Raw genomic sequence first — 61,818 nt, 5'->3', positions numbered from 1 at the left:
GAGTTACAAATTTTTTATTTCAAAAATTAGAAAATTTTAGTTCATTTAAATAAAAAATTCTAAAAACTGTGCCTTTTGCTCTAAAATGTTCAAATTTAGGGGAATTTATAAGTAGATTCAAATTAGTAACCTCCCTAAATTTAATTGCAATGGCGGAAAACTTCCAGAGTTACAAATTTTTCATTTCTTAAATTGGAAAAAATTAGTTCATTTAAATAAAAAATTCTAAAAACTGTGTCTTTTGCTCTACAATGTTCAAATTTTGGGGACTTTATAAGTAGATTCAAACTAGTAACCGCTATAAATTTAATTGCAATGGCGTAAAAACTTCCAGAGTCACAAATTTTTCATTTCAAATATTAGAAAATTTTAGTTCATTTAAATAAAAATTTTAAAAAACGTGTTTTTTGCTCTACTCTATTCAAATTTAGGGGACTTGATAAGTAGATACAAGCTAGTAACTTCCCTAAATTTCATTGCCGTAGCGTAAAAACTTCCAGAGTTACAAATTTTTCTTTTCAAAAATTAGAAAATTTTAGTTCATTTAAATAAAAAATTCTAAAAACTGTGTCTTTTGCTCTACAATGTTCGAATTTAGGAGAATTTATAAGTAGATTCAAACTAGCAACCTCCCTAAATTTAATTGCAATGGCGTAAAAACTTCCAGAGTTACAAATTTTTTATTTCAAAAATTAGAAAATTTTAGTTCATTTAAATAAAAAATTCTAAAAACTGTGCCTTTTGCTCTAAAATGTTCAAATTTAGGGGAATTTATAAGTAGATTCAGATTAGTAACCTCCCTAAATTTAATTGCAATGGCGGAAAACTTCCAGAGTTACAAATTTTTCATTTCTTAAATTGGAAAAAATTAGTTCATTTAAATAAAAAATTCTAAAAACTGTGTCTTTTGCTCTACAATGTTCAAATTTTGGGGAATTTATAAGTAGATTCAAACTAGTAACCTCTATAAATTTAATTGCAATGGCGTAAAAACTTCCAGAGTCACAAATTTTTCATTTCAAATATTAGAAAATTTTAGTTCATTTAAATAAAAATTTTAAAAAACGTGTTTTTTGCTCTACTCTATTCAAATTTAGGGGACTTGATAAGTAGATACAAGCTAGTAACTTCCCTAAATTTCATTGCCGTAGCGTAAAAACTTCCAGAGTTACAAATTTTTCTTTTCAAAAATTAGAAAATTTTAGTTCATTTAATTAACAAATTCTAAAACCTGTGTCTTTTGCTCTACAATGTTCAAATTTGGGGAAGTTTATAAGTACATTCAAACTAGTAACCTCTTTAAATTTAATTGGAATGGCGCAAAAACTTCCAGAGTTACAAATTTTTCATTTCAAAAATTGAAAATTTTAAGAGTAAAATATGTGTGCACTAATAGCTTTTTTTCTGCTCGTTGTATGACAATTTTTCATGGATTAGAAATGTTATGCATTTTTGAAAAATGAAGAGTCTTGCGCAAATTCTCGTTCGGTTGCTATTATTTTAAAAAGTAGAGCCAATCTTGCAAAAGCGATCGCGATTTCATAATCAGAATGTCAAGTTTAACGATAAACTACTATCACATCAACTGACCCATTGGTGGGCATATTGTCACAATTTTAATTACTTAAAAATGACTCAACCTGAATTCCATTCAGGAATAATGTAATGAATATTATGACCGGGTGTTCCGTTGAACATAGGGAAGTAACATGAAAATTTGATTTTAATTTTTTCCTGTTCTGGTCAAACCTTCAAATTTAATTAGGTTAATAGCGAATTCTTATCCTAAGAGCTAAGTTTTGTATTTTATGTTATTGCGGCATTAGTAAAAAATTGAATTCAAAAATGTAAAATTTTAAATTTTCCGCTCAAAATTTCGATGGTTGTGTGACTGCGAAATGAAGATCTGTCACTGTGTAACGTCGCTTTATGTCTAAACTTTTTTTCTTGAAACTTTTTCTTGAAATTTTCCTGATAATTTTAAAATGAAAAAAAGAATAAACAGTTTAAAAGAAAATAAATGAAAGAACCAAAAAGCTTCGCTATTAAAAATTTAACAGTCCCACGCAGAAAATTCATAACTCTGTCTGCGCCTTTCGTGGTTTCTAAGTTCGTTGCAAATTCTATTACAATGAAAGAAGAAAAAATATAAGACACACAGCTCGCAAATTTATATCAATTTCGCTGCCAAATTTAAAGCAGGCATACCGAAAAATGGCCGAGTCAAAAAACTTTATAACATTTTGAGATTTGAGCAATAATTTATTATAATAATATAATAATTTATAGGTTTATTCATTTGTAAATTGGTATTGACCAGGTGTTAATGCTTCTCAAAAATGACATACATCTGAGTTCACCTGATTTCCTCGTTGATTTTGTCAAACTTTTCTTGATTTCCTTGTGATTTCGTCTAACTTCAGCTGATATTATTTTGATATCGTCTAACTCCTGATTTTCAAATAATATTCTCTGATTTTCTATTGATTGTCCCAGATATCTTAATAATTTTCTCTTGTTGATATTATATTGAAGTTTTATTAATGACATAACTTGTCAGAGGTTAATACTGCTCAAAAATGGTATACATTTAACTTCTTCATATTTCCTCGCTAATTTCATATGATTTTCTTTTGATTTCGTCTGATTTTCCCTAACTTCCTATTGATTGCTTCTGATGTTCTAATAATTTTCCAGTGATTTCGTCTAACTTTTTTTTTTATTTCGTCTAAGTTTTCCTGATTTCCTAATGAATTCCTCTAATTCATAGTGATTTCTTAATACTGATACACTGATTTCCCAGGAAGGTTAATCCTCGAAGTTAATATTTTTTTCCTTGTGTTTTCGTCTGACTTTCTCGGATTTTCTTGTAATTTCGTCCAAAATTCTCTGATTTCCTTGTGATTTCGTCTGAATTTCTCTCATTTCCTATTAATGTCCATGTTCTAATATTCTTCTCTGATTTCTTAGTGATTTTCTAATTATTTTCTCTGATTTCCTATTGGTTGCCCCTTATGTTTTAATGATTTCAACTGATTTTCAAGTGATTTCCTATTGATTTCCCTGATTTCCTCGTATTTTCTTTAAACTAATACACCGATTTTCCTGGGTGGTTAACCTCTCGGGTATTAATAAGCAGATCCGCTGTTTGCAAAAATGGCTTATTTGCGTTCTTTTTTGAACTCATGCAATCAGACAATAATATATTCTCAGTTTATGAAAAAAGACTGATGTTGATCAATTCATGGAATTCCACAGTTACTTTCCGAAACATTCTTTTTTACCCAAATAGGGACCTAAAAAACTCATTTAGCACACCCAAAGCAAATACTTATATACCAAACATGCATAAAAAATCGTATTTTTTGTAAATTGAGAGTACGGTTTCATAATTAATTAATGTCAAATTTTGATTTCTCGATTAAAGAAGAACCGCTACCGTATATTGTATGGCGGTTTCTCGTCCTCTAATCACTTATAATAACTTGTAGTAACGCTCTAGCGTGGCCCAAATACGCGCATATTTCTAAGGAAAAAAAATCAAAAAATAAAGCAATTCAAATATACCGCCACATTCTTGCCAACCCTGGCACAACTATATCTCTAGGCGGCAGCCATACTTCATTACGTTTTGCGCGCCCAAACCGCAAGTGTGTTTGTCACTATATTCAGGTATTAATTCGTTTTTTTGTAGCTTTAGAAGCAAAAATGGACAAACATAAACAGCATAGAGTCACCTCCGACTCAGAGGACGAGCATGTTTCCCGCAGGAATTTTGCAAAGCGCTTGAAAACCCGGGAATTGAGGTTAGATGAACGGGGCCATCCAGAACCTCAACATCGTGGGTTTTAGGGGGTTCGCGTGACGATCCCAGTCACATACGGGTAAAGCTCTTGCAGAGTACAAACCCCAGAACCCCGCACTATCCACGTGGCAAACCTCTTTCACCCCAAATTCGTGGATAGTGTTAAAGTGGCATCAATTAACTCCAGTTTCTCAAGATTGGAAATAAAACTGTCGAGTTGCTGGGGCCGGAAATCCTGAACACTCTTGGAGAGGACCCATCACGTCCCCAGCTTTAAGAATTTCAACTGCATCAATCTTCAGTAAAACGGGTCCTATGGTCCTAGGGAGACAATGATGTCCAAAATAGCCACTTCAACAAATTGCTCAGTCCTCAAAGCCCCGTAAGTTGGTTCAGAACGTCCTGCTGTCATCTGCCAACAACTAATTGCTGTCATCCGCTAACAAACTACGCCAGGATTTGACTTTTGCAGGTTTCCAAAACCAGTTGGAAAAGGTAACCGTTTTTCAGGAAAAAACGATGACAACAATTACAATATAAGGAAGGAAACTATGAGTACCATGAACCATGTAGACTCATGTCGTTTACTAACTGACCCCTGTCGAAATTATCCGTCGAACGACGGCAAAGCTTACTTACTTACCCTTCAACATTTGTAGGACAGGTTGTAACAGTAGTACTAAAATGTATTTTATTCAACAGATGTACAAGTCAAAGTAAACAATACAGACAAAGATGTATTACATACTGTTGAAAGCGTCGCCTTAGGCTTATGCCTCTGTAGCGCCGTTGTAGCTGTCCCTTCAATCAAACCAAGTTTTTTGTTCAGGTCTATGAGAACGTATCAAAATGGCCAGGGCTATGGAGCTAGCACGCCAAACGTTCAGGGTGTCTCTCAACCAAGGTTTCCAGCTAGGTTTGTTCAAAGAAAAGGGGGGGAGTAAGCGAACTTAAGGAGACAGCCATGGGCATCGTTAAACCGGAGAGCCTCGTCGTATTGAACGAGAGAGTCGTGGTACAAGACGGAAATATACCGTAAGTATATTCGTTGTAGGTGCCACAGCACTCTTCAGAAATGGAAACAAATTACCAATCACTTGGTCATTTCTGATGGATTAAGGGTTAAAAATTCCCTTTCTTAAAACTCCATAACAATCTGGTTCTTCAATCACTAGTCTCTTTAACAAAACACATAGGAATTTCAAGGCCATTGACGATTTAATTCGCAAGGGGACAATCTGATTATGGAACCTCACCCCAAACTACCACTTCCTAGTAGAAAAGCCCTGTGACAGTAATCGGTTCATACTGAACCCTAGAGAGCTGATAAACATTGTTGATCCTTTTCATTTATAATGGAGGACTATCGTACAGAATCAAGTCCATGAAGCGAAGTAATTTTATGGCAAAATTAACCTATTTTGTTTCCGTTCGTAGTGGACACCGAAAGTATCTTTCAGATTTTGGTTTCAGGATATACTGTATGAATTTGGCTGGTTGATTTTGAGCTGAACTCAGCTCTACTGGTTTTTTACTAAAATAATGAAACTCGTTGCAATTTGGCTAGGAAACAAAGGCATCCTCTGTATCATCTATTTAGATGTTACCCCGATAGGATACTTGAAGATACTCACACACAGTGTTCATCCAATCCGATACTAACAACAACTCTATTAGAGGAACTTGGTTTCATTACAAACAGAGACAAAAGTAATCCACTTCTCTTCCAAGACAAATTTTTAGGTCGTCGTTTTTGATACTATCAACATTCTTATTCTTTTACTTGACGACAAGAAAACTAAAATCTCCAAGAAGATTTGATGTTTTCAACGACACTTCACATGTACCGTTGGGACATTTACTTATTGGTTAGCACTTTTGGTATCAGCATATCCAGCAGTAAAATACGGATAGCTCTATGTGCAAATTTTTCAAGGGGAATTTACTTATTTTTCACCAAGTCCTCAGAAAATATAACTCCAATATGTTGATTGCTAAAGCAGTTCACAGGATCTTGAAGGGTGGCACTCGAATATTGCAAAAGCATATAATTCAATACGAAATGAATCATTGGAAATTGAAAGTACGCTGCATCCAGCTCAGGTCGGGCACTATGGCTGGTGGAGTTCTATGTTAAAAACTAGGGTGACGAGGGTGACGACGCAGTGACCAAACTGTTCGTACCGACTGTTGGTTACAGAATCTGGTTTTTAGGAGTTTGCAGGTATAAACTGAGGATATATGAATGGTTTTTTTTTTTGTCTTGTGGAATTTCCACAGTTAGGAACTCCAAAATAGAAACAAAAATGTCGCTGAGGCTCAGCAATGAACCAAAAACCCTTTACAACAATGATCTTGAACTTTTGACAGTTATTTAGGTACCAAGTGCTTCGTCAAAGTTTGCGAAGCTGTAATGAGGTAATGTTTTTCATTGAGAAAGGACAACACAACAGTCTTCTCTTACATAAATTGAATAGGAATTCACAACTTTTCAGGCTAACAAGAAGGATTGCCAATTTTGCGAGCATAGGAAGATGGTTGGATGCTTTGTACATTTCTTCTAACGAAATGTTTTCGCTGATCTCGATCCTTGAATGATCTCGATGGAAACCAAATTATACAATTTTTAATCAGATTGTACAGGTTTTTGGATCAGTTTGTGTTCAATTTGAAATACCAATATGATACATATTTTTCGTGGCTAAGAGATTTAAATTCCTTAGCGATAGATGCATTTATTTACAGTAACTTTGACAAATTTTTTCTTACTCTAAATAGATCTTTAACGACCAAGCTGAAGGCATATTAGTGGTTCCCAACTGGCCGTTACAAGCATGGTTTTGATGCTGAAGTAAACCTTGTTTTTTAGTATCGATTACAGATCAACACACACAATTGGTGGTAGGACTACCGTGAAAAGAAGAAGGAGAATGAAGTCATGCTTGTCTTTCCTACAAAATGTTTTTATTTTCAAAACAATAGTTACGATGTCACAGATCAGCACGTTGCTTTGTTTGGTTATACCAGATTGTCTGTCATTATCCCCTCTTAATAATATATGTACCTAAAGGATCTGTAAGTTGAGAACAGGAAAGTTCAAATATGAAGACGTATGGATGCAGCTTTTCTCAAGTGCTTCAATATATCTTATTTTTGGTTTTAATTCTAAAATCTTAAATTGTTTCATTAATTTGTCCTACAAGCGAGGTAAACACTGACTTTTGGGTACTGCTCATCGGGTGCAAATTTTTTGTTACCAAAATGGAGAGGATAAAATCAAGATTTTAAATGCATTAAACACTAGCTCACAAGCGGATATTCACCCCTGTTACAGCTTCTCTTTTTTTAAGAAGATGAAAACTCACTCGTAGCGTCCATTTTACTACGTTACAAGAGTTCATTCATGGAGGTATTGAATATTCATTCTTAGGTACCCAGATAAACCTCAGGAAGGCAACTAGTCAAAATATCAGTAGATGGATCAAGAGTACTCTCTCTCTGCAGCTGGTATTGATATTGAGAAATATTCTCATTTTGCAAGACATATGTCTAACTTAGTTGTTAAAAGGCAGGGAATTTCCATAGATGTAATTTGGAAGACCGCTGGTTAGGCAGAACAATCCTTGTCCTTCGAAGGGTTTTATAATTGACCTGTACAAGGTAAGCATCACTAATTTTTTAGTAAATCCTTTAATCGTATTCATGTATTCTTCCACACATCACTAAATATTTTTATTTTTTGATGATTGTCTAAGGGAAAAATCGCAACGCAGCTTTAAACATCTACAAGTTATTATAAGTGATTAGAGGACGAGAAACCGCCATACAATTATTTAATCAAATGAATTTAATGAAATTCGATTATAATTGTATTAGGTTTCTCGTCCGAATAATCACTTCCCTCCCATCCCAACATATCTGCCCCAATTGGAGACGTTGCAATTTTAGCTAAATAGGGCTTAATGCTTTAAACATAATGAAGTATGGCTGCCGCCTAGAGATATAGTTGTGCCAGGGTTGGCAAGAATGTGCCGGTATATTTGAATTGCTTTATTTTTTGATTTTTTTTCCTTAGAAATATGCGCGTATTTGGGCCACGCTAGAGCGTTACTACAAGTTATTATAAGTGATTATTCGGACGAGAAACCTAATACAATTATAATCGAATTTCATTAAATTCATTTGATTAAATAATTATATTTTATGTATTTAAACATTGTGTAATTATAGACGTTTTGGGGTATTCAAGGATTCTGATTATGCCACTCATCTTGCACTTCGACATCATTAGAGTATAAGTAGTACCCCCATTGTCTCCATAACACGCACGATATTTAAAGTAAGCAAATTCAAAACTCCCGCCACCCACCCTGTTGGTAGGCCTGCTTATTGGCGGTTCTGTTATTCTTCATCAAGGCACGGGCACTCCATAGGATGAACTTTTCAGCTACTTTACCGCCATCTATAAAAATCTGGCCTTAACATAAACTATTGTTTCCGGATTCTGATCTAGGTGACGCTAGGTATTTTAATTCAACATCGCCGACTCCATCTTATACCAAGCCTGTTCAATTTTGATTTCTCCCCTTTTGCAAAAAGTTCCCTCAAGGTCATCGCCGTACATACGCCAGCGACCCCAACGACGAGAAAACGTATCAAATTCTGGTGATAATTCTTTCATTTTGGTGACATTTCCGTCACTTTGAAGGTTGAAGTGATGATAGGTTAGGTATGTCGGGTAAATTCATCAAAAATTACGGCGTCTGGAATGCAAGGAAAGCGATTTCTCTGAACTTCCATAAAGAAAACAGATAATTCTCTTCGCGGAAACGGCTACTAATCAGAAATATATAATTAAAAATCAAAAAATGCGAGAACTGTGTTTCAAGAAATTGTCGAGAGTGGCGCTAGTGTACGCACGCCTCACGTACTCATGGCCTACTTCGCGGGAACAGATCTCGGAAGCTATTGAACAGGCTTGGTATAAGATGGAGTCGGCGATGAATTCAAGCGCACAGTTGTTATGAATGATTAAATCAATAAATCATAAATAAAGATTAATTAACTTGTAAATTTAATGATGTCGCCTAAAAAATCTTGTGTGTATCACGGCCAAAAAGTGCCATTTGACCTCGCCTTCTTTCTTTTTTCATTAAAAAAAGGCTCAGCCAAAAAAGAAACACTTTTTGGCCTTGGTACACAAATAACTATTTTGAGGATCCCGTGTTTACATGTGCTTTTTCCAATTTTGATTAACAACTTGCATAATCATAAAATTTTATAACCATCACTAGAAAGGTAATGAAATAAGCTTCTCAATGAACTGTAAAAATCGCCAGGAAAGTTTGTTTTTCCCAAAATATTTAAAAAAATCTGATAAAAATTTCGATAAACGAACGATCTTTAATAGTATATTATAATACAAGTTTGTAAGCAAGCCTTTAAAACACGCACGACGAGTTTAAGAGCGTCGTAAGTGTTTTAAAGGCGCTCATAAACGAGTGTTATACGCTATTTTTTATTATACCTATTCATTTACAATCCTTTAGGAGCATTGAAAAAATGTGAATTTACACAATAAAATGATCAATGGTTGTTTGTGAATCGTTTTCGTAGAGTAAATATTTTATTTACAGTTTAGATAGTAAAAAGATCAATTGTACTAATGTAATGATGTAACAAAATGATAAATAGGTTTCCGTTTTGGTAATAATTTATTTCAACAATAACATGCAATTGGATATTTTTAGACTGTTTTAGATTGATTTCACGTACAGAAAATCTATAATTTAAAAAACAAAAATGAACTTCACCGGATGATTACAAAAATATCTACAAAATTGCAAATTTCCTACTTTAGCCCCTAAAAACTAAAAAAGTTGTTTCTTCTATTACTCCGGATAATTGAGGTTCCACTGTAGTTAAAAACACTGGATTCTAAGAAAAGAATTATCCCTACTTTGGTAATCGGCTAATACTTAAACGTTTCTTGTCCTAATGAGGGTAAAAATACTGTTATAAACCACTTAAAGAGTAGTTTGTGGTTTTGCGGTACTATTTTAACTCCGTTTCAATTTCAAAGAAATTCATTGGATCAAATCTTGGTGTTGACAAAAATTATCAAAATTACAATTTGTTCCCAAACACCAAGTTTCGTCAAAAAATGCGGACGCTACCATCATCAGAGCGATGATTAAACTTTAAGCAACCTTTGCTTTTAGTAAATTGAAATATATAAAATCGATCAACGATGTCTGCATGTTTGAGGCTTGACATTTAAAAAAAAACATCAAACCGACATTTTTTGTTCAACGATTTATTAAGGTAACAAAACTGCAAGCAAAATTTATGTTGTAATGCAAAATCGTATTACATCGTATTTCGAAAAGATTTTCATCTAGTCGCTTATGATTTTCCGTGGCGCTTTACAAAAATAACCTTAACAAAAAACCTTACAATACTTTCAAAAAGTATGGAGTGCTGTTTTTCTAATTTTCGAAAAATTTTGTCTGTTGGGGATTTTTTATTAATATTGATTTCGCCAAAAAAACAGATTTTTTAATACATGTATTTTTATTTTCAATGTATCATTAAAAATCGATGGTTGCAGTTTCGATGTATGTATTTTATTTTACACTCTTGATTTTGGTTGGTTGTCAACGAATAGAACCAAAGCAAGGCGGGATTTACTTGTGCTGCGGTCTAAATAAAGAAGACTGGAATTTAATTTAAGGGAATTATATTTTTGAATTTTTTTTATAATTTATTTACTTATTATTTTATTACTAGGTTTTTATTTATTTTTGTTTTTCTCGTATTTGTTTATTATTTTGTTGCTTTATTAAGAATTTTTTTTTTCACAATAAACTATGCTATATTAAATTTTTATTTACTATTTTTTAAAATCGATGTTTTCTCCCATGTAAAGAAGATCGATGTAATTGTGCTCTTGTTAAAATTGAGAAAAGATACTAAGACATTTAGAAAATTTTTAAAATCATCAGTTTATAGTAAATTAAAAACCATTTAATTTGTTTTTTAAATTTTTGAAATCGGTTCATAAATAAAAATTCCACAACGCCTGCCGTTTTAAAAAAATCACCCTGTATAAAGCATCCCAAAAAATGTTTTGTTTAATTTTGTGAAAATTTTAACTTGAATGTCTACAAAATTGTACTCATCAAAACTTTTTCTAAAATGTTTTATTTATTTCAAAACTCAATATGTATCTAGAAATTACGATTTTGTAAGCAAATCGCCAAAAAATCAAAAAGCCTTAATTTAAAAAAAAAACTTCATAATGTTCCTGTAACTTTTAAACGATAAAAGATAGCAATCAATTTGTAAGCTCTTACAATAAAAAATCAATTTATTAAGTAATATCCAAAACTGCAAATAGAAGTCACTGAAAACGGCGATTTTTTTTGAGACATGAGATCAGTTTTTCAAAAATATCATGAAAAGTACTTATATTTAATTAGTTTTCCAAAACCCACAACTCTGCAAATTTTCAAGAAAATATAGAGAAGTTAAATAAGGTAAATATAGTAGAACCTAAAAAAACAATTTTTCAAGAATATCTTTGAATCCGAATCAGATGGAGCAAAACGAACTTTCCACTTTTTCAGTTCAATTTGTAACAATTGTAGACTTGTGGATTACAGTAAAAATCAATAAATTCATTATTCAAAAGTCATATAACTAAGGACAGATCATGTAATCTCTAAAGTATCTGAAGATGAGCTTTTATTATTTGATTATTCAATACAAAGTTTTATCGAAAGCATTAGTATTTAGTGTTCAACCACCAGTTCAGCAGTTTCGAACGCGATGAAACTACGCAAAGGGCTTTCTTCTTGATTTTAATGTTACAATTAGGTAATAAAATAAAATAAATGAAAAATCTTGTTTTAGTTTTTTAAGTTGTTTTCACTATTATCATGTACTTAACATGTAAACAAACGCATTAGCTGCATCTTAACAGTATTTTTCGAATTTGCCGCTTTAATAGGTCCATTAGAGAACTCAATTTGCTGTCGTTTATAGGTATCTATAAAAGAACTAAAAGTAGGAAATTTGTTTTTTAAGAATTGGCAGAACTAATTAGTTTGGCTGTCACCTTTTTCCTGTCAAGTTCTTGGTCAATTTGGTTTTTACGATTCGTGTTTAATAAATTGCTGCGTGAATAAAAAATGTATCAATATAATTGAATTGTCCTTTGCGACCAACAATAATTGTACCTAAATATAATAGGTGTGAGGTTAGGTTACGTTATGTCAAAATTCAGTGACAGTGAAACTCAATAAATGTCAAATTTTAAATTAAATTTAAAAATCAAGTGGCAAGTCGTGGTTGCAAAACCATTACCAATCGTGTAACACGAAAACTCTTAGAATTGAAAAATTTAAATTTTTAATTAAAAAAAGGGTGCAAATTTGAAAAATTGTATAAAAGACTTGTTTTATAATGGCATTGGTGCACTCGTCTCATACAAAACTCGTGCACTAAATTGGCCATTATAAAACACGTTCTTTAATATACTATTATTGTTCTAATCGTGCAAAAAATGCAAAAGCAATACGGACGTTATCATTTTACAAATTGAAGGCATAATTTAAGGACCAAGGGTTGCTGCCCAAATTATGTCTTCAACTTGTAAAACGACTACACCGCTCTAAATGCTTAAATAACTATTTTTTAACTATTTTGGCAACAAATGACTTTAGCGGTGGTTTTTTGTAAAAATTATTGATTACCTTTGCAGTGCTGGATTGTACTGTGTAATGTAATGAGTTTATAAGTTGAAGTAAAGCTGAAAAGACAAATGTTTATGCGAATTACTAAAACAAATTCTGAGCAGAATTCAGAATCTAAAATGAATTTCACTGTGAAAATGATTGTTTACTTTTTATCAACACTCAAGAACTTACAGTCTGTTGAGTCATTCTGACTAATTTAATTAAAGTACAATTACATACTCTATGAGATACATATGTATACTAGATTTCAATAAATTTGACACTTACAGATTAAAAAATTAATCAAAATGCCAAGAATTATTGTGACAGCATTTGCCAGTTTGACATAACCTAATGTAAGAAAACCCACAGTCACATCAAAATTCTGCACTTGATATTTCAAGTGTAGGCAAATTTATTGCAACCCAGTGAACATATTAGGTAAAAATTACTTGTTGAAAAAAGTAGAAGTCGTAGTTTTATTAAAACAAATGTATTGTAGATACATAAAAATTTTGGTAATTATTTTTAAATTACCTGCTTAGAAAAATCAGTTTACCTGCTTCCACGAACTCTAACTTTCCGAAAGCCCAATAAGCCCACCACTTTTATAGGTATAAAATCTGCAGGAAATATTTTGAGTTACAAATTCGAAGTGAATATTGAAGAACATCGTCTGCTTAATAGTAGTTAATTTTACAATGTGAGTGTGTCCCTAGTTATAAAATGACGAAGGTAAGTGAACAGTTTGGGTTGCTTATCTGAGTTTTGGTTTGCTCATCGACGTCCACTAGTGCATTATTTCTGACTTTTGACAGGCAAATCAACGCGCATTTATGTGCTGTCTTGTCATAGTACGGGTGTGATTTGCTTAACAAAGGGACAGTTAGTGTGGATTGCACTTGCATAGTAAACTGATGTTGGAGTTTTTTGTTGGTCAACAATTTTTGACATGTCTCCATTAGAACTCATGCAAAGTTGTTTGACCCACAAGAAACTTCAAATCTAATTTCAGCAATTGTTTAATCAATTTGAGAAACTGTTTTTAAGGGAACCAAGTCCATACTTATGTTATTTTGTGTCATAGTACAATTTCGTCCAAAAATAATGCACCATTCCATTGCTTATTTCCAAACAGCATCGGAAAACATTTTGAGGGCCTCGCTGGGGCGTTCTTGACCATCCCAGCACATCTGGGTAGTCATAAAATGGTAATTCTTCAATGTTTGAAAAAACCCTATTCTAAAATTATTTAGATCTTATTTTGCTGTGCTGTGATGGTAAAAGAAACGTATAAATACTGTGGTGCGTTTATTTATATTTCAGCCTTTTTGTTGATTTAAATTTACTTGAATTAGGGAAAAAATATTTAGAAATAATGTTTCAGTACAGACAGACAATTATAGTGTACATTTTTTTGGCCGTTCAAGTAACGGCTCGCTTCGCTCGCCTCTCAATTTCAGCCAAAAATGACAACGTCTCCAAGTTTTATTGTCTTAGCATCGAAAGTGTCAAAGTTATGAGGTTTCGTAAAAATTCAAACATTTTTGGTTAATCCACAAAATAAAATTTTTTCAAATTTGTAAATTTGTTCCACTTGTCCTAAAATTTTGTAATTTGGCTATTGCAATTAGCGGGTTGAAAGTATTAATTCTGCCAAAATTGATTTTTTTCCAACTGCTATACTACTAGAGTTATACTGTTTGCTAAAAATATCTGAATTTTTTACTCGTCCAAAAAATAAAAATTTTCAAAATTTTTCCCTGACGTTCAAAAATTTTGCAGTTTGGCACACTTAAGGAGCCTGCCGAAAGTAACAACGTCTGCAAATTTACAGCCTTTTTGTTGATTAAAATTTACTTGAATTAGGGAAAAAATATTTAGAAATAAAGTTTCAGGACATACAGACAAATATAGTGAACATTTTTTTGGACGTCCAAATAACGGCTCGCTTCGCTCGCCTCTCAATTACAGCCAAACGTGACAACGTGTTCAAGTTTCATTGTCTTAGCATCAGAAGTGTCAAAGTTATGACGTTTCGTAAAATTCAAACATTTTTGGTTAATCCACAAAATAAAAATTTTTCAAATTTGTTCCACTGGTCCTAAAACTTTGTAATTTTTTTGGCTATTGCAATTAACGGCTAATAGTATTAATTCTGCCAAAATTAATTTTTCCAACTGCGAAGCTGCAAGACTTAAATTGTTTGTTAAAAATGTGTGAATTTTTTACTCGTCCAAAAAATCGTCCAAAAATTTTCAAAATTTTTCTTTCACGTTCAAAAATTTTGCAATTTGGCACACTTAAGAAACCTGCCGAAAGTAACAACGTCTGCAAATTTTAATCTTGTAGCATTAAAAGTGTCAGTTATGACAATTCGCAAAAATTCCAAAATTTGGCTGATTCAATAAGCGAGTTAAAAATATTAATTCAGCCAAAATTCAAGCTTCTAACTATAACTCAACGTGTGTGCTTTAATCTAATGTGCATTTGTAATAATAGAGTTGACGAATGATTAAAATTCAGATTATCTTAAAAGTGCAGAATAAATTTTTTCAAATTTCTCTTAAAATAAATAAAAATATAATTGTCAATTTTGCCATGTCAAATCACTTGCTTTTATTGTTTTGTAACTTTTTCACTTACTAGTTAGAAAAAACATAAGTTAATTACTAGTAAAAAATTAAGAAAATTTGAGTTTCTTAGGTCTCAAACAATGGCAGAAAATGTATTTTTATGTCAAAGTTGAAAAAACAATATTTTATAGCTAGAGAAAAATAATTTTCTACACCCGGTTTACAGAAACAAAATTAAATCCTTAATTTAGAACAAAGATTTTAACGAAACCAAAGAACGTTATTGGGGTTTTTGCATCTGAAAAACTATGTTTGAAAAACTAAAACTCGAGAAAATGTATAAATTGATCTTCAAAAATTATAAATGCTAGTTGGCCATAACTAAGTAGTATCCATGATAGCTTAGCAAAATCAAGAAATTGCAAAATGACGTATTCAACAACTAGTATTGTTGCTAAATTTTTAACAGCACTTGGGTTGTTAAATGTGCCTTTATACAATCTACTGCTAAAGTGATACTGTTACTCTAACAATTTAGAATGAAATGAAATATTTAACATTATGTTAAAGTGACATAAGTAAGTTGCAAGTTTAATTTAATTCAATTAAATTATTGCGTAAACCGGCCTATACTTATTTACTATTGATCAGAATTAAAAATCGCTTGTTTTCAAATTTACTTTTTTAGCAACGAAAGTGAATTGTATGAAGGAAAATGAACGTTAGAATAATATAATTTTAAGACATAAATTAGGAATTAAAAATCACATCTTTAATTAAAATTAATATTTAATTCCATAAAATGTCAGCAATCAAACTTAAATGCAAGATTAATTTAATTGCAATTAACTTATAGTGGGAAGGGGGTTATTGATTAAGAATACAAACATAATTTCTTTCAATGTTTTTCAAACCATGTTGTTTAGTCGACTCAATCTTCATGAGTTGTCGAGTGAGTTGTAAATAAAATTTAGTTGTCTAACGAAAGCTGAGTGCTCAGATCTCATGCAGACCAACCCAAAAGTTCTAGGGGTAAAATGTATTGTTGGGTGCATATTCTATTCATACCATGGTGCATTATTTTTGAACGCAATTGTACGGACACAGTTCACTCAGAGGCAGTTTTGACACCTTCATTAGAGAATACTCACATTCCCAAGTGAATGTGACTCGTTCTTGACATTCTAATTGTCAATCTGAGAAACTGTTTTGGGTGAACTAAGTGTATACTTATGTTGTTTTGTGTCATAGTACGGTCATAGTCATAGGCAGTTTTGACCCCTTCTCTAGACAATATTCGCTTTTCCCAAGTGAATGTGATCTGTCCTTATGTTGCATTTTGTCATAGTACGGACACATTTACTCGGTAAGGGTGTAAGTTTCTTCTAATCATTCACATCATCAAAATGCGTATCAAAATCGCCATTTGTACGGTTGGTTGTTTGTCAACTTACATGTGAAAAAACACATATGTTACATGTCTTTTTGCTAGACAAATCAGCTTGGACTTTGTGTGCTTTTTCTTCATAGTACGGGAATGATTTGCCCTCCATCGAGACATGAATGCCGAAAGTACCGAAATTTTTTGTTTAGTAACTGCTTTTTGTTGTTTTTTCATAAATTTCTTGATTTCCACTAGTGCATTATTTCTGACTTTTGACAGGCAAATCAACTCGCATTTACGTGCTGTCTTGTCATAGTACGGGTGTGATTTGCTCGCCAAAGGGAATTAATTTTTGACATCATGCAGTAGTTGACTGACCGACAAGAATCATCAATTCTAATTTCGACAATTTTATTGTCAATATGAGAAACTGTTTTCGGTGAACTAAGTCTATACTTATGTTGCTTTGTGTCATAGTACGGACACAGTTCACTCAGAGGCAGTTTTGACCCCCTTCTCTAAACAAGATTCATTTTTGAATGTGACCCGTGTTTATGTTGCATTTTTGGCTGTCAAAAACAATCTTACATGTTTTTTGATGGGCAAATCAGCTCACTGCTATGTGCTTTTTCTTCATAGTACGAGAATGATTTGCCCTGCATAGGAACATGAAACACGTACTAATGCTACAAGTCGACATCAGTGAAAAACTATTTTTCTCTCAGTAACCTTTGAACTGCTTTTTGTTATTTTTTTTCATAAAGTAGTTTGGAGTTGACTAAGAGGAAAATAAATTCCATCCTTTAATAGCATACGGCAGAAAAGTGGTACTTTTTGTCGAGCAATTAAATTGCATTAGCGAGGCGTGGCGTAGCGTAAAAATTGCGAGACAGCAAATTCACTTTTCGGCCAAATAACAAACACTATTTTTTCTTCAAACGTTAAATTCAGTTCTACGACCAACAATAAGTGAACGCAAATTGAACGATAAACATGGATGGCTATGTATGTTGTAGTTGTGACATTTACTGTGAAAAATATTGGTTTCAAAGAGTTTCATAGTTGAGATCGTGCAAGTGCCATACAAAATGTAAGTCTCAAATAGTAACCGTCGCAAAAATTACTTACTGCCTAGGCAGCAAAAGTGTTTCCATGTCAACAAGAGCTTTTCATTGCTTATAACAAAATTGCCAACTTTACTGTATAAAATCAACTGAAAAATAATGACTTTTTGTGACGTTTGGAGAAAAAAATAAGTTTTGGCGCAGATTGATTAGCTTCATAAATAGGGGCGTCAAGTCAAACGATTTTGCTACTAAATTTTACCAGTAAAAACTGTCAACTTGTGTCAACTAGTAGGTACATACAACTACAAAAGCGAAAAGGCGAATTTCATATTTTAGTAACGTTTGTACCATCGTATTCATAAAAACTAGGGTACTCAAATTTTCATAGTGTAAATTAGACTAAATGAAAATGTCAATTATAAACTTCTATCAATCAACTTTATGTCATTAACTTCTGTCAGTCCTAAATATGCCACAACTGAATCCTGAACTCGGAATTCGCGAATTTTGAAACACCCTGTATAATTTGAATTTTCCCCTCTCAAATTCTCGTTAATTTGAAGTCCCTCGCGTACAGCATAAACAGAATTCTTCTGAACAAGCCATTTGGTTTGTTTATTCTAACTATTGTCCGTTTGTCTTTAAACTCTCGATTATTTTAATTTTTTTTTCTTTTTCTCTCGATTATTTGATTCACACTAACTAACTGTAAAACCAAAAATTTCAAATTTTGATTGCCCTCGGTATACTCCTAGTTTCACCAATAAAACAGTTAAATTTTAAAACACTGGTGTAGTACCAAAATACACATTTTTAGAACAAAAATAAAAATTTGAGAAAAGAAAAATTTTAAATAAAAATAGACTAAAAATTCCTAGATTTTTTTTAATTTGGTAATTTTGGTAACTTTATAGTAATGAAAATAAGATTTTATAACGTTATTTATGACCTTTGTCGAATTATAAAAGTTTGAAATAAGAAAGACGGATTTAAGGTAATTTAAAGAAATTTCGGGATCAAAAAAATGACGACAAAAAATTTTAGCACCAGTGCATATTATCCATTTTTAACATAAAGCAAGATTTTCTGTATTTTTTAACATTGCTTCCTAAAATCTTAATAGTCAGAAAGTTATTAAAATTACAAAATTTTGAAAAAAAAGAGGCTTGTTTTTGGGACTAACTATTAACGAAATTTTGGAACAAAAATGACAAAATTTTGGGCAAATTCGAAATTTTTGGTTTTAACACAAAAACGATAGAATTCGGCGAACACTAATTTCTTTATTTTAATTTTAAAAACTAAACAAATTTGGAAATTTCTGTTTCTGAGAAACCAAAATTTTTTAATTGTTTTATTAGAAGTTTTGATAGTAAGACAGTGAAATTTGGTGATATTACTTTCTTCTATTAGCTTAATCTTGACGGGGCCGTCAATTTTTTTGGGTCCAAATTAACGCATATGGTCGTTCAATTTTGTTATAAAACTGTCAAAATTTTATGCCAAAACATTCTAATCTTGTACATCTTCCTGGTCATGTTCATGTCATGTCGTGGTCACGATGTACATTTATCAACTTTTTGACATTTTTAAGTGGATTTTTACGATGTAGTACACATATTTCAAAGACAATAAGCGTAAAAGTTGGCGAGATGAATCAATAAAAATCACGCTCAACTTACGGTAGTTGACAGGTATGTGCGTAACACAATAGTCACATGATTTCGATATAAAAATAGTTATATAAAACAATGATCAATCATCATTTTCAAATATATATTTATCCCACAGTCATTTCTTATTTAGTTGTTGTTTTGTAAAATCCGAGGAAACTTCTTTATCCCATCAAAAATGAAATCCATCTTGTGTATAAACATTGGGGCAATACTGCTCGTTGGAGTAATCGCTAAACCAGGTAAATCCTATGAAACCTCGATTTTAAAATAATGATGTTCTTTCCTAGGTTCCCGCATTATTGGTGGTCAAAATGCTGCAGCCGGTGAATTTCCATACGCCGCCGCCATTACTGTTCAAACAGAGGGCGGAAGACACTTTTGTGGAGGTGCTTTTACTGACAGTCAATTTGTGATCACCTCAGCAAGCTGTATCTATGGGTATTTACTCATTTTTTTTCTACTCATGACATTGAAATTAGTCATTTTAACATTGATTCAGGTGGTTCGAATCCCATTTGCACTAATAAACTTTGACATTTGATTGTGGAGCCATAAATAAATCAAAACTGACTAGTATCCATTACAGGTATCTAAATTATTTCTTTCAAATCCTGCTGATGTCATAAATTGCTTCTTATGAATCGGTAAATTCTCTGCAGGAAAAATGACATATAGTGATTGTCAAAATTACTGATTTTGATATCATAACTACATAAAGTGCAATCATTGTTATCAGTCCACTCTGGATTTGCAAATAAGAGCTCGAAATCTACAAAACCACCAATTTTTATCAAGATTCAACGGCTGAATTGCAAGAAAACAGCAAAAATCTGCACGAAATCATCCAAATTTTTAGAGAAATCCGTTTATTCGCCGTTTTCTGGCTTGGATTCGCAAAGAAGAGCTCGAAATCTACAAAATCTCCAATTTTTATCAAGATTTAACGGCTGAATTGCAAGAAAGCAGTTGAAATCTGGACAAAATCTTCAACATTTTTAGAGAAATTTGGTTATTTTTATGCTAAACGACGATTTCTCGCTAATTCTCGCCGTTTTCTGGCTTGAATTTGCAAAGAAGAGCTCAAAATCTACGAAACCACCAATTTTTATCAAGATTCAACGGCTGACTTGCAAGAAAGCAGCTGAAGTAGACAAGAAATCGTCAAAATTTTTAGAGAAATCCGCTTATTTTGATGCTAAACGACGATTTCTCGCTAATTTTTGTCGTTTTTTGGTTTGGATTTGCAAAGAAGAGCTCGAAATCTACAAAACCACCAATTTTTATCAAGATTCAACGGCTGAATTGCAAGAAAGCAGCTGAAGTAGACAAGAAATCGTCAAAATTTTTAGAGAAATCCGCTTATTTTGATGCTAAACGACGATTTCTCGCTAATTTTTGTCGTTTTTTGGTTTGGATTTGCAAAGAAGAGCTCGAAATCTACAAAACCACCAATTTTTATCAAGATTCAACGGCTGAATTGCAAGAAAGCAGCTGAAATCTGCACGAAATCATCAAAATTCTTAAAGAAATTTGCTTATTTCTATGCTAAACGACAATTTCTCGCTAATTCTCGCAGTTTTCTGGTTTGGTTTCGCAAGGAAGAGCTCGAAATCTACAAAATCACCAATTTTTATCAAGATTCAACAGCTGAATTGCAAGAAAGCAGCTGAATCTGCACGAAATCTTCAAAATTCTTAGAGAGATTTGGTTATTTCTATGCTAAACGACGATTTCTCGCTAATTCTCGCCGTTTTCTGGCTTGAATTTGCAAAGATGAGCTCAAAATCTACAAAACCACCAATTTTTATCAAGATTCAACGGCTGAATTGCAAGAAAACAGCAAAAATCTGTACGAAATCATCCAAATTTTTAGAGAAATCCGTTTATTTTGATGCTAAACGACGATTTCTCGCTGATTCTCGCCGTTTTCTGGCTTGGATTCGCAAAAAAGAGCTCGAAATCTACAAAACCACCAATTTTTATCAAGATTCAACGGCTGAATTGCAAGAAAGCAGCTGAAGTAGACAAGAAATCATCAAAATTCTTAGAGAAATTTGCTTATTTCTATGCTAAACGACAATTTCTCGCTAATTCTCGCAGTTTTCTAGTTTGGATTCGCAAAGAAGAGCTCGAAATCTACAAAATCACCAATTTTTATCAAGATTTAACGGCTGAATTGCAAGAAAGCAGCTGAAATCTGGACAAAATCTTCAACTTCTACTTTCTTCGATCAGTGTTGGCGACAAGCGTCGTGAGTGCGCATAACCGATTGTGACTTCCGGTGAATTCAAAATATTACACTTTTTCACTACGGGTTTAAGCGATTTAATTTACCGCCGTAAAATATCGAGTACCGCGAGAGATTTCCGTGATGAGAAAGACATCATTGTGACTTTCGATATCGTACCACGAGGTGCGGAGAGTTATCGTCATTTTATTATCTTAATTTCTACCGTCGATCCACCAGTGGATGTCGATATAATTATACCGTATCGAATGGAAGTTTCTCTAGATTAGAGGTAATTATGGAATTTTTCGCAATACCCGTGTTAATTTTAAATTTCCGTTAGGCTCTTTGAGTTCCAACAGCAGTCGTGCTTCGGGAGAGTACCAATATTAGTCGCTATACCGCTTGAAATTCCATCCTGAAAGCCATGAGGACATAGGACTATCGTCCAACTTTTCGGGTGTCCCGATCTTTATTGCGGATGCCGCCGTCCTCGGCCCATTGCCAGCGATCCAAACAACACCAAAGATACCTAAATGGTACCCCTTAGTTTTGCGTTCAAGAACCTCAAGTCAAGTTAAGTTGCACCGACGCCTCTTGAGATTAAATTACCTGTACTTCTAATTTCTACTGACTTAGAAGGGCGAGTTGGTAGGCAGTTTTAATGCCCTTACCGACATGTGAGTGAGCGACACATGCCGTAGCGTTAAGCTCGTGTCTTTTGTGTATTTTCATTTTATTTTCATTTTGTAAAAGGTACAGATCTGAATCTTCTTTAGTTAATAGATAAATTGTTCGATCAGGACCTGCTTCACAGATGTCCTGACTTAGCAATTTCACATTATCTTGAATTAGTCAGAATTTAACCAACCATGTAAAGTTCATTAATAGACAATTTTTGTTTTAGTAATTTTCATTTAATTCAGTCTTATTTCAGTGACCTTCTGCGGGGGTTGCTGATACTGTTAAACCGCAGTGGCGCCCAATATCTTTTATCGGCCTGTTTTGGAAATTTAAAAGAATCCTTACTTCGACCTAAATGCTCTCCAGCGTAAAGCTGCCGTTTGCTTTTGTGTTTGCACGGTTCTGAATAAGAAGTTGCTACAATGTCCAGGTTCATATTTTTTAGTTGTTCTGGACAACATTTCTTCTCCTTTTCTTCTAATAACTTATACGCGCAAGCCACAGCTTTGGGTTCGTTTTCAATGCCATAAAACGTGTGTATTTGTTACCCGAAAATTTGATTTCTATTATTCATGCTGCCACCTTCGTTCTACTTGTACTTGGTCGCAGTTTACAAATTCCACCAAAATTACTGGCCATCAGTCTTTTTTCTCGTTCACAGTGCCACAAAACACTGTTTCTTTGATCCGTTGTGGCCAATGAAATATTTAAAACTTTTTCCGGTGTTTTCCGCAAGTCATTTAAAAATGTCATCTTCTTTTTCTCAAAATTAAATCCTTTTAATACTCAAAATGGTAGAATTAAAGTTTTCTATCCACGCCGACGGGTCGAAAACTGACCACATTTGTTATACTCTTTGATTCATTCTTGGTACGACTTCGGAACTACCAAGGTGCTGTGTAATCGAGTGCGTTTCACCATATTTTTCACAGTGTTAACTTTTATTGCTAATTTTTCATTTTTGTTTTTGTTAATTTTTTTTAGTTGGTCAAAATCTTTTAAACAATTTTTTTTAACGGGAGTGTAGTGTTATTTTAGGGCCCCTTGTAGAAGCGCTTGTGTGTTGTCACCTTTTGGTATGTAATAATTTTTGTAATTTGTTGTCTTAATAAGGAAGTCACTCAGGATTCATGTAAAGTAGTTATTTTCTGTACAATTCTAAAGTAACGCGTTTTTTCGGTGACGTAAGCGTCTGGATTCAACCAGTGTTCGCCCACCGTCCGATAAGCCACGTGCAGAAGCAGTTTAGAATTGTGGAAACCCGATAGTTTTGGGAACTTGAATTTTATTCGATTCAGTTCAAGGAATTTATACTGTTGAGTTCGAAGAATTAAAAATAGAATGGAATTTTAAAGAAATTGTGAAATACATCAAATTAACTGGTAATGCCTTTTTGAATCGCTCTGTGTCATTCGTGAACAAAAACGAGTACATTTTTCCTAAAGTCCACGACTTTCTCTTCCATTGTATTTTATTGAAACTGAAACTGAAAATTTATATGTTTATGTATTTTATGTATGTCCCGTGATTTCTTAGCTGCTCTGTACTTGTCCGAACCCAATGCTCCTTTCTAGATTTTCTTCGTCACAAAAGACTCAACATAACAAACAGCCTCTCGCGTTAATATTAGTAGATTTTTCAGAGTGTGATCAATTCAAAATTTAACTTTGGTTTTGACTTTCGAAAACCCTCCAGTGCTGGAAGCTTGTTACGTGGGACTCGCGGGGTAGTCAGGGTTCACCTAACTAGCGGGTCTTCCGCGGGTGAGATGTTGGTTACTCTTAATCTGGCCATAATTTGTTAGTACTTTCGATAAGACACCGCCTGTACTATGCTTGCGGAATAGGAAAGATTGTCTTCGGGTCTTCCGAAAACATAATCTCGTCCTGTTTCTGTGTGTCGCCTTTGAAAATAATTATCTATTATTGATGTTTATTGATAAATTGTTTGTATATATCTACTTGGTAAAATGTGTGTTGTTTTTCATTGTTATTTTGTTTTAAATAACTTTTGTAGTTTGATCACACTCACAACAGAGCGAATGGGAGATTTTTGTAGTTCTTTTGATGTAATTCACTTTCCGTTAATTTGTTTATTGTATTTTTGTACCAAAACGTTTCTTTGTAAAGTGACTTCCTTTGACATTAAAAATTATTAAGTATTTTGTAACATGATCAAATCGTCTGTTCAAATGCTTGTAATTCTTGAAATGTTAAGAATGAACACGTAGCTGTAAAATTTAAATCAAAACCATTCAAGCTTCTAAAGTCTGAATAAAACAAGTTAAACCACATTTGGTCTGGTGTATTTTTATTTCTTTGTGTTGGTACGCTCTTCCCAAAAGACGATGCACTGCTTTGTATCAACGAACATCCGCCTTCACAACACAACGTAGGTCCTAGCCGTTTCAGACGATCACGATCTTCGGCCATTTTATTTATTTTAAAGTTCGCGGTTCTCGAGTTTGGCGGTTCATTTGAATTTTGGAGGAATTGGGTTACAGATCATTACAACACCATTTCGAAATCGCTAAAATTTCAAAAGTTTAGCCAAAACTACAGCTGTCCTAATTAATAAATTGACTTTTTTCTTGCGCCAATCGGTTTGTTTTGAAAATGTGTAGCGTTGTTACTAAGTCAATTTTTAATAAAGAAAAATATAATTTTCTAAAATCGAAAAAAAATATTTATAAAACCAAGATCTAAATCTCATGGTATGTGCACTTTCAAACACAAAAAACCGCATCTAAATAGAGATTCACAATTTTGCATTAATAAATGGGCCCGTTTAGCATATTTCAAATTAATAGAAAAAACTGTAAGTTTCGATAGCAAAAGGTGATTTAAAGACCTCCTGAAATTTTGAAAATCATTCATCAATTAGATCCGGAGTTATACGGCTGGGAATTTTGAAAGTTCTGAATATGTCGTGTGACGTCACACCACGGTTAATTCAGCGCGGGCAGTGGGCAATTCGCATGGTTCTGGGTGAACAAAAATCATAGCACCTAAACGGCTTAAGATAATTGGTTGCAATTTTTAGAGTTAATGTTTTTTATCTTGCTTTATTTAATTATGCAAAAAAAATGTATCTTGAAGTATAAGAACAAAAATAAATAAAAATACAAATACAATTTTTGAAGTTTCTCAATTTGTTATCAAAAATTTTAAAAAAAACATCAAAAAATTGTTAATTTGTATACGGAATGGTTCAACGTGATTTTCTCAAAAACAACAAATGATCGGAATTTGAAATTTTGGGTATAAAAATAAGCCTACAAAACTAATCGAGTGAGAGTATGTGTTCATATTTTAGGGATACACGCACAGTAAGGCGGCGGCGGAGCGGAAAAAGAGATTTCCGAAAGTGACATTTTTGATAGGATGTTCTATGTATTTAACACTTTATGAGTTATAAAATTGCGGTATAATAAATAATAATTTTTGGATTTTCTATGTCTAAAATTGAGAAACTGTAAATCTGTCACTTAATTTTGTCACTCAGGAATTTGTTTTTAAAATTATTTACCAAAATCTATTTTTGGTATATGCCATTCAGTATCTAATACATGTATACTTTGATTTATAAAATATTTTTACTTATTTCACCATAAATCCTCATTCTTTCATGATCGTCGTACTTTTTTTGACCTACAAAGAAGCTCCGGTTTCCTTCGTTTTTGGACTAATCAATTCCTGTTCTAAATAATACTGTATACAAATCGTCGAATTTAGGATGAACATTATGGGAAAAACAGTATCAAAGGAGCAAAGTTTGGAGCCTGCAAGTCCATTTCCTCAACTTTCATAAATTCGGCAGCGAACTGATATGACATTATCAGTTATCACTTTTTATACAAGCTCGTTTGATCAAATACCGGTATGAAGTCATCCAAAACGGTGCTAAAAATATTGGATGCCCGATATTTCCGAGCTACAAGAAAATTATATTGCCGAAAAAAAAGTGCTATTTTTGTAATGCACTATCACAGATACTTGGGCAAATTTGAAACAAAAATGATAGGAGTATTATGTAATGTATGTACTTATTTACGACTTCACCTGTGCCGTTAAGAATGACTAAAGTTTTTTCAATTGTGTTGTATATCTGCATTTTTGACAGTCAAATATTATGTGGTAAAACGCCGGGTTTCATTATGATTTTACCACTTTTCGTTTTTAAGAACATATAATTTTCAATATCTTCTTCTGACTGTATTAAAAAAATGTGACAATAGTCTACTGCCTTTATTTGAAACAAAATCACTTTGCCGCATAACTCGTTAACAAGTTATTCTTGTTTTTTCATTTTGAAGAAGACTGATAAATTGTGTATCAGGTGCTATTAACGATGTGTTTCTAGTTACATTGGGAAACTACGTATCTTTTGTATGGCATTTTTTAAATTCACATTACAATGCAAAATACGCTAGGCTCTCGGATATTTAAAACAACAGTAATTTGGAATCAGTAATGCTGAAATGTCTCAAATCTGACATCAGTATGGAGTGCGCCGAGTACCGTGGTGTGACGTCACGGCTAGCCACGCCACGTTTCCCAAATCTACACTTTTGGGATTTTTTTTAAGGGTGAAAGAATTGCTGAAAAAATTTAATTTTTTGGGAATCGGTTATTTTCGCAAAGTACTTTCAAATTATGAAATAAAAAAAAAACGCTGAACGGGCCCATTGCTGGATAAGAAGCAAATTACAAAGTGAAATAAGAGTCTTCGCGACTATCAACAATTCTGCTACGTTCATGGAAAAAATGACCTCGTTAGGAAACTTTGCACTTTATACACATACAGTAGCTGCATTTCACAACTGCTAGCAAGAGAACTGATTAAATAGGCAAAACACAGTGTATTTAGAGACACCTGTAGTTACAGAACAAACGATTTTAAAAGTGCTTCACTTCCACCAATTAGTACAATTTTAGCGTGCGAAATGAGCGTACAAAAAATACTGATAACTCTTTGCTTTCTCCTCGAGGCATTTTGTCATGAACAGCGTCACTTCTTCAACTCCACTCATTTAACAAAAAATGCAGAAACCGACCAACTCTGTCTGCATTGCGTCCAATTCGTGCAGTGTCCGGCCCACGTGCGTAACACCGAAAAAAAGAAATGCTTGACAACCAACGGACGCGAAGGCGTTTGTTGCTAAAAATTTCCAACACAATAATATCCTTCTGTTTCAGCTCCTGATGACAAACACCTCCATGGTCGCCATCACTCTCTTCGCATGAACGCATCGCTAAACAAAGTGCTCAACAGATCAAACAGTTTAAAATGAAGGAATCTGTTTTGTTGGCCGATGGTTATTTCGTTTTTCCCGGATCGCCGAGTTACGATCATTTTAAAAATTTCAAGTTGCTCACTAAGAGCGATCTTTTCGATGTGATGGATCTCGCTTCTAGAGCCATGGAGATTGCGTTGGCGACGAGAGATTTCAAAAATCGTCAGGGGTTGGATAGGAGTGACATTGAGCTGGGGATGTTGGACCAAGACTTGAAAGCCACTCCACTGGGGACGGCTTGCGCTCCAGTGCCCGTGTGTCCAGGGGTTCCTCTAAGGTATCGGAGGATCGATGGGGCGTGTAATAATCAATTGCATCCAGGGTGGGGGAGTGGGATGACGCCGTACTCCCGACATCTCTCGCCGAGTTACAAAGACGGTGGGTGGGAATTAGGGGTGATTTTCTCTTCATTTTGGTCCCCCTTGTTAGCCCCAGGTTGATCAGCACAACGCTCATTGACGATAAAGACGTTTTTAACTATGATTACACCTTGATGGTCATGCAGTTTGGACAGTTCCTCTCCCATGACATCACCCAATCCATTGAAACTTCTTTTGGTACTCAACCCAACACTGGAATTTTTTCTCATTCAATTTTCCAGGAAACGGAAGCGCAATTTCGTGCTGTTGTTCGGATGGAAGAACAATGTACAGTCACGACGAACGTCATTACGCCTGCATGGCTATAGAAATCCCTCAAGACGATCCCTTCTACAGTCATTTTAACCAGAAGTGCATCAACTTTGTTCGCTCTGTTTTAGCACCCAGGCAAGACTGTACCTTAGGTTACGCCCAACAGGTACGAAACGATCGTACCAACAAAATTCGTCTTGATTCAGTATTTTAGATGAACAAAATAACTCATTTCATCGACGGCTCATCGATCTACGGCTCAACGCCCGAACAAACCGGCAAACTCCGCAGTCGACAAAGGAAAATTACGCGTCTTCAGCGACTTTGGCAGATCCATGCTGCCACTATCAGAAGACCCCGATCAATGTCTCAGCAAGGCTCAAAATGCCGCTTGCTACATGTCAGGTACAATTTCAACAAAACTCGAGCAGAAATACCATGATTTTTTCAGGTGACAGCAGGACGAACCAGATGATCTCTTTAGTGGTCCTTCACACTGTTTTTCTAAGAGAACACAATCGCGTCGCCGCCGAACTTGCGAAACTGAACCCTCATTGGAGCGATGAACAGATTTTTCTAGAAGCTCGACACATCGTGACTGCTGAGCTGCAGGTTGTAACGTATAAAGAGTTTTTACCGATTTTGATAGGAAATTCGGCCATGGAGGAGTTCGGTTTGGCGTTGTCGCAAGGAACGGAGTATTCGTACGATTATGATGGTTCAGTGGAGCCGTCAGCTACCAACGAATTTGCTTCTGCGGCGTTTCGGTTTGGTCATTCTACTGTGGGGAGTTTACTAAAGTGAGTAGTAAAAAAAATGCTTACCTTTTTCTTCAAACGTCACAAAAAGTCACTATTTTTTAGTCGTTTTTGGACAGTAAAGTTGGCAATTTTGTTATAAGTAATGAAAAGTGCCTGTTGACAAGAAAATCACCTTTTGAATATCTAGGCAGTCAAACGTGACATTTTGAACAGTTGGTTTTATTTTGCAAGTTGGCATCGCTGCATAAATGTCACTTGTGTCAATCTGTGTGTCGATTTGGAGGCCAATGACCTTCGAAAATAACAATGGTAGATGAATTAAGCAAAGACACTACAGAAATTTGTTGAAAAACATTTGAATTTAAATTAATCTGCAATCGTTTGATTTGAATGGGATGCTACCAACCTATTTTCCAGATGATGAAATTTCCCTAAATGAAGGAATAACGTTTCAAATTTAAACCAAAAGTCAAAATAAATTACTATTAATAATTGTCGGCCCACAAAATTTCGTGTTTGACACGGCTAGAAAATATTTTGGAAATGCTCGGAAATTGAATTTTCTAGCCTAGTGAAACAAATAACTATTTTCTCCAAACGTCACAAAAAGTCACTATTTTTTAGTCGTTTTTAGACAATAAAGTTGGCAATTTTGTTACAAGTAATGAAAAGCGCTCGTTGACATGCAAACACTTTTGCTGCCTAGGCAGAAAATAGTATATTAAAGAACGTGTTTTATAATGGCCAATTTGGTGCACAAGTTTCGGGTTTATACGGTGGGACATAAAAAACATAACATAAAACAAGTCCTTTGTACTATTTTTTCGAATTTGCACCCTTTTTTTTAATAAAAAATTTAAATTTGCCAATTCGAAGAGTTCTCGTGTTACACGATTGGTAATGGTTTTGTAACCACGACTTGCCAATTGATTTTCAAATTCAATTTAAAATTTGACATTTATTGAGTTTCACTGTCACTGAATTTTAACCTAACCTCACTCACAACCTGTATTCAGATCTATTATATTTAGGTGCATATATTGTTTGCCGCAAAGAACACGCAGCAATTTATTAAACACGAATCGTAAATGGTAAAATTGACCAAGAAGTTGACAGGTAACAGCCAAACTAATTAGTTCTGCCAACTCTTTAAAAACAAAATTTCTTACTTTGAGTTTTCTTATATTAAGAAAAAAAATAGATAGCTATAGTTTGTACAGTCAGAGATTGAATGAGCGAAAAGTTACTAAATTTACGCGCGAAATTTAAAATAACCAAATAGGCCCAGTTATTGTCAACCCTGTCAACTCAGTTTGCGTAGGAATTTAGTGTTTTTAAGTGTATTTTGTTGCATAATTTGCTGCCAACCTATATGCCAACTGTCAAAATCTCCCAATCTCTCACCGGATATAAAGTGCAGCCCATTCTGCTCAGTCGACTCTCCTGTGTAAATTTTCGAAAATTTTTGGGTGTAAAGCAGGCCTTCAATTCCTAAGGGAGAAAATTAGGGGGAAATTGAATGTATAGTTAGTACAGTGCAGTGGCGTAGCTAGAACATTTAACTCGGGTGGGCCCACTTTGGGGCAACTTTTTTTAAGGTGGGCCCATATATGTACAATATAATATGTGCAACAAATACCTACATCAATAATCCAACATAAAGTTTACACAAAAATAATTGTAAACATTAGCGCTTTATCAGTTCCAAAGATTAAACTTTCTTACCTGATGTAAAATAATACGCCTGTTTCCATGTGCTTCGTCAAATTGGTTGTAGTGTCCCACTTCAAATTTAAATTTCAAACTTTTCGCGCCACAACGGACAGCAGGAATTTTTGCGTTGGGAAGTTGGTGGACTTGGGAGTTCACCGCCGCCACAGCGGAGGAGGCGGGAGACGCCGGAGGCTTTTCATTCTGGGTACGACTTCGGGACTACCAAGGTACTGAGCTATCGAGTGCGTTTCGCCAAATTTTTCCAAGTGTTAATTTTTATTCCTATTTTGTATTAATTTTTCATTTTTGTGTTTTGTTAGTTTGTAGTTTGTCAAAACATTTTAAACGTTTTCTTTTTTTAAACCCATTAATTTTGACGGAAGTGTAGTGACTCTTTTAGGGCCCCTTGTAGAAGCGCTTGTGTGTTGTCACCTTTTGGTATGTAATAATTTTTGTCATTTGTTTTAATAAGGAAGTCACTCCGGATTCATGTAAAGTAGCTATTTTCTGTACAATTCTAAAGTAACGCGTTTTTCTGGTGACGTAAGCGTCTGGATTCAACCAGTGTTCGCCCACCCACCGTCCGATAAGCCACGTCATAGAGTAAACACATGTAGAGGAATCATGCTTATGGGAGATTTGTAACCAGCCAACTTTTGCAAACTTGACAATTTTGTGCCTAAGGAAGTGCATCAACCTGCCAGTGGGTAGCTTAAAAAATAGTACCGTTACAGTTATCTGTAATAGTTCGGTAGCAAACCCAAAAAAGGACGGTACTAAACAAAGATAGATTATTCGGAAAAGCGTTTATCGAATAATATGCTGACGATTCAATTCCTGGTATCGGTTTTATTGCAGGATTGTTTTCGTTTATTTTTTTAAACAAAATTATTTGATAAGCTGAAAAGCACTACAAAAATCTTTGTCTCTACTTATAAAGGGAACTAAAATCAAATCACATAATATAACATATTTTATTTCAACTTTTTGGAATACATACACTTTCAATACTACATTGAATTATATTATTCCGTATACATTGTAGTGTCCCACTTCAAATTCAAATTTCAAACTTTTCGCGCCACAACGACAGCAGGAATTTTTTGCGTTAAGAACTTGGGAGTTCACCGCCGCCACAGGAAGGAGGCGGGAGACGCCGGAGGCGAGTCATTCTTGGTACGACTTCGGAACTACCAAGGTGCTGTGTTATCGAGTGCGTTTCGCCAAATTTTTCCAAGTGTTCATTTTAATTCCTATTTGGTTTAATTTTTCATTTTGTGTTTTGCTAATTTGTAGTTTATCAAAATCTTGTAAATAATTTTCTTTTTGTTTAAACCCATTGACTTTGACGGGAGTGTAGTGACTCTTTTAGGGCTTCTTGAAGAAGCACTTGTGTGTTGTCACCATTTGGTATGTAATAATTTTTGTAATTTGTTGTCTTAATAAGGAAGTCACTCCGGATTCATGTAAAGTAGTTATTTTCTGTACAATTCTAAAGTAACGCGTTTTTCCGCTGACGTAAGCGTCTGGATTTAATCAGTGTTCGCCCACCGTCCGATAAGACACGTGCAGAAGCAGTTTAGATTCGTGGAAACCCGATACTTTTGGGAACTTGAATTTTATTCGATTCTGTTCAAGGAATTTATGATACTGTTGAGTTCGAAGAATTAAAAATGGAATAGGATTTTAAAGAAATTGTGAAATACATCAAATTAACTGGTAATGCCTTTTTGAATCGCTCTGTGTCATTCGTGAGCAAAAACGAGTACATTTTTCCTAAAGTCCACGACTTTCTCTTCCATTGTATTTTATTGAAACTGAAACTGAAAATTTATATGTTTATGTATTTTATGTATGTCCCTTGTTTTCTTAGCTGCTCTGTACTTGTCCGAACCCAATTCTCCTTTCTAGATTTTCTTCGTCACAAAAGACTCAACATAACAAACAGCCTCCCGCGTTAATGTTAGTATGTTCTTTTTAGAGTGTGAACAATTCAAAATTAAACTTTGATTTTTGACTTTCGAAAACCCTCCAGTGCTGGAAGCTTGTTACGTGGGACTCGCGGGGTAGTCAGGGTTCACCTAACTAGCGGGTCTTCCGCGGGTGAGATGTTGGTTACTCTTAATCTGGCCATAATTTGTTAGTACTCTCGATAAGACACCGCCTGTACTATGCTTGCGGAATAGGAAAGATTGTCTTCGGGTCTTCCGAAAACATAATCTCGTCCTGTTTCTGTGTGTCGCCTTTGAAAATAATTATCTATTATTGATGTTTATTGATAAATTGTTTGTATATATCTACTTGGTAAAATGTGTGTTGTTTTTCATTGTTATTTTGTTTTAAATAACTTTTGTAGTTTGATCACACTCACAACAGAGCGAATGGGAGATTTTTGTAGTTCTTTTGATGTAATTCACTTTCCGTTAATTTGTTTATTGCATTTTTTGTACCGAAATGTTTCTTTGTAAAGTGACTTTCCTTTGACATTAAAAATTATTAAGTATTTTGTAACATGATCAGTTCGTCTGTTCAAATACTTGTAATAGGGAGAATGCAAAAAATGTAACCTATATGTTTTTGTACCAAATTTTGTAGAATATTGTTCAAATAACGCAGTGGTGCAAAAATTTTTGAAAAATACATAACGGTTTTGCCAAAATTGGCTAAAGAAATTTAAATATTCAGGCGGGAGCTGAAACACTTTTTCATTGGTTTGACGTCACATCTCAGCTACGCGCTCCGCCTACTGATGGAATTCCGTATGCAGAACATTTGTTTAACACCAGCGTTGCAATTTATGATTGTTTTTGCAAAAAGAATTTATACACAATGGAAACGGGATTTCAAAAAGCCGACACACAAAATTTGAGACACGTAGATGTGCAAATGATATGGGATTTTTTATCAAGAAATCCTAACTTTGCGGTGAAAGTGTCGCGGTAACTACATCTTTCTTTAACTTGATATGTCAGTTTACAATGAATGGTTGGGTTTTTATTATCCAAGAGAAATACAATTATAATTATTATGTTGATGTTTCTTATTCAACCGGTCTACTTTCACACTTTTATTCACATTTTTGCTTTGCATCATTCTCGGTCGGCGATCGCATTTACCGCATTTAACGATAATTTCTACGAATACACAATCAGATTTATTATTTCTTTCTCTCTCTTAACATCTTTGTAGAAAAAATATGGTTTGTACATTTTGATCTATTCTGATTTGATTGAATTTTATTTATGTACCTACGATATAATAACCATCTATTATTTTCTATATTCGGAAATAATTATTATGAAGAATACGCTCTCCGTATTAAAATTTATAATTCAATAATTTGGTAGAAATTAAATAGGTGGTTTACTGTATTGGATTTTTTATAATCAGACCAAATTAATAACAATAACTGATCCAAAGCTTTTGTTGTTTTTTTAATTTTTAATTTCTATACAATCCACTATACAGTATGTTCCCGGGTTGAGTTCACAAGAGAGAAAAAAAAAGTTATTTTCCATTTTACAAAAAAATGACAATGGAATAACATTTTTGCTTAATTCAAAACAGATAAATCTGCAATTAAAATTTCAAAATTATTAGTTTGTACTCTTAAAATCAATTTTTTCATATTTTTATTTATTGAATTTTCTAATCGTAAGTACTTAATAGTAGGCTGTGAATTCAAAATATCAAATAGTGCATTAAAGATTTAACGAAAATTTACTCAATAATGGGTAAGTATTTAAAACTCGGATAATAAATGCAGTTGCATCCGATAAAATTCGAAACAGTCAAATTACGAGTTAGAATTATTGAACTATGTGTTGAAAGAGGTGTGGGTTAATCAAATATTGGTTTAAATTAGGGAATAAATTTTATTCTTTTGGCATTTGTTGCATAATTAAAAATAAAAAAGTTCTTTGTTAGTTTTTGGTTTTTACGATTTTAGAAACACATTCTGATAAGTTTTAATTTAAGCAAAATCTATTTATTCCGTGATTTATGCGTAAAATTAAAAATAAAGTTTTTTTTCCTTTTGCAAATTCAATCCGGGGACATACTAGATAGACTACTCTATAGAATAAAAGTCGCAACTAAATTGGTAAATTTCTTCGAATAGTTTTTTCGTTAGACCAAAGGATTTTTTTATTAAAACCCCCAACACTTCAAGTCTTTGAGAAAAGGTACAATTGGCAGTTGTTTCGGATATAACAAAAGTCTCCAGTTTAAGCAAAAAATTCATTGTTTTTAAGTTTGTATAAAGCACTTTAATAAATAAAGTCAGTGTATGTAGCATGTGGACTAGAGATAAAGTCAATCAAAAAATGTAATACCTGCATGTATCATGGGTAATAACATAATTAATTTCAATAAATTTAAAATATTACACTTTATAGAAACATCAGACATCGAACATCTCGCGGCCGAAAAGCATTTTTTTTCTTCTTATTGTCTTAAGGAACTGTTATAAATATTTTTTCGGGTGCATTAATACTAGCACTTTTACATTCTGGCACAAAACACCTCTGTTTTGACCCCATTTTCAATTATAAAGACGGCAATCGAATTAGAGTAATACAAACGCACGGCTCTGCTAAGAGCGAAGCTGAGATGTGACGTCACAAAGCTAGCCTCGCTGATAGGTATGTTTTCCAATCTCGCTCGAATCGGACTTTTAAAAACGCTTAAAAAATTATAAACAATTTTTTTGCAATTTTTCTATTAGCAACATCATATTATACGACATGAAAACTATCGATTTTCATCAAAATTCAAAAATGTGCATTCTCCCCATTCTTGAACAATTAGCTGTAAAATTTAAATCAAAACCATTCAAACTTCTAAAGTCTGAATAAAACAAGTTAAACCTCATTTGGTCTGGTGTATTTTTATTTCTTTGTGTTGGTACGCTCTTCCCAAAAGACGACGCACTGCTTTGTATCCAACGAACATCCGCCTTCACAACACAACGTAGGTCCTAGCCGTTTCAGACGATCACGATTTTTGGCCATTTTATTTATTTTAAAGTTCGCGCTTCTCGAGTTTGGCGGTTCATTTGAATTTTGGCGGAGTTGGGTTACAGATCATTACAACATAAAGTAACAACTAAACTAAATTACACAAACCATATTTTTTGATCGATGGTAAAACATTTTTGCTTTTACGTTTATAATAATTTATTTCGTGTACGAACTAAACAAACCTAATTATCTATATCTTAAAAAATATATAAACACTTAATTATGAATGAATTTACAAAATGTTATTTATGAGTAACATTCTTAATTTTACGTTGGACTTGTTTTGCATCTGTTTCACTAGACGATTTTGAAATACTGAACAACTTGGTATTTAAAAGCTTATTCACTAAAAATGTCCTATGTTCTAAGCAACTGTCTAAACCTGTCAACCATTGTCTGATGGAATTGTCACAATTTATTTTATTTTTTAAAAATCCTTTAATATTTGATAAATGAGGTTCTCTGCTTGTAACTTGGTGATAGATTTTTAACATTTTTTTAAGTCTCGATCCGGGGCCTAGTGAGATATTTGATCGAACTGTCACTGTAGTCTCTATTAAGTATAAGCAATTCATTAGTATCAATCTCTTGTTCATTAGCCAGTGTTAATTTAGTTCTGCAATTATTGCATTTAAATTTTTCTATAGACCGCTGTATTACAAAACCAGCTAAATAATTAACTGAGCAGGTTTCTAAATTTGGAATATTGATAGTTTCATCTTTATTATGAGATTCGGAAGACGATGAAGATGAAAAATGTGTGGAAATATTTATTTCCGACTCCTGAGAATATTCTTCAAAATCACTTTCAATTGTTTTACTGTCAAAATTATCTGATTTGAACATGTAAACATCTTCATCGTTTTCACAGTTAGAGCTTTCAGTAGATTTATTTAAAGACGCTGAAATTATAGTTTGTAGTGCAAGCCGAAAATGTTTTGTTGAAGGATTTGGATCGAATCCTCTCTTTTGCCTAATTTGGGAAAACAAATTTTCCAACGGGTCTTGATTGAGACGACTTGTAAGCAGATATGAATATGTCTCGTTATTATCACGCCATAAAGTTAGTATCCCTTTTATTGATTGAATTAAACCATCGAAACAATATGGTCTGTTTTTCTCTACAGTCCACGTTTTAATCCATTTTACCGCACTTTCCAAATTATTTTCAACTTGTGGATTTTCATCAGAAAAAGCACGTTTATTTGGGTTTCTGTCAAATTTAAATTTAGAATTCAAATTGTCAAAAATATCGTTAATTTTTAATAAAAAATCAGCTGTTGCTTCACCTGATTTTGACTTTAACTCTTTTGTCGCAATACAAGTATTCATTGCCGATGAAAATCGTCTACTAAATATCTGCGCTGCCAGTGACACACTCATTTTTTGAAAATTGTTAGGAGAAATATGTTTGGGCGTAATTTTTGTTATTGAATCGGACAAAATACTCCTCTTATTAATGTTATATGTTTCAACTACATCTTTCCAAGATACGCATTTAGAATCACAAATGATATCACGTTTCAACAAAACATTTCGGATAATTTTTATTAAGTGAGGAACGTCAAAAATTGCTAAAATTTTATGTTCATTAAAAAGAAAATAAGGTTTATCTTTTGTTACATTTAGCTTGGTATAAAGCGATCTATTATTACTTCCTTGGTCACAAACAATAAGTTTGACATCTAGTCCTACGTTATATAGGTGTGACAAACATTCTTTGACCAGTTTCTCTAAATTATTTTCAGATACTGTGCCGGCTGAAACAAAATATGCTACAGGTATTTTCCAGATATCGTACAAGCCTCGAACTTCAAGCCAACGCGTGATTTCCTAATTTATTTGCTCTTCCCAAATTACCCAAATCTTCAAAACCCTCAATTATATCAAATTTTAAATTATAATCCAAATGTTTAATAAAAATAAAATTTTAAACTGTAACTCGAGAACATTTCGAAAACTTTTATTGTTCAAAACAACGGAACAAACTAAAAAATTTACGGCATAGCTGAAGATGGAAGAACCTAATTAAAAAATTTAAGATTAAGCTGCTTGATCCAACTGTATCGATGTGCTCGAGTTGCGGTTTTGTTTTGGTTACGTGAATTTAATTCTATAAACAAACAGCCAACATTGTAGACGTTGAAATGACGTCAACGTAAGTCGTACTGAGCTTTTGGTCATCATTTCAATTTAGTTGTTAACATTGTTCGCTAGGCGGATTTAGTGTCGCCCCCTGGATGTTAGTGGGTTCGTTTTGTTACAAAATTTAACATTGGACGATTCCTCTATATGTGTTTACTCTATGGCCACGTGTAGAAGCAGTTTAGATTCGTGGAAACCCGATAGTTTTGGGAACTTGAATTTTATTCGATTCAGTTCAAGGAATTTATACTGTTGAGTTCGAAGAATTAAAAATAGAATAGGATTTTAGAGAAATTGTGAAATACATCAAATTAACTGGGAATGTCTTTTTGAATCGCTCTGTGTCATTCGTGAGCAAAAACGAGTACATTTTTCCTAAAGTCCACGACTTTCTCTTCCATTTTATTGAAACTGAAACTGAAAATTTATATGTTTATGTATTTTATGTATGTCCCTTGTTTTCTTAGCTGCTCTGTACTTGTCCGAACCCAATTCTCCTTTCTAGATTTTCTTCGTCACAAAAGACACAACATAACAAACAGCCTCTCGCGTTAATGTTAGTATGTTCTTTTTAGGTCTACGTCAAGTTGGCCCCCCATTATAAATTAATTCAAACAGTGCCATTCTATTGTGCTTTTATTGTGCTTTATTGTGCTTTCGCTCAAATTTATTGTGCCTTTTCGGTTTACGAAATATTTGAAAAATTCTTGAGGGGGGCCAACTTGACGTCCAGCCCCCCACAAAAATCTTCAAAATGACCAAATGACGAGTGTTTTAGACGCAGAACGCATTGTGCTTTATTGTGCTTCATTCGACATCTCAAAGGCCTTTCTGACTTCGGAGATATTTAAAAAAACACGCGTCGGGGGCCAACTTGACGTCGAGTCCTCCACAAAAATCTTCAAAATTACAAAATGACCAGTGATTTAGACGCAGAATGCATTGTGCTTCATTCCACATCTCATGGATACTTACAAAAACACGTGTCGGGGGCCAACTTGACGTCGAATTAGACGCTGAATGCATTGTGGGTTGCGTTGTGCACCCATTCTGCATCGACATCTTGATTTTAATTTTGAACTGAGAGTCTGAGAGTCGAAATATTTGCGAACATAAAAAGGATTTTATTATTTTGTTTATTTTGGCATGTGTTCTTACATGGACGAAACCAATCCCGAAAGCTTATTCCAGAAGTGGAGGAAAAGGCCATTAAAATTTCCTAGATAACGAGAGTGTTGAATGTTCATCTGACCAATGGATGATAGTATGTGTCTATAGTTGCCGATTTTCAGATTCTGTTCAGCTTCGGAATTGGCTACTTTTTTTTCGTCTTATCTGGATTAGGTTTTAGGTAGATTATAAAAATATGCCTCCAAAGCCAAAGAACATAGATTTTCTCTTCAAAATTTTAAAAAAGCGTAAAGAACAAATTGTCAATAAGAATGGAAATCCTGTTGAAACGAGCCATCCAATATGGCACACTACCTTCTTACAAACTGAAAATAAGTCCCCAAAATGTCTGTACATGTTAATTAAGTTAAATCAATATAATTTTAGAGACAGATTAAAACCAAACAAACACGATGATTCTTCGGATAGTCATTCGTGTGAATCTGCATCTCATCCTCATCCAAAGTGACTCATCTTCTTGTTGTGAAGATATGATAAGATTTAATATTACTCTATGGGCTCAAGAGTGGTTAGATAAAATAAACTAAAAAAGAGTAGCCAATTCCGAAGCTGAACAGAATTTGAAAATTGGTAACTATGGACGCATACTATCATTCATTGGTCAGATGAACATTCAACACTCTCGTTGTCTAGGAAATTGGAATGGCCTTTTCCTCTACTTCTAGAAAAAGCTTTCTGGATTGGTTCCGCCCATGTAAGAACACATGTCAAAATAAACAAAATAATAAAATCCATTTTATGTTCGCAAACATTTCGACTCTCAATTCAAAATTAAAATCAAGATGTCTAGACACAATGGGTGCACAACGCAACCCACAATGCATTCAGCGTCTAATTCAACGTCAAGTTGGCCCCCGACACGTGTTTTTGTAAATATCCTTGAAGCACAATGCATTCTGCTTCTAATTCACTGGTTATTTGGTAATGTTGAAGATTTTTGTGGGGGGCTGGACGTCAAGTTGGCCCCCGACGCGTGTTTTTTTTAAATATCTTCGAAGTCAGAAGGGCCTTTGAGATGTCGAATGAAGCACAATGCGTTCTGCGTCTAAAACACTCGTCATTTGGTCATTTTGAAGATTTTTGTGGGGGGCTGGTCGTCAAGTTGGCCCCCCTCAAGAATTTTTCAAATATTTCGTAAACCGAAAAGGCACAATAAATTTGAGCGAAAGCACAATAGAATGGAACTGTTTAAATTAATTTATAAGCTAATGGGGGGCCAACTTGACGCGGGTAAGATCGTGGCTCCTAAGAAAGAACGGCCCAATTCAGCTCCAGCGAAACCACCAGCAAAGTCCAAAATGACGACCACTGCACCAAAATCGGCACCCAGTGCTACAGCTAAGACAGCAGCGCCGAAGAAGAAAGTCGCAAGTAATAACGCAGCTGCGGTTGTTCGCTCCAAAGGAAAGGCACCGTCGAAAAAAGCGGCGGAAAGAGAACTGGGTGATGAAGAAGTCGATGAGATCATCGGGAACATCGTTAGCAACAGTGTTATTGCAGAGATGGCGGACGGCAACTATAAGACGCGGTAAGATTATTTATCTCTATTCCCATAATTCACAACTGAACGTGTGTAGATTGGCAGCAATGGAGCAACTTCTTGCTGCAATTAAAGAAATGAGCGGAAGTGAAATGCCCGCTCAGGCTGTCGTCAAATCGCTGAGTCGCAAACCTGGTTTAAAAGACACAAATTTCCAAGTATTACAACTGAAATTGGAAATTGTTAAACACCTCGCTGAAAAAGCCTTTTTTTCCACCACCACAGCAGGTATTTGTCTCAACGACATTATTGAAAAATTCGGGGATCCGAAGAATGGGAATTTAGTACACGAGACTATGACGGCGATAACTGAAGCCACAACGTTGTCGTTCGTTTCACCAACTGCTTTAGATGTTGCGTTGAAGCAGAAAAATCCAAAAGTGATCGTTGAATGTTTTAGTTGGATGGCCACCGCCATCATGGACTTTGGTTTCAAGTAAGTTCTGAAGAAGTCTTTTGCGAGGGGGTAATGTTTGTTTTCAGTGATCTTGATAGCGGAAAGAAGGCCCTGGCTTCTAGTAATCCTGCAATTAGGCAAGCTGCGATCATCTTTTGCGGAGTTCTGTTTCTCTACATCCAGAAATCGTTGTATACGTTCTTTGAGTCAGAGAGAGCAAGATTGAGGGATCAGCTGTATGCAGAGTTTGAGCAGTACCAAGGAGTGAAACCCCCAGCACCCACCAAAGGTTCGGCATTTTGTTTGAAACAATTTTAAATAAAACAAAAATCGTGTTTTAGGTCTGGCTAAATGTGCCAGCGCAAGCAGCGTTGACAATTTGGACGAAGACGAAGGTACAGGCGACAGTGACCCCATTGCCAGTAGATGTCGGTTCTTGGAGTCAAGTCTTGAATGGCAATGGGGTCATTGCCATTCAAGACTTGATTCCAAGAACCGACATCTACTCAACTCAACTAAAGGTGAGAGACGATTCCCGTTGAATTATCTAACACTTTTTTGCAGCCCATGTCGCAATCCGAAGTTAAAAAACGATTGGATAATGAAAGGGCTAAACTGCCGATACAACCAACCAAAAAAGTTGCAAAAAAGGAAGAGAAGGTCGTTAGAGGAACAAAGCCGGTGGCAAACACCAAGAACACCGTCAAACCTAAAGTAAGTCTTTTTATAACTAATACGAACTTTTCTCGGACTGATTATATTTTTATAAGATCGTGTTTAGTGCTTTTCGACGTGTTGGTAAAAAATTGGAGTCTTTCCAGAGCTTGTTTAAGAATTGATTTTTTGGAAACCCTTGGACATGTAATAAAATTTAAAAACAGAAAATTGCTTGCATGATTATAATTTAAATTAATAAATTTTCGATTAAGTCTGACAATTTCTTTTTACATTTAGGGAACCGCTGCTACCGCCAAAACAGCAGCCAAGACAAGCAAAATAAAAGAAGAAGACATCGATACGTCTCCTCTGCTCGTTGTTAACAACATGAAGCATCAAAGAACAATCGATGAATCGAAACTCAAAGTTTTAAAATGGAATTTTACCACTCCCAGAGAAGAATTTGTTGATCTTTTGCGCGAACAAATGGTCGCGGCAAATGTCAACAAAAACTTAATTTCCAATATGTTTCACACCGATTTTGGGTAAGAATCGATTTTTTTGTACCGAGATTTATTATTCGTGTTGTTAGGTACCACATAAGAGCGTTAGAAGCTCTCTCTGAAGACTTAAGTAACAACAGCCAAGCTCTAATTTCAAATCTCGACTTGATTTTAAAATGGTTAACTTTGCGGTTCTTTGATACAAATCCGTCGGTGGTTTTCAAAGGATTGGAATATCTTCATAGTGGTTTTTACCATGCTAACCGAATGTAATTACCAGTTGTTAGAAAGTGAAGCTGCTTCATTTCTTCCATATTTGGTCGGAAAGGTAGAGTCCCAGTTTGTAAAATTTTGAGCTCACTTTTTTTTCTAGATCGGTGATGCGAAATTCTGCAACGCCGTGCGCTCTCTGGATAAACAAATATGTTGCGTGTATCCTGTAGGACGCGTTTTCACGTACACCATGGAAGGAGTCAAGTCGAAAAATGCCCGACAAAGAGCAGAGTGTCTAGAAGTGATGGGATCAATTCTTCAAGATCATGGTAAGACAGTTTTGTTATAAACTCGTTAGTTTACGTGCTTCTCTAGGAATTTCAGTCTGTGGTTCTTCGCCTGCCCCTGTTTTGAAAGACATGGCAAAACAAGTGACAAATCTGTCAGAAACGCCGCGTTGAACTGTCTAGTCGAAGCATACAATATCATGGGAGACAAAGTTTACAAGATTATAGGAAATGTAAGTTTCCTCCACCTGCAACGTTGTGTAAGTTTTCGATTTTAGATTCTTGGGAAAGACTTGTCGCTCCTAGAAAGTCGCATTAAACATTCAAAGCGCACGACTATTCTAAAACCGGAAGTGTCCGTACCGCAGTTTGCACCAAAGGAGCAAGAGATCGCTCAGCCGGAAGATGAAGTCGCTGATATTGAAACGGAAAAGAACGACGATGATGAAGATGACAATTTACCTCCTGTGATGTAAGTTTTGTGGAAACTACCATCAGATTGTAAAGTCGGTTTTAGAATGCCCCCGAAAATGGTTCGGTGCTTTCGCTTTGGATCGCGAGTTGATCCAGCGGTTAGACAAAATTCACATTGATCACGTTCCAGTGAATTCGTCCGAGGCGAATGTAAAAGCAAAGTAAGAGAATATTACAGTTGTGATACAAAATTGTGGGTTTTTTTGTTACAGAATATTACCGTTGTCACCACCGAAGCCTCTGGATCATAAGTTGTCATTTTCGAAACTATCGCAATGACAACAGAGCCCCAAATCTGTGGATCCAGCAAGAGCAATCAATACATATTCAAATCAGTACATGCAATGTGGTTAATATTATCAATAGGCTATGAAGGGCCTACAACTAGTTATTGGATATTTACAACCTTCCAATAATGCAGGAATAACCAATTACGAAAACGACTTATTCAGTGCCATAATCACACAGTTGAAACAGCTGCGGAACCAAGACCCCCTCCTCGACAGTCGAGTTGCTAAAGTGAATAGAAGCAACTATGGACTCGGTAAGACAATTTCAAACCACTAGAGTAAATTTTCGAACTTTTTTTTTTAGTTTTACTTGCGGGGCGGTCAGCAGGTGTCCATTGACAATTTAAAGAACGTTGTTGATCAACTGATACATGTCTTGGTGGACAAGAAATTTGAAAGATGTACTAACGGCGATGTTTATGTGCGGGTCATCAATTTGCATTGTGTAAAAGTCATCGAAAAATCCGATCACACCGGGATCATCTGGTAAGAAAATTGTTGGTACCTGTCTTCGCCTAATAGTCATTTTCAGCGCCTTGGTCAATTTAATCCATGAATGTATACAAAGAGATAGTTGGGCTCGTTACACTGAACTTGTAATGCAATGTCTGTGGCGAGTCATAAAATTAATGCCCAACTGGGGCGAAGAGATTGACTACGATTCAGTACTGCTCGAAGTTCACAATTTCCTCAAAGAATTTCCTTCTACTTGGTGGAAAAATAAACCCGTAGATACCGTCCTCCGCATCATTAAAACTGTCCTACATTCCTGTGTGAAAATTAGGGGTGGTTGCATCATGTTGCATTTCGGAAAAATTCCAAACCCCCGGCGCAGCCACCACAGCAACGAAAAGCATCATTTCTAAGGGCCACAACACAGACCAGTTTGACTGAGATTTTCCAGAAGATCGGAAATAAAGACGAGACCAAAGAAAGTTTGACTTTGCTATACGACTTCATGCACCAACATCCTGAAGCGGATATCGATGTTTTCTTGAAGAAGTCCTTGAAGGTTTTCCAGGATTACATCAGGAATGGATTGCAAGAGATTGAGGACTCTAGAGCCAGCACGAAGTCGACCATGGGTAATCTTTGATAAAATTATAACTCTGTCTAAACCACATATTTCAGAAAAAGTTGAACAAAAGGCTGCAGAACTAATAACATCATCATCATCAGAAGTTGTTGTGGAAGAGAAGAAGGGACCTGAATACTGGGAAAAGCGACTGAAAATGTTGAAAAAGAATCTGAATCGAGATAATGAATAAAACTGAAAGAGGTATTTTTTAAATGTTGACGTTGAATGTTAAGGTTGGATATTTAACTAGTTAGTTATTAGAAATACATTACATTACAAATGGTTTAATCCAACTGGAACATCTTTGTCTCTCTTATATGTAGTGTAATTTATTTTGTATTATTATTTTTTTTACCTGTAACGTTCCACTTTTTAATAAATTTAGACATTTACAGTTGTTTTGGTGTTTTTCTCAAAACTCCCAGGTAAAAATAACTACTGGAGAATTGATATGACATAATTTCGTTAAAAAAACAACAGATTTTTTCAATTACTTTATTGAAAAATTTAAGATAACAACGAATCAAATACAAGTGTACAATCAAAAATGTACACCACTAATTTCCTTTAAGCCAGTCGTACACCCATATTTGAGGTTTGAAAAAAATAAATAAATTACCATTACACACATAAAACTGCAATATAAAAGATTTACTACTTAATACAAAACCCATGTTGAACATGTTACTGGGAAATTTGTTAAAAATAAAATCCTAATGTTTATCAAACATTCGACACATCCACACTCATCCACTCAGTTTGGACTAGTAAGGTAATTAATTCAGTCTTGCACCTCACAGCTCATTTTTAAGATCATCATCATCCTCGCTTGTTGGTGGTGGTGGTGGTCCACCGGATCCTTGGTACACCTTGGCAATAATTGGTTGTACTACGTCCTCAAGTTCTTTCTTCTGTTTCTTGTACTCTTCAGCATCAGTGTCTTGGTTATCTTCCAACCACTTGATTTTTTCATCAATGGCTTCTTCCATTTTCGTTTTTTCATCACCAGAGACTTTGGAGCCTAATTTATCTTTATCGCCGAGTTGAGAGAATACGCGTAACTTTCAAGTTCGTTTCTTGCTTCAACTCTTTCCTTCAATTTCTTATCGTCGTCGGCAAACTTCTCAGCGTGTCGGATCATCCTGTCGATATCTTCGAGTTAATCTGTTCTGGTCGTTGGTGATGACGATCTTTTCCCTGTTTCCGGTTCCTTTACTTGCAAAATACCATTAGCGTCGATTTCGAATGTGACTTCGATCTGAGGGACACCTCTTGGTGCTGGAGGAATGCCAGTAAGGTCGAATTTTCCCAATAAATGGTTGTCTTTAGTCAAAGGACGCTCTCCTTCGTACACTTGGATGGTAACAGTGTGTTGGTTGTCGGAAGCCGTGGAGAAAACTTGAGATTTCTTCGTGGGAAAGACTGGGTTTCTTGGGATAAGTTTGGTCATGACTCCTCCAACAGTTTCGATACCCATGGTCAATGGATTGACATCCAAAAGAACGATGGCGTCGGTATCTTGTTCACCGGAGAGCACACCAGCTTGGACGGCAGCACCATAAGCAACAGCTTCATCAGGGTTGATACCACGAGATGGTTCTTTGCCATTGAAGAATTCTTTAACCAACTGTTGGACTTTGGGAATACGAGTTGAACCACCGACCATCGACATCTTTTTTGTTCATATCCGCATCTTCGAGTACTTTTTGAACTGGTTTCATGGTGGATCTGAAGAGGTCCATGTTCAATTCTTCGAACTTCGCTCTGGTGAGGGTTTCAGAGAAGTCATCACCTTCGAAGAAGGATTCGATTTCGATTCTGACTTGACGACCTGAAGATAGCGCTCTCTTGGCTATTTCAACTTCACGACGGAGTTTTTGGACAGCTCTGTTATCTTTGCGGACGTCTTTGCCCTTCTTCTTCTTGTATAATTTGATGAAATGGTCCATGACTCTTTGATCGAAATCTTCACTTCCAAGATGAGTATCACCGTTGGTAGCAACGACTTCAAAGACTCCGTTATCGATGGTTAACAAGGAAACATCAAAGGTACCACCACCCAAATCAAAGACTAAAACATTCTTCTCGCCGTCTTTCTTATCCAAACCATACGCAATAGCGGCAGCTGTGGGTTCGTTAATAATCCTCATTACGTTAAGCCCAGCGATGGTACCAGCATCCTTGGTAGCCTGACGTTGAGCATCATTGAAGTATGCAGGTGCTGTTAGAACAGCGTGAGTGACTCTCTTTCCCAAATAAGCTTCAGCGGTTTCTTTCATTTTTCCCAAGACCATGGCGGAGATTTCTTCAGGTGCGAAGACTTTTTCTCCTTGGGCAGTGTCGACAGAGATATGGGGTTTCGAATTCTTCTCGATGATTTTGAACGGGAAGAATTTGATGTCGTTTTGGACTGTTACATCACCCCAATCTCTACCAATAAGACGCTTAGCGTTGAAGACGGTGTTCTCAGGATTGGTGGTCAACTGATTCTTAGCGGCGTCGCCGATGAGACGCTCACCGTCTGATGTGAAAGCTACGTACGAGGGGGTGATACGATTTCCTTGGTCGTTGACGATGATTTCCACGCGGCCGTTTTTGTAGACACCCACACTGAAATAAGCAAATTTATATAAAAAAAAATCCACCAACAAGGAGGCAAAAATCTATTTAATTATAGTTTTTTTTTGATTGTGTAATCACGTAGATAAGCGCTTGTGATGACCGGTTAAATAGCTGGCAATTGTTTATCAGGTAATTACTAATTAGCAACGCCCTTTGGAGCGTAATGAATGAACAGAAGCACTGTTAAAACGGATTCGGATTCTTCTAGAATCTCATAACCGTTCACATTCTAATGGGATTCAAGCTAACTCCAAAAAACTAGGAGTTGCCACCATCTGGTTACCATTTAGAAGTCTAGTTCTGCAAAGGAAAAATAGTAAAAATCTCTTACCATGAATAAGTCGTTCCTAAATCGATTTCTATGACTGTGCCCACTTCTTCCTTCTCCTTTTTGTCTTAATTTTCAAACAATTGACTTTTGATAGATGTCGCTATATTCGCTATTTTAAAGAAATTTCGGGATCAAAAAATGTAATAATAGTTTGAAGGTTATTAAAATTACAAAATTTTGTGAAAAAAAAGCTGTTTTTGGGACTAACTATGCTATTAACAAAGTTTTAGAACAAAAGAGGCAAAATTTTGGGCAAATTTGAAATATTTGGTTTCACTTTTTTCTTTATTAATTCATTTATTGCATCAAATTTTAAAATTTAAGAGCAAGGGAAAAATTGTTGAGAAAATTTCTTTTTAGGATAAACTTGGGATTTCCAAAATTTTCTAATATGAATATGAATGTAGTCAGTAACTCTAAATTATTGTTATGTTAAAACAAAGATTTTCTTTTACTAAGTCACCTGCTAACTTATTGTAAGCCAAATTATCAAATTTTAAAAACTAAAAAAATTTAAAATTGCAAATTTGTAAATTTTTTGAGTTTCAGATGAACCGAAAGTTTCAAAATTTTTTTTTAGAAGTTTTGATAGTAAGACAGTGAAATTTGGTGACATTGCTTGTCTTCAATATGCTAATAATAGATAACTGTATACTTACAAAATTTTAATCATTCTGTTTTTTTTTACCTTGAATGAGAGAAATGCAAGTATTTTTTCTTCTATTATCTTAATCTACCTAAAATTTTCCAAAGTAGCGGGGCAGTCAATTTTTTTAGGCCCAAATTAACGTAACGTTCTTGCATATGGTCATTCAATTTTTTTTTTAAAACTGTCAAAATTTTATGTAAAAACATTCTAATCTTGTACAACTTCCTGGTCACGATGTCGTGGTCACGATGTACATTTATCAACTTTTTGACATTTTTAAGTAGGTTTCTACGGTGTAGTACATATTTCGAAGATAATAAGCTAAATGTAAAAAATAGCAAGATGAAGCAATAAAAATTACGCTTAACTTACTTCCTGTGCGTAACACACATGATTTCGCTCTAAAAATAGTTAGATAAAACGATGATCGATCATCATTTTCAAATATATATTTATCCCACAAAGTCACTTCTTATTTAGTTGTCGCTTTTTAAAATCGGAGGAAACTCCTTTATACCACATTTTGGCATTACTGCTCGTTGGAGTAATCGCTAAACCAGGTAAATCCTATCAAACCTCAATTTTAAAATATTGATGTTCTTTCCTAGGTTCCCGCATTATTGGTGGCCAAAATGCTGCAGCCGGTGAATTTCCATACGCCGCCGCCATTACTGTTCAAACAGAGGGCGGAAGACACTTTTGTGGAGGTGCTTTTACTGACAGTCAATTTGTGATCACCTCAGCAAGCTGTATCTACGGGTATTTACTCATTATTTTCTTCTCATGACATTGAAATCAGTCATTTTAACATTAGTTCAGGTGGTTTGAATCGCATTTACACTAATAAATTTTAACTTTTGGTTGTGGAGCCATCTGTCAATCAAAATTAACTTGTATTTATTACAAGCATCTCAATTATTTCTTTCAAATCCTGCTGGTGTCTAAAATTGCTGCTTATAAATCGGTAAATTCTCTGCAAGAAAAAAATGACATATAGTGATTGAAATGCGATTTCAATCACCGAAATCAATGTCAAAATTAGTACATAAAGTGCAATCATTGTTATCAGTCCACTCGGGATTTGCAAAAAAGAGCTCGAAATCTACAAAACCACCAATTTTTATCAAGATTCAACGGCCGACTTGCAAGAAAGCAGCTGAAATAGGCACGAAATCATCAAAATTCTTAGAGAAATTTACTTATTTCTTTGCTAAACGACGATTTCTCGCTGATTCTTGCCGTTTTCTGGCTTGGATTCGCAAAGAAAAGCTCGAAATCTTCAAAATCACCAATTTTTATCAAGATTCAACGGCTGAATTGCAAGAAAGCAGCTGAAATCTGCACAAACTCTTCAAAATTCTTAGAGAAATCCGCTTATTTGAAGGCTAAACGACGATTTCTCGCTGATTCTCGCCGTTTTCTAGTTTGGATTCGCAAAGAAAAGGTCGAAATCTTCAAAATCACAAATTTTTATCAAGATTCAACGGCTGAATTGCAAGAAAACAGCAGAATTCTGCACGAAATCATCAAAATTCTTAGAGAAAACCGCATATTTCGATGCAAAACGACGATTTCTCGCCGATTTTCGTTGTTTTCTGGCTTGAATTCGCAAAGAAGAGCACGAAATCTACAAAATCATCACTTTTTATTAAAATTCAACGACTGAATTGCAAGAAAACAGCAGAATTCTGCACGAAATCATCAAAATTCTAACACAAAACCGCATATTTCGATGCAAAACGACGATTTCTGGCCGATTTTCGTTGTTTTCTGGCTTGAATTCGCAAAGAAGAGCACGAAATCTACAAAATCATCACTTTTTATTAAGATTCAACGGCTGAATTGCAAGAAAACAGCAGAATTCTGCACGAAATCATCAAAATTCTTACACAAAACCGCATATTTCGATGCAAAACGACGATTTCTCGCCGATTTTTGTTGTTTTCTGGCTTGAATTCGCAAAGAAGAGCACGAAATCTACAAAATCATCACTTTTTACCAAGATTCAACGGCTGAATTGCAAGGAAACAGCAGAATTCTGCACGAAATCATCAAATTTTTTAGAAAAATCCGCTTATTTCGATGCTAAACGACGATTTTTCGTGATTTTAGCTGTTTTCTGACTTGAATTCGCAAAGAAGATCTCTAAATCTACAAAACCACCAATCTTTATCAAGATTCATCGGCTGAATTGCAAGAAAACAGCAGAAACATGCCCAAAATCATCAAAATTCTTAGAGAAATCCGCTTATTTCGATGCTAAACGACGATTTCTCGCTAATTCTCGCCGTTTTCTGGCTTGGATTTGCAAAGAAATGCTCGAAATCTACAAAACCACTAATTTTTATCAAGATTCAACGACTGAATTGCAAAAAAACAGCAGAAATTTCCACGAAATCGTGGAAAGAGAGAAATTCGTTTATTTCGATGCTAAACGACGATTTCTCGCTGATTTTCGCCGTTTGCTGGCTTGAATTCGCAAAGAAGAGTTCGAAATCTACAAAACCACCAATTTTTATCAAGATTCAACGGCTGAATTCGAAAAAAGCAGCTGAAATATGCACGAAATCACCAAAATTCTGGCTGAATTGCAAGAAAACAACAGAAATATGCACAAAATCGTCAAAATTCTTAGACAAATCCGCTTCTTTCGATGCGATTTCTCGCTGATTCTCGCCGATTTCTGGCTTGGATTCCCAAAGAGTCCTGTGTAAATTTTTGAAAATTTGTGGGTGCAAATCAGGTTTTCAATTCTTTAGGGAGAAAATTAGGAGAAAATCATATCTAGCAATTTTTAATGTTAATACTCCTCATTTATTTTGAATACCGCATTTCAAGGTCATAATTTGTGAAAATTGTGGAGCTCTACGGCAAATTTGAGAAGATTTATCCATTGAATTGAACATAAATGAGTACTGGAACACCCAAAGACCTGTTCGTGATTGTCTTCAATACATAAATCCTCTTAAATTTGTCGTAAAGCTCTCCACAACTGTCACAAATTATGACCTTGAAATGCGGTATTCAAAATAAATGAGGAGTACGTTGTCAAAGTTGAGTATATTAACCAAAAATTTGTTGCAAAATAACAGAAAAGACAGTTGCGTCAAAGTCAAACGCTTTTGCTACCAATTGTTGCTGATAAAAATCGCTGGGAACTGCTGCCAACTTAACTTTTGAATGAGTGGACCGATAATAATGAGCTCTGGTATAAAAAACACACTATTTTTCGTATCAAGCAGTGTGACATTTCAGTGGTACCCCTGTTCACCATTCAATTGGGATCTTCAACTCTTTCAACCGCCGATCCTAAGAGAGTGACTGTGGCCACTTCCGAGTATTTCGTTCATCCAGATTTTGATCCAGAGACTCTCCACGCTGACATCGGACTTATAAAATTAAGACTGAATGTGACACATACCGGTAAATTTTTGTTAAGTCCGGCATTGGGTTAATTTCAGCTTTCAGATTATATTAAGGGTGCTACTTGGCTAATTGGTGATGTCTCACCTGACACAACCGTGAAAATCTTAGGATGGAGTCAAACCAGCGATCGTAAATATAATACTCAATTCGGGGACATACTGTATATTGGTTAATATTTTTTAAGCCAGAACCACTCAGGAAAAGCAAAATTGGCGTTTAATGTTATTATGCAAAAAACTATTTTTTAAAAAACCTGTATCCACTTGTGTCTTTAATTGTACGAATTTTACATAAAAATCCTCGTCTCTAATAAGCTAATCATTACCTGCTACCGGTGGATTTTATACGTTACCTATAAGACAATTTGCTTTCAAAAATGTCGAATCTAACACCATAATTTTCATTTCAAAAAAAGACTGTAAAACCCAAAACTTCGAATCATCCAAAAGCAGTAAAAAATGTATTTCGGAAAACCTATAAATAAATATCTTGAAAAAATATTTAAATTCTTTCAATCTTTGGATACTTGCGTTTTTGACTGTGCTCGACTTGGAAATCAATGTACTTTTTTAAATTTCTAGAGTTTTGTCGATTAAAGTTGGTCAGTTGCTTTTATCAAACTTGCGCGTTAGCAATTTTTGACGAAATTTGGTGTTTGGGAATAAATTGTGTTTTTGTAATTTTTGTCAGCACCTAAATTTGAGCCAACAATTTTATTAAAAAATAGTTCCGAAAGTGAAAATGTAAATAGCGGTCAGAGTTATCGGATAAAGTTTTTGAAATGGAAAATGTTCCCAATAATACACATTTTATAATTGCGGAAAAATGGCCTTTTAGTTTAGAACTCGAAAATACGAAATGTAAAATTAATGCGTAAATAACTGAATTTTGTGTGAAAAACAGAGAATTATGTCGAGTCCGGCAACAGTTATGATCACCCTCATAATCGTTTTTAATTTCAAAGATAAATATTTGCAATTTTGCATTCGCTTTATCAAGCTTAACAATCTAAAGCAAAAATTTGCGATGCATTAGAAGAGTAATTTTTAGCGATGTTTGAGTTTTAGCGTAAATACTTGCGAATTGTTTTTTTAACATAACTGTGACCCAGCTTCATCTTAAATTTATTGTAACTTGTGTTTAAAATTTGAGCATAAATTGCTGTTTTAAAAAGTTAGTTTTCAAAACTATGACGGACAGTGGCAAACTACATCAATTTTTTACAAGTCACTTCAATTTTGATTAACGCTGATTGTTGCACCTTTTGGACACTAAATAGAACTAGTTAATTATTTACATTGAAAAATAAGAACTTAGGGCCCGATTTCAAATCAGTGGCGCAAAATTGCGTTGACGCAATTGAAGATACTTTTGCTCCCTACCATACTACCATCGCTAAAGAATCATTTACAATGTCAGGATTAATATGAAGGTTTACTGCCTTAATTACTATGTATTATCATTTTGTACAGAGAATTAAAAAAGAGATACTTTATTCAACTTAGCTCAACTTTACCTCAATTATTCGGACACAGTGTTTTCGCAAGAGCTTTTTCAATGAATAAACAATAATTTTACACAATACAATAATTTACACATTATTAGGTTTACCCAAAAAAAAAACAATTTCACATTATTGAGTTTTAAAAAATAACTTCTTACTATACTTACCGATAAAACAGCATTTTTTCTAAAATTTTAAACACAATTTGCATGCAATAAAAAAAAACAATTGAAATATTTTTAACACATTTATATTAAAAAAATATATATATTGAATGGTTCCAAAAACCCTCACAAATAGATAAAAATTACACTTTTAAGGCGTCGCGACGCCAAGACTATCGGTAATAAAGAACAAGTTTTTGCGTCATCTTCTAGAGTTTTTTCGATTATCTATTAGCGTATGTAAATTTTTAAAATTTTACCTCTAAAAAAAACAATTTTGGGGGTGATCACAAATATTGCCGGACCCTGTATCAGAGATAATAAAATATTATTTCTCAATACACTTGCTACAAGTGTCTTCGATGTTTATTGTCGAGAGCGGCTAGTTGGGTCTTTACCTACTTTTACCCGATAGCAGTTTATTACAATTGGGCGGAACCCCCTAGTGAGCGGTCGTAAATTATGAGATTTGAAGAAGATGATTTGCGTTAGTTGTACTGTTAGTTGCCTATTTTTGATTTGTTTTTTTATTAATAACTTCAAAATTAATGACAAAAACAAAAATGTCACCTCCATAGAGGTTTTAATTCTCCACATGTTGGTATTTTTTTAACTTCGTAGGTTGCTTCATATTCCTTAAAAACGAAAAATGGGAATTTCAGTTTTTAATTAATTAAAGTCAAATTTTTCACTTTTTCAAAATTCGAAGATGTCACCTCCATAGCTCTACTTGAGACGCATACATTCAGAGGTCGAGCGATTTTTCAAAGTCCAAAATGCGCTTCAAAAACGAAAAATCGTAAGCCATATACCGGGTATATGCGTAGCGTAGAGCCTTAAACAGAAGACGGCCGATGCTCGAGCGTTGGTATGGTCTATAAACATCCCTCAAAAATACGCTAGAACTCGTTTTTCCCGTTATAGAAATTGTTTGTTGTATTCAACGGTAGGCAACCAATAATGTCATTATTGTTTCGTTAATTTGTTTTTGTTACACAACTTACTAAATTTGAGGTTTTTTTATTTTGCGATTACACATTTTTATAATAAAATTTTATAAACAAAACGATAATATGGTTAGCGCCATCTAGACCAGGATGGCGCGCGACGCTCTTTCGGTCGATAATTCAGTTTTGTCCGTTCCGCTCAGAGAGTTGAAACTAATATAACTAATAGAGGATGAAAATCTGGTAGAGGGGGTATGGAAGGGCGCCATATTGGAAATAGCCAAATGCTGTGTTTTGGGCATAGTGTAAATGGGGGTTGCCTACTAATAAGGGGGTGCAAACAAGATAAGTAAATAAAACTGCTGTTTTATGAAAAAAAACATGTCTATAAATCATTAAATTCTTTATTATTTTTTATCAACAATTGATAAACAGTTTAATATTTTGTTAAATAAACTTAAAAAAACTCCCGGATAAATTCAAACTAATTTTATCTGCCCTTTTTGAAAGTTGATGTGATCTAAACAAAGTACAAAACAATTTTTTTACCTTTTTACCTTCGTATCACGTACAACCATATAATATGTCAATTTAAAAAATAGTTAAAAAATATAGAAAAGAGATTGTTTTTGCAGGTTTTTTTTTATGATATTAACGTATTAAATTTATTGTAATAAATATTTAAACAATATCAAGAAAAACGAAAATTTTAAAACAATTAAATAAAAGAAATTATTATGCAGATCATAAATCATAAATTATCTGACCGCCAACTTTGATGCAAACTTTTGCGCTCACAAAAATTCGTTCTTTTTACATTAGTTTTGAGTTAATTGGATTTAAGCAGTGTAAAGTATTTCGTTTGGAAAACAAAAAAGTTTAATACTTACAAAGTCATAAGCTACTTGATTTAAAAGTTGGTAGCAAAACAAATGAATCGCAACAATAATGATGATACACAGGTCTTCTGAAAATTTCAAAAATTATAAGGTGTAAATTAGGTTTTAATCAAGGATCACAATGTCACTGTCAACAGAAAATAAATCAGAGTTGTACCAAACATCTTTAAAATGCCCCAACTCACAGAATTGCAAAAAGCTCTGATTCTAACTCGTTTGATAGATGGACTCGTCATAAAAACTATTCCAAATAAAGTTGGTGTCAATAAGAATACGATTTTACGTGCAAAACGTTAGTTTCGAGAGACGGGAACCATCCGAAGAAGCAAGGAACTGATTGAAGAAAAATATCAACCCCGGACGAAGACGTGGTATTAGCAAATTTTCTTCGCAAAAACCCCTTTTCAACTGCAGTCCGAGCCCAGTCAGCAATTTTTTACAGGACAATAGGGCGCAAACATTACCTTAGCCGGCAAAGAGTCTCGACCTGAATCGTATTTCGGGGTATCATGACCAAAAATATAAATGAACAAATTTTGCCCAATAATCGCGAAAAATTGATCCAGAGCATTTCGGATAGCTGGCAAATGATACCTGAATATTTCGTTCAAATGGTATTATGACGATGCCACGAAGACTTTAAAGTGTTATTAATTCCGGTGATGCAGCAATAAAATATTAATTTTTGTTAACAACATTTAATTTTATTAAATATTTGAAGTTTGAACTAAAGTTCTTTCTTCTACGACACTGAATCGTCCTGTCTCAATGACAATTGAACTGACAGTTCAAAAACTTCAATTATAGGTGGTTTTACAAAGACAAAATATTGAACTTGTCATTTTATCTTACTTTTCATCCGCCGCAACTGTACATGCTGTAGACCAAAACTTTGCATAAAATTTGAACCGCTCTCAATAGAAAGAATAAAAGTGATATCAAATTGATTGAATTTATTATTACTGGTGTTTAAATAAATCAATTTTGGTTAATTTTTGTCTAAAACTTTTCCCAGACAATTTAAAATTAAACTGTCTATTGATGTGGTTGAGCCGTATCTTTAAAAACATGGAAATAAATTGTTTAATCAGTACATTGAATCAAATTTGGTTGCATACATTTCAAGAAAGACTATTTCCAACATGGCGCCCTTGTTAAAACATCCCCACCACCACCTTTTCATCCTCTAGTAATAATAGTTTCAACTCTCTGGTTCCGCTGCGTTCTGCGCATAAATCAAACAATTTAGATGAGTAAGTACGGTGTAGTAGGCGGAATGAAAACACTAGCGCCAAAGTGTTTGTGGGGAGAATTAAAATTGAATTACGATTAGTATTACTATTATTTTTATTGTAGTTTCACTTAAGATCAAATAACCCAAAAATCGCTGTTGGAATTTTTATTTCTTAGTAGTACGTACACTGCACTTTAACTGATGTTCTTGAATAGTTTTATGTATGTTGGGAACAGCCAATCTTGCAAACGATTAGTTTTCCCCCGGTGTGATCCATTCACAGATAACATTTTCCAGTTTCTTCCTGTTGATTGATTATCGGTTTCGTTATTCATTCTTCTTGGCGATTTTTCGCTAGAACTCTGGTCTATCCATCTATGTATAAGTCCACATCTCAAAACTTTACATTGTCCTTTATTTTGAGCGTTCATCCTTCCATTTTGTGCCTGTTCATCTGGACAAGAGAATCTCTTGTTTATTCCTAGATAATTGAATGTGTTAACTCGGTTTAGGGAATCATTATTTTAGTATACCTTTCTTTCCTGGCATATTATCTTCGATATTTTGTTAATGGAGAACTTGTTCATTCCTGATAAAACAGTTCAGTTTGTTTGTTCTTTATAGCTGATGATGGTACCTGGACCTGATGTACTTAATGTAGAAAATTGATGTCCTCTGGCTTCAATTAGTGTTAAATCAATTCTTGGGCTCGCATTTACAACTGATTTGAACGTTTTGGAGAATGTTAATGTGACAACACCACACATTTGTCTGCGCAGTTTGTAAGTTTGTAACAACCATAACGACTCAATGCTCCTAGCAACCAGTTCGGCCAATCAGAACCATTAGAATCATTCACGTGGCATTTTCAGCGACCGCAGCGGTATCTCACAATTGTGGGGGAAAGTTTTAGCAAAGTTTCAAACCACGACCTGCTGTATATCTACGGCCTGTGCAAAATCTCATTTCCCCGTATCAAGAATGTTTCCGAGAAAACGCATTTTTTTGCCGAGGAGGGCGCCACTGACATTGTCGACAAATTGAATTTTGGGGTTAGATTTTGAAAGCTTTTGAAAGCTACAAAAAACACAAACGTATATAGAACAAAGTAACGATCGTAAACAGAGCACACATCGAGGTTAGCTATAGGCTCTTGGGTCTAGGGTAGAAAGAGTTGTCCCATAATGTTGAAATTTTGCACACATGTTTTCCTTGGCCCCAATATGACGTAAAAAAAAATCAACCCCAAATTACAAAATTTAAGGGTGGCATGTTAGGGGTAGGGGGTTGAAAACAAGAAAAAGTTGAGTTTTTTATTTTTTTTTGAACTTTCCAAGTGCTCCAAAGCCCTTACGTCTAATTTGGCGTTTCTAGAGGTATTATGGGACTCACAATAAATTTATTAAAATTTAACGAAATTGTCAAAATTATGGATAAGGACTTGATTTGTAGCGGATAGACTAGCTCAAAAATTTTGAAAAAATTCACGAACACATTGGAGATCAAAATAAACTAGAAAATAAATATGCCATAAATTTTGCCCATTATTAAGGGGGTGCATTGGGGTTAGGGGTGGTTTTTTTTCGAACAAAATGAAAAAATTACTTGCCCGTTATTTTGGTTTCTACTAACAGAATCCTCCTCTAAAATTTCATATTTTTTTCTCCAAGATTTGTTTCAACCCCAAAAGTGGACTTGGAAAATAATCTTTCGAAATCGGCCACCTGTGGGCTGTTGGGTCTAGCCCTGTTAGAGACGTCAGAAAATTATGAAAAAAATCAGGTATACTAGATTGTCTGAGCTAATGAAGAAAAAAAATTCTCCACAATTTTAGGCCTTCAGGAAGGGGGTGAAATGGGACAAGGGGTAGTTTTTGTCAACTAAATCGAAAAAGTAACTAGCACGTTATTTCGCTTTCTAATAGCAGGATCTCCCTACAAAATTTCGTAATTTTTCACCCAACTTTGTTTCAACCCCAAGAGTGGACTTTGAAAATAATTCTCCCGAAATCTGCCGCCTATGGGCTATTGGGTCTAGCCATGTTAGAGTAGTTCGAAAATTCTGAAAAAATTCAGGTATACTAGGTTGACTGAGCTAATGAAGAAAAAAAATACTCCACAATTTTAGCCTCCAGGAAGGAGGTGAAATGGGGTAAGGGGTAGTTTTTCTCAATTAAATCGAAAAAGTAACTAGCACGTTATTTTGGTTTTTAATTGCAGGATCTCCCTACAAAATTTCGTAATTTTTCAACAAAGTTTGTTTCAACCCCAAGAGTGGATTTTGAAAATAAATCTCCCGAAATCTGCCGCCGCTACCGTTTTTTTGTCTTAACTTGATAATTTTTGGTTTACAATTGTTGCCTTTTTTCTGTAAACAGGTGTCTCCCAGAACTCGAGACTTAGAGAAATCAGGCAGATGGAGACAGACATACGAAACCTAAATTTGAAAACAAAAAATGCCCTAGCCAATCACTATTGCTAAACCTACGAATGTCGTTGAAGTTAGCTTGGGATTGGCTTTTTGGTTGCGCCGTAACATAGGCAACACAACGAGCACTCGGCTTTTTTTACAGTAGACCAGACAAATTCTGGAATTTCGTGGGTATTTTCATGTTTTCGCTACTTTTCTTTCAAATTTATGGCAATTTGACTTTGGAATAATAACCTCCCATTGTAACAATCAATACTTTGGTGTAAAATATACAGAAAAGGGATAATCAAAGGGGGTTGTGCTGCCGCCTTTTTCATCACCGTTATCGTAAAAATCCAGCATCTACCCCGGTCGCAGTGATCCCAAAAAATAGAGAAAAATTCACTGATAAATCTCCCATATCAAGTTTGTCCCCACCAGCCGTCAGAGGGTTGTAATCTCGCCCCATTTATATTCACCCTCTAAAAATGTAAAAAGTCGAAAATGTACCCCAACGGCATTAGACCCAAAAAATAGAGAAAAATTCACTGATAAATCTCCCATATCAAGTTTGTCTCCACCAGCCGTCAGAGGGTTGTAATCTCGCCCCGTTTAAATTCACCCTGTAAAAATGTAAAAAATCGAAAATGTACCCCAACGGCATTAGACCCAAAAAATAGAGAAAAATTCACTGATAAATCTCCCATATCAAGTTTGTCTCCACCAGCCGTCAGAGGGTTGTAATCTCGCCCCATTTATATTCACCCTCTAAAAATGTGAAAAGTCGAAAATGTACCCCAACGGCATTAGACCCAAAAAATAGAGAAAAATTCACTGATAAATCTCCCATATCAAGTTTGTCCCCACCAGCCGTCAGAGGGTTGTAATCTCGCCCCATTTATATTCACCCTCTAAAAATGTGAAAAGTCGAAAATGTACCCCAATGGCATTAGACCCAAAAAATAGAGAAAAATTCACTGATAAATCCCCCATATCAAGTTTGTCTCCACCAGCCGTCAGAGGGTTGTAATCTCGCCCCATTTATATTCACCCTCTAAAAATGTAAAAAGTCGAAAATGTACCCCAACGGCATTAGACCCAAAAAATAGAGAAAAATTCACTGATAAATCCCCCATATCAAGTTTGTCTCCACCAGCCGTCAGAGGGTTGTAATCTCGCCCCATTTATATTCACCCTCTATAAATGTGAAAAGTCGAAAATGTACCCCAACGGCATTAGACCCAAAAAATAGAGAAAAATTCACTGATAAATCTCCCATATCAAGTTTGTCTCCACCAGCCGTCAGAGGGTTGTAATCTCGCCCCGTTTAAATTCACCCTGTAAAAATGTAAAAAATCGAAAATGTACCCCAACGGCATTAGACCCAAAAAATAGAGAAAAATTCACTGATAAATCTCCCATATCAAGTTTGTCTCCACCAGCCGTCAGAGGGTTGTAATCTCGCCCCATTTTAATTCACCCTCTAAAAATGTGAAAAGTCGAAAATGTACCCCAATGGCATTAGACCCAAAAAATAGAGAAAAATTCACTGATAAATCTCCCATATCAAGATTGTCTCCACCAGCCGTCAGAGGGTTGTAATCTCGCCCCATTTATATTCACCCTCTAAAAATGTGAAAAGTCGAAAATGTTCCCCAATGGCATTAGACCCAAAAAATAGAGAAAAATTCACTGATGAATCTCCCATATCAAGTTTGTCTCCACCAGCCGTCAGAGGGTTGTAATCTCGCCCCATTTATATTCACCCTCTAAAAATGTGAAAAGTCGAAAATGTACCCCAACGGCATTAGACCCAAAAAATAGAGAAAAATTCACTGATAAATCTCCCATATCAAGTTTGTCTCCACCAGCCGCCCCATTTTAATTCACCCTCTAAAAATATGAAAAATCGAAAATGTACCTAAATGGCATTAGACCCAAAAAATAGAGAAAAATTCACTGATGAATCTCCCATATCAAGTTTGTCTCCACCAGCCGTCAGAGGGTTGTAATCTCGCCCCGTTTAAATTCACCCTGTAAAAATGTAAAAAATCGAAAATGTACCCCAATGGCATTCGACCCAAAAAATAGAGAAAAATTCACTGATAAAGCTCCCATATCAAGTTTCCCTCCACCAGCCGTCAGAAGATTGTAATTTCGCCCCATTTTAATTCACCCTCTAAAATTGTAAAAAATCGAAAATGTTCCCCAATGGAATTAATGTTAGAAAATAGAAAAAAAAAATCCTAATTAATTCCATTAATCACATTTGCTTCCAAAAACTATCAGATTGTAATGTTTAATTATTTTACCTTTAAAACAAAAGAGAGAGTGTTTTTCTGGCAACCCAGAATACACCTTTCTTTGTAATAAGTTGCAGTGTCATTTTTTTTAAGTTTGAATTTACCGGCAAATTGTTTTTTCTTCAGGATAGAGTAACACCAATTTATCAGAAAAATTACATATTTGGTTAAAAACTTTAAAAAAAAAATCACAAATGAGGGGTTTAAAACTGAGATGAACCAAATTTATTTTAGGTGAGTCCAGTTCGAGGATCGCAAAATAAGTTTAAACTTCATAATTTTGTGTAAATTTGAGCTACAATTTCCAATTTCTGTTCAGTTTTTATTTTCAAAAAATGTATTTCAAAAATTAAATACAAAATTACGCCAAGTATGAGTTTCATGCATCACAAAACACAATCAATTAGTGATAAGTGATAAGCCATAATTTTATGCTAATGTTGTACTGAGTTTTACTGTATATTCTAAATTTTGTGTTTTTTACGTTTTCCAGTTATTTTAAAAAACACAGAGCTAAGATGACTGAAACGGCCTCCTCCGAGAAAAAAACAGAATATGTACACATTTTACTGATTCTGAATTAAAAAAAATATGCTCAGATGCCTAACTTTATCTACTTGTGAGATAATTTAAAAATTCTAAATTTAATTAATAGAAAATAACGATGTGCCGGTAAATTCAAAATTCCGAAAATCTAAATAAGCACTATACAATACACAGATAGTGTATTATGGGTTGCCAAAAAAAAAATAATTTATTTAATAAGCCTGACAACCCCCTAACGGCTGATGGAAACAAATATGATATAGGAGATTATTCGATAAATTGTTCTCTATTTTTTGGGTCTAATGCCATTAGAGTACATTTTCGATTTTTTACATTTTTACAGGGTGAATTTAAACGGGGCGAGATTACAACTCTCTCACGGTTGGTGAAAACAAACTTGATATGGGAGCTTTATCAGTGAATTTTTCT

General features: G+C 34.5%; 1 protein-coding gene and 3 pseudogenes across 2 annotated transcripts; 3 read left to right on the top strand and 1 right to left on the bottom strand.

Moving 5' to 3' along the window:
* Nucleotides 1-27,578: 27,578 nt before the first annotated feature.
* Nucleotides 27,579-28,889, top strand: LOC148178127 (chorion peroxidase-like; annotated as a pseudogene).
* A 10,809-nt stretch (nt 28,890-39,698) lies between these two features.
* LOC148178126 (protein mini spindles-like) lies at nt 39,699-44,624 on the top strand (annotated as a pseudogene). Its single transcript, XR_015769706.1, has 20 exons — nt 39,699-39,837; nt 39,915-40,050; nt 40,094-40,444; nt 40,494-40,892; nt 40,940-41,142; nt 41,195-41,248; nt 41,280-41,374; nt 41,418-41,567; nt 41,808-42,055; nt 42,103-42,341; nt 42,387-42,555; nt 42,602-42,746; nt 42,792-42,985; nt 43,031-43,069; nt 43,118-43,164; nt 43,200-43,322; nt 43,376-43,506; nt 43,582-43,763; nt 43,810-44,362; nt 44,409-44,624. The product of XR_015769706.1 is annotated as a protein mini spindles-like (transcript).
* Nucleotides 44,625-45,149: 525 nt separating this feature from the next.
* On the bottom strand, nt 45,150-47,924 carry LOC148178125 (endoplasmic reticulum chaperone BiP-like; annotated as a pseudogene).
* Nucleotides 47,925-48,299: 375 nt separating this feature from the next.
* Nucleotides 48,300-48,954, top strand: LOC148178124 (mite allergen Der p 3-like). The gene is made up of 5 exons (XM_088031475.1): nt 48,300-48,304; nt 48,423-48,517; nt 48,566-48,706; nt 48,777-48,779; nt 48,827-48,954. Exons 1-5 carry the CDS (start codon nt 48,300-48,302, stop codon nt 48,952-48,954), a joined length of 372 nt encoding a protein of 123 aa, XP_087887601.1.
* Nucleotides 48,955-61,818: the final 12,864 nt, after the last annotated feature.

This window comes from Gnatocerus cornutus, chromosome 2 (assembly GCF_029298725.1).
Source record: "Gnatocerus cornutus isolate USDA-ARS CGAHR chromosome 2, icGnaCorn1.1, whole genome shotgun sequence".
NCBI lineage: Eukaryota > Metazoa > Arthropoda > Insecta > Coleoptera > Tenebrionidae > Gnatocerus > Gnatocerus cornutus.
The sequence above is the reverse complement of the archived record's forward strand: the minus strand, read 5'-3'. Positions and strand labels throughout refer to the sequence as shown.

What these genes read in the sequence shown, in the direction of transcription:
- LOC148178124 (XM_088031475.1), top strand. An exon ending in TGGAGTAATCGCTAAACCAG is followed by an intron (nt 48,518 to 48,565) that starts GTAAATCCTATC and finishes GTTCTTTCCTAG; the next exon opens with GTTCCCGCATTATTGGTGGC.